This window comes from Durio zibethinus, chromosome 21 (assembly GCF_047325235.1).
Source record: "Durio zibethinus cultivar Kanyao isolate XHJ-2024 chromosome 21, ASM4732523v1, whole genome shotgun sequence".
NCBI lineage: Eukaryota > Viridiplantae > Streptophyta > Magnoliopsida > Malvales > Malvaceae > Durio > Durio zibethinus.
Window position 1 is genome coordinate 12,132,335 of NC_143182.1, and position 72,089 is coordinate 12,204,423.

The window sequence follows — 72,089 nt, forward strand, 5'->3', positions numbered from 1 at the left end:
TATCTTCTAATAAAAATTATATATTTATTCATAGAAAACTCCAAATTCAATTCCGCTTATTTGATTGGAAAGTAGACTCAATAAGCTTTCTAAACATATATGGCTTAATCTGTAAATCCTTGTATACAAATTAAGAAGAATTTTTAAATTCAACCCTGATACTACTATTTTACAGCCTATATATCCTTAAGTTAAAATTAGACAACTCTTCATAGAAAACTCGGATTTGACTTTCGTTTATTTCATTAGAAACTAGATTCAACATGCTTTCCAATGATATATAATAATCATAGCAATAATCCATCCATTAATACAAAATTTTATTTTAATTTATTATTATAGATCACAACATCTCATCCAAAAATAAAATTTCTTCTTTAATCTTTAAAAACTAAAATCCTTACTTTCAGCCTTCAAATTCCATTCAATAATCATCAATAAATCTTAAGAACATGAAATAAACAAAACCCAGTAATTTACCCAAATAGATCATGAAGATTAATGAAAGATTTCTTGATTTTTCTTGGTTTTGCTCTCAAAACTTCAACTCTAAATACTAGCAATCAACTTGATATTTCTTTTCAAATAAAAAGAGGGCATGTACTCACCTTTAAGGGATTAACTTGATTGTAGCCTCTGATTGTGAATCTTCAACTTGATTTTTCATATTCTCTAACCCTAAGGAAGATGAGGAAAAAGAACTCTATTTTTTTTCTATTTCACAATAGTTAGGTTTTCTTTCATCTAATACTTTAGCCCTTTTTCATTTACTAAATAATGTCTTAATAAACTGATAGGCTTTAGTATTATTTGGGCTGGGGTATTACATTATTCCCTCCTTATAAGAAGTTTTATCCTCGAAACTTGATTTACATCCACATCTCATTCCTCTAGTTTTGAAATCATATCTCTTACCGTATGATTGTTTCATTAAACTTTGAAAAAAATAATCATCTTGCCTCAAAACTTGTTTTTTCTAATCAACCATTCAAAAAAAAATATATTTCAATATATGAAAACTCATATCATCTTGAATTTCTAAATACTCATATCCAATCACATAGCGTCTACTAAGATATTCTGTTAACATAGATTCATCATATACACTAAACATCAGATGTGACAATTTTCTTTATTTTAAACTTTTTTTTTCACTTTTTCAAGAACTTCAAATGTCTTTACAATGCAAACTTAACCTTTCTTACTTTATAATCCTCGTAATGAGTACAAATGATTGACCACTTGAAGCAATAAATCATATCTTCAAATTCTGGTATAATTCTCGTGCTTACTTTAAATTATTACTTAATCAACCAAAATTTGTCATCCATTTGTTTCATAAATTTAATAAATAAAAGTTTTTCTTCTTTGTCCTTATGCCAATAAGTCTAAGACTTAGATTTACTTCCATACAAAACCTCAAAATAACGAATCATTGAATGTTTATATTATGACTATCGTTATAAAATATTTCTCTTCAAGTCATGATATAAGCATTTCTTAAAAGAATGTCAATCTACGATAAAGCCTAAAAAATGAACGGAACATAAAATATTCTTGTCCAAAATCCATTAGTCCTTATTTATTAAAGATTCATCACTTTCTCAACTAATAATAGCACAACAATTTAGAACTTAAAATCAAATCAGGCTTCCACTGCGCACTCAGATATTTCTTTCTAATAAAATTCAAATAAATTAACTTTCATAACATTGTTTTGTAACAAGAAAAGCATGTGTCCGCAAAATTCCTTGTAATATGCTTTACACCACGTGTTCATAACCATAACAACCTTGAATAACAATATCAACAAATCATTTTGTCACTAAAAAGATATCACATAGAACTTTAAATTTTTTTTTCTTTTTCACCAACAACATAAAATTTTCTATCAATTAACCACTAGAATACATATGACATGAATGCAATAGATCATATCCATAAATTTATACCATATAAATTCAAACATAAATCTTTGGTTACCTAAGTTGTCTCCAATTTTGAATATTGTTCTTTCTAATATACCAATTATCATATAACAATTGATTCTTCATAATCCCCACAAATATCATAATGTCTCAAATTCTCTTTTTACCAAATATATTGCTATCATCTTCATGTCAAAGTTAAAAACTATGCATCATAATCCATAAAAAAAAAAAAAAATTCTTTTATAAAGTTTGAACCAATAAAAACTCCAAGCACTTGAATTCACACCAAAAGTATAATTATGAACAATAGCCAAATGTATCACATTATTTTAGAAGTTCTATCAAACTTCTTTAAAATTGAATAGATGCTCAGCATCACCAAGTACACACAAAATCATCACTTATAAGATTTCAACCAATCTTTTGCCCTTGTAAAATTCAAACAATCATTTGCACTTGTAAGATTTTAAACAATCATTCTTAACCAAAACATGTATATTTTTTTGTAAATTGATTACTCCTTTAAAATCATCTTCTTTATTAAATCATCTAGATAACCACAATTTTAATTCCTTGCTAAGTACGCAACCCTATACCATAATAAGCCATGTTCTCCATAAATATAAAATTCGAAGGAATCTAATAATATACTTCAATTAAAAACTATAACCACAAATTAATCACTTTAGCCATTAAAAATATCAGTACACCTCAAATAGGAATTTAATGATCAAACTTTAAATTAACTAAATAAACATTCAACTCGCATGATCAAACCTTAAATACTTTCTTAATAAAAATGTAGAACCAAATCAAGTGAACATCCTTCTTTACGTATATAAAGCTATTTACCACAATTATCACATTTTGGACTAAATCCATTAAGATAAATTCTCAAACATTATAACCCATAAATAATTACACAAAGAATCTATTGAATCATTGATACTTCAAAATTCATTGAAACTTTAACTATTCCAAAATTCATCGAATCATTTATTTGTACTTACCACTATAGTCTATGGATCAAAGTTATATCCTTAAAAAATTATCACATTATTCAGAAGTCATCATCTAATTATTAAAAATCTTCACATAATATATAGATTGTAATTATACTCATAAATATCTCTTTCAATCTAAGGATAATAAACTATATTCTTTGAAAATCACCGTTAATCTACTTATCATAAATTAACTTCTTAAAAATCTCCAAAAATTATAATCATAGTTCTTAAAAAATCTTTAAAATCATATTATAAGCGCTTTAACATCTCACATAGTTTAAGGATCATAACCTGAACTCTTAAAAAATCTCCAAGAAACATAACTTAAGCTTTTAAAGAAAATCTTAACACAATCTACAAATCATAATCTACCTTTTAAAATTCTTCAAAAATCGTAACTTAAGCTCTGATACCACTTTTGTCACTCTCCGAGACCAAGACGCAACACGATCGTATTACTTTGAAGAAAACTCCAAAGTAATATGAAACCTTCTTTCTTAATCATTCTAAAATTCTTCAATAAAATAATCTACGAAGTAAAATTCATATCTTTAATCCAACTAATGATACATCTTTATGTATCCAAAAACAAACCATATAAAATACAAAACTGCCTCTTAAAATCTCATTGGCCAACATATTCTTCGATGATTAAGTAATCTTACCCATTTCATCTTTTAACTTCACACAAGACTAATCAAACTTATCATTTCGTCATCTGAAAAGAAAAAGTAAAAAGAGAATGAGTAAACCACAGCTCAGTAAGTATAGTCTCACACACACCTTACCAGATCAAGCATCATTTTTTTACACATCATATAGATCATTTAAAACATTCATCAAATCATAATATCAAAATATTTCAAGATCATCGTTTTGTCAAATATTTCATAAATTCATAAATCAATGTCAAAATATGACACTTCATAAATCATTATAAAATATGCTATCATTCAAATATCATAATCAAACCAAATCATGGATCAACCATTAAAAATCATCGTAAATCATCATCATCATAAATCATCATTATCATTGGTTTATCATTAGCTACGGTCACTGCTATAACCCGTGACATTGATCGTATCGATAATTTCATCATCATGATCATTGCTAACTATTATAACCCTCTAGCAAAGGTCTTATGCTAACTACTATTACCCGTTAGCCAAGGTCATATGATCATGTCTTTGCTAACTACTATTACCTGTTAGCTAGGGTCATAGAACTAGTTCTGGTGTCGATGATCCCACTTTTCAAGGATGTAAAAACGTAGTCATCACAAAATCGTTCTTTAAACATAAATTATTTTTTCATTTCATTCATAAGCATGATCCATCATTTATATAGAGAAACAAAAAATAATTATATTTTTGATCCTATTTTCATACATAAAAAATAATGAAATACAATATTCATTCATTTATAAACATACATATATACATAGATTTGAAAACAAGCAAAGTGTGTGAGATTCTTCTTACCTCAATTCGATTCCACAACTTAGTTTTTTCTCCAAAATAATTAATGGCCTATCCAAGATCATTTCAACATATCAAAATTTAATCAACCCTTTTTGAGACCATTTATACAAAAATCAACTAAGTTACACCAAGGGTTAATTTAACTAATTAATACTGGTAGCTAACTTCTTTTCATTAAAATAGTCATAACTCAATGTATCCAAATCGTAATTATGATCTCTTTAATGCGTTAGAAACTAGACTTGATAAGCTTTCTAATCAATCATGGCACACATCGTAATTCCTTGTAGACTAATTATAACAATTTTTGAAATTTACTCATATACTGCTGCCAAACAGTCTGTATATCTTCTAATAAAAATTATATATTTATTCACAGGAAACTCCAAATTCAATTCTGCTTGTTTCATTGAAAAGTAAACTCAATAAGCTTTCCAAACATATATGGCTTAATCTGTAAATCCTTGTATACAAATTAAGAAGAATTTTGTAATTTAACCCTGATGCTGTTGTTTTACACCCTGTATATCCTTAAGTTAAAATTAGACAACTCTTCATAAAAAACTCGAATTTGACTTTCGTTTATTTCATTACAAACTAGATTCAACATGATTTCCAATGATATATAATAATCATAGCAATAATCTATCCATTAATACAAAATTCTATTTTAATTCATTATTACATATTACAACATCTCATCCAAAAATAGAATTTCTCCTTCAATCTTTAAAAACTAAAATCCTTACTTTTAGCCTTCAAATTCCATTCAATAATCATCAATAAATCTTAAAAACATGAAATAAAAAAAGCCCAGTAATTTACCCAAATAGATCATGAAGATTAATGAAAGATTTCATGATTTTTCTTGGTTTTGTTCTCAAAACTTCAGCTCCAAATAATAGCAATCAACTTGATATTTCTTTTCAAATAAAAAGAGGGCATGTACTCACTTTTAAGGGATTAACTTGATTGTAGCCTCTGATTGTGAATCTTCAACTTGATTTTTTATATTCTCTAACCCTAAGAAAGATGAAGAAGAAGAACTCTATTTTCTTTCTATTTCACGATAGTTAGGTTTTTTTTCATCTAATACTTCAGTCTTTTTTTATTTACTAAATAATGTCTTAATAAACTGATGGGCTTTAGTATTAACCTAGCCCAATTGTTATTTGGGCTAGGGTATTATAATAGTTCTTTTGGAAAAAGATGTCTATAGCTATTGCATAGACAGGTTATGAAATTCTAGTTTACTTGAGTGCTGTGGATTGTGTTACCATGCATGGTGCATCTCTAAATTTGAAAGCTCCTCCAAATGCACCCCTAACTGAAAGACCTGAAAACTCTTTCTGCCCAAGCCGTAATATAATAAAATTTTTAAAGTATATTTACTTTGGAAGCCATAAGTGATTCAAAGATCTTGTGAATTTGAAAGCTTTTATAATAGCAAAAAGAATGTTATTTGATCTATTTTGGTGATTAAAATGGTTTTGTTCATGGTAATAAAAAATTATTAATAGTATCCATAATGAAATAAATTTATATAAATATTTATAAATTGACATAAAAGTCTTAAAAGAAGGCTATGGGAGCATTATTATATTTAAAATCTGTTTATTGATGTAAACTCTTATATTTAGTTAAAATATAAAAGTTTTAGAATTTTTATTAAAATATTAAGATATCAGCTAGTTATCTTTCACTAAACGTGAATTTGAAGGGCTCCTACTTAAAAAAAATCACTAAATAGTGAAAAGATAAATTAAATGGTAATTTGATTAAGTATGTATGATATCTTGATAATTGAATGAGATATTCTTTAATAAAAGAATGCATACTTGCATATAATGGGGGTGATAAAAATCAAAAGAAACAAAAATTATCACCATAGTGTTGTAAGATTTTAATATAATTTTATGAGCAAATTATACAAGCTAATAAGTTTAAACACTTATTAAAGTCATAAAAAAGGTCTTTAAAAATCTTAAAAGACTAAAATTGTTTCGTTTATTCATTGAGTTAATCTAATTGTATTAGAAGTATAATTATATTAAAAATGTATAAAAGTATGAAAATAAAATGGTTGGAATTAATAAATATAAAGATGTAGCCACAACCAAAACTAACTATTTCTTAAAATGATAAGAATGAGACAACAATGACTAGAGCATATAAATGATATACAAAATGAAAAGTTTAGATATATTAGCCTGAAGTGATCATATTAGAGATTTAATCTTAAGTGGGAGAATTTTCAAAAAAGAAAATTGAATTCCAAAATATTTGGTTAATAGTACTACAAGTAGAATGGATTTAAACCCTTACTATTAGAAACCAATAATGAGAATCCAACTTTGAATTAGTAACTTCTAATTACAAAGTTTACTGGGTAAAAATAAATTATTGTTATGTGTCTTTTAAACACTAGTAAAATCTATTCAAATTTTAAAAATTAGTGTGATCTATTGTGTGGAGATGATGAGTTTTTATACTCTTAATGGAGTTTTAAATATCTAAAGCAATGGAGACATAATAAAAACTCTACTTATATAAACATAAAAGTGGTGCCACTTCAATAAGAAGAATTGAGGTCTCTCTTATAAATATTTTATGAATAGGATAAGCACATGACATAATAATGCTAAAAACGGTTATAAATTTTTGATAGAAGAATAAATAAGTATTATATGTGTTTTATTTTCAATTCTAACACTAGGAGTTAAGGTTTAATCTACTGATACCATCAACTTCGTTAAAATTCTAAGATATATCCACTAATTGAAGGTTTAAATTAAGAGATACTTTCTTATATTCATAATATTTATTTGTGTGAAAAGTAAAAATTAAGCACCAACATTCTAAACTAGTGAGAGATTGTTAGTAATTTAGAATGTAATGCATCTCACATTAGATAGAAAGATTTAATTATTTATAAATAAAATTAATTTTTGTATTAATTTTATTCATATTTCAAATAATTATATTTGAATAGAAAAATTATCATATGACAAATAGTCATAACTATTTGAATATAAATAAATTATTATTCATAAAAATCATAACTATACAGAATGTCATAATCATTTGAATAAAAATTTATGTTTGTTTATTCATTATTAATAAATCTTTTAATATAATCATTTTTATTATTTTTTATTGCAAAATTTAAGATTTTATTATATTTCGAAAGCATAATTATCTTTAATAAAATATTTTTTATGCCTCAAAATCAAAAATTTTTTTTATTATTCCTCTCTTTTTATTTATTTTTTCTAATAATATGTGTTATTAAACTCCGCAATACTCCCTCCACCGTTCGGACACGACAGACACAAATTAACGACATTCTAACCTACAACACTCCAGTATTTCTAGTAGAAAAGTGCAGGCATACCATCTAGCCTGGGGCTTCTTATTTAGGCCTCGTCCTCAAACCGTGTGCCTTCCTCATCTTCAAGTCCACGGATAACGTTAATCCTTTTCCTGGCCGAAGATTAAGAACGAAAAATTTATGTATTTTTGTCGCCCTCCTTAAGAAGTGAAATCCTCGACTGCTGGGCCTAATAAATTTCCTCTCATTCTACTACTTCATTAAGTTTTTCTTGTAGGGCCCATGCTTCCATGATCGTGTCTGCATCTTGATTTTTGCACTTAATATTTTCGTAGATTCTTGATAAAGCCTTTACTGTACGGTGCAACACCCTGTTCGAGGACCTATGCCTCATCTCAAGTCGTTTCCTGATGCTTTCCAGTTTCTCGCTAAGACTACCATCCCTACACTTCTCCATGCATTCTTGAATATATACAACTACAGTCTTTATCTCTTGCTCAAGAAGCTTCAAAATGGAAGCGTATCTTCGCAGTGTCCATAAGTATTGGATTATAATGCGAGACTGGACTCACCATATTCATCACTGTATACTCAAGAAATAAACTTGACCACTGCATAGCCCTCAAGACTCAATCAAGCCGTTCTCATATCATTGACTCTGCATCCATTCCAAGTTCCCAAATATACAACACCCCCTCAAAATCGAGATCTTTAAGTCCTGTTTCAATCAGAGTTTTACCGAATGCATCCATTAAGCTTTCAGCCCTCATGCATCCCCCTACCTTCTCTGCATCCCAAAGAATTTCATTAAAATCACCAAGACATAACCACTGTAAAAAAGACTCACTAGCTAGTTGTTTCACTAACTGCCATGTTCGGTGTCTCATATGGGTTTTGGTTCTCCATAAAAACCTGTGATCCTCCATTTTTTATTCTCCCTATAAGTGAATTCCATATCGATATGATTCTTCGAAAAGCTATGCAACTTAAGATCATATCCCTCCCTTCACATCACTCCTAAACGCCACTTATCCCCTCAGGTTCTACTCCAAAAAGAGAACCCATTCTACATTTTCTTTGTATTATATCCAATTCTGTAATACGCAACAGTGTTTCACTAAGGAACACTGCGTTGGGATCTTTCTTCTTCACTGACCTGTGAAATTCTCGAACTGCCCGTGGGTTTCTAAGCCTACGGCAGTTCCAAGCAGGTGTTTTCATTATTTCCGGCGGGGCTAGTAACCAGCCTTCGTCAATATAAGATCAATCCTGTCATGGTCTGGTCTTGAATTCTTACTTTTTTTCTGTGGTCCTTCATCAATCCTAGGCGTAATGCCAGCTCTTTCAGGTAGACTCATTTTCTCTCCTGTGATAGTTGGATATATTTGTTGACCGTGGCAGGGTGCTCTTGCTAACTTCTTCCACTTCGTCTTTGGCAGGGTGTTCACATGCATGTTAAAACAGCACGACTCTTTACCCTTAGATCAAAGTTGTAATTTTTTTCTTTCAATAATGGCTCAAAATTAAAAGATACATTAACATTGCCCCTGGCCGCTCTTGAAAAGGTTAAAGGCTTAACCCAAAAAAGGTTTAACCCAACAACATTTCCATAGCCCTCTAATTTGGCTTCAACTGGAGAGAAAAATACACCTACGTTGTCCAAGGAAAAAGCTCTGCAGAGCGAATCCATCACGCAAGTTATAATTTGTAATTTGTAAAATGCTTTAATTATAATCTGTAGCCTTTTCCATATCACTTCAGATAATTGTCTTCATCAAAAGAAATTTTTCGTCTGCGGCTTAATTAGCTTCTTCCCAACGTACTAAGGGCTATTGGACATCACAAGATAGAAACTTCGATGCTTGCATAGGCTTTTGAAAACCATATCAAAATGTTGGCCTTGAATCTAGGAACCGTCGTAACAATAATTATCGTCTACAGGAATTTGCTACATTGACCTAAACTACAAAAAAAGAAAATCACTTAAACTCCAAAAATAATTCTAAAAAGAGTTGTAACTAATCAATTTTTTTTAATTACGAATCAAATTTCAATATCATTGAAGTAACTGGTTTTTAATATATTTTACGTTACCAATTGCTTAGGAGGTAGAAAGTGGACCAATGGGGTGCTCTTAGCCCAAAGCTTCGTTAAAATGCATTGAACAAACAAAATTAGGCTGAACCGAAGATGGCTTTTGCTTTCCTTTCCTAGTTTCCCTCCTCAATTTAGACCCAACTGGATATAGAGAGTATAAAACATGTCAAGTAGGGGTGTGCATAATTAAGTTGAAATGGAATTGTTTTTGTAATTCTCTTGCTGACCAAAAATATTTTAGTTGGTTATCCAAAGAGTTGTTTCTACAAATATTTGGTAATTCGGCTCGGTATAATGAAATTTAATCGAATTGAATGGAGACAAAGACTTCGCATGCGGATTTTTTTTTCTCGTGTCCTTTTAAAAAAATAGACTTTTTTATTTTCCGTTGAAGTCAACTTTCGTCTCACCAAATCTTGTTTAACTCTAAAATTTTTATTGCCTTTCTCCCTCTCTGTTACTTCTCTCTCATTCTCACGTCCCCAAGGAAGCTACAGTCTGAACTAGTCCCTCTTTCCTTGTGCTCTTTTATTTAGCGTGTTACTTTTCAACTCAAAACCTTTCCTTCATGCACGTTAATTTGTGATAGTTAAAATGTGATACATTTGGATAAAAAATTTAATTATTGATAAATAAAATTAATTTTTGAATTAATTTTATTTATATTTTAAATAATTATTTTTGAATAAAAATAATTATTATATTACAAATTATCATAACTATTTAAATATATATAGATTATTATTTATGAAGATTATAATTATACAAAAAGTTATAATCATTTGAATAAAAGTTTATTTTTGTTCATTTATTATAAATAGATCTTTCAATATAATTATTTTTATTATTTTTAATTGAAGAGTTTGAGATTTTATTGTATTTTAGAGGTATAATTACTTTTAAGAAAGTATTTTTCACACTTTAAAGCTAAAATTTATTTATTTATTTTTCTAATAATTTAAAGATAATTATGCAAAAATTTTTATATTTCATATTTATGGAGATGCAAGAGAAAGAAATTTAGAAATGCATAAGTGAAATCCAAATTCTTGAAATAATTATGGACAAAGAGAAATAATTCTATATTGTGATATTAGATAAGTTTTTATTTAATTGTTATTCAAAGTCAATATGTCATTAATTCATTGTTTGATTCTGTAGCATGAATCCAATTTCATGATTGTTTTTCATGTTACTTGGGCTTTTGAAATTTATTAATTGCGCATTCCAAAAGTTTCATTGGAATGGATTTTTTAAAATTGTAGCTAGTAGTAGTATGAAATTAATAGGGTGAATTTATTGGCGTGATTTATTCGTGAAGTTTTATGTTATTATTTCAAACCGAAAGTTTAGCCAACAAATTGGGTAAAATGTGATATTCAAGTTTAAATGGAAAAGGCATATCATTAATAAAATTAAAGGTTATTGCTAATTATTGATAATTTGAAGGAAATCTACAAATGTCTTATTAGCCATGTTTATGGATTTGAAAAGTTTTATTTTGGAATGCCAAGAAGAAGATAACATGATTTGCAATTAAAACAATTTAAATAAAGTTTGTTTTAATGCAAATAGAGATTATAAATAATTGTAAGGATATATGGCATACTAGTCATGGACCCTTAATGCGTGGATTTGAGAATGATGTTCGCTTATAATAGTTTTAATCCTTGAAATTGATCACTAAATGAATTATCTATAAAGAATGTGGTATGACTCTTAAATGAATACTAATTTTGATAAGTTTGAAAATTATTTATTTATAAATAATACACAAATAGTTATTCTTTGTGGTCTTTGCATAAAAGTGATATTTGTTTAATTTTATTTGATAACAATTATGGCTTGTATAAATGATCTACATCTCATGATTTTAGTTTTGATATAGTAAAAGTATTAAATTATATCTACTTTGAAAGCCATGAGTAATTAAAAGTTTTTGTGGATATAAAAAAAAAATTAAATAGCAAAATGAATACTATTTTACCCATTTGGGTGATGGGCATGGTTTTTCTCATGGTGATAAATTGGTGAATGATGTCCATGATGAAATAGATTCATAAGTTTCCATGAGTTGATATGAAAGTTTCAAAAAGAGACTATAGAAAAAATGAGTATACTAAAAAAAATTGAGAGTGATTATATTTCACATTATTTTTATTAATGTATACTCTAATATTGAGTTTTAAAAAAAGTTTTAGAACTTTGATAAGAAGAAAATATTAAGATATACAATGTTTGCTAATTATCTTTCATTAAGAGTGAGTTTGGAGGCATCTTATTTTTAAAAAAAATCACTAAATAGTGAAAAGATAAATAAAATGGCAACTTAATTAAGCATAAATGATATCTTGATAATTTAATGAGACATTCCTTAATAAAAAAATGTATATTTGCACATGAAAAAGGTGATAAAAGTCAAAAGAAATAAAATTGCTACTATAGTGTTGTAAGATTTTAGTATAATTTTATAAGCAAATTATACAAGTTGATAAGTTTAGTACACTTACTAAAGTAAAATCATAAAAAAAAAAAAAACTTTATATATCTTAAAGAGATTAAAATGGTTTGGCTTATCCATTCAATTTATCTAATCTTACTAGAAGAATAATTGTCTTAAAATAGATAAAAGTATAAAAATAAATTGGTTGAAATTTTATATTAATGAGTATAGAGTCGTGGCCATAGTGAATATCATCTATTTTAAAAAAGAACAAGAATGAGACAATAATGTCTAGAGTATATAAATAATATGCAAAATGAAAAGTTGGAACATATTAGCCTAAAATGATTATATTAGATATTCAATCTTAAATGGGGTAATTACAATTAAAAAAAATTGAATTATAAGATATTTAGTTAGTAGTACTACAAGTAGAATGGACTTAAACCTTTACTATTAGACACCAATAATAGGAACCCAACTTTGAATTAGTAATCTCTGATTACAAAGTTTAATGGGTAAAAATAAATTATTATCATATGTCTCTTAAGTACAAGTAAAATCCATTCAAAATTTAAAAACTAGTGTGATCTAGTATGCGGAGAGGATGAGTTTTTATACTCTTAAGGAAATTTATTATTTAAATGTCTAAGAACTAAAAATATAATGAAAACTTTACCTATATAAACATAAAAGTGGTGCTGTTTTAATAAGAAGAATTTGAGTCTCTCTTATAAATGTTTATAAATAAAATAAGTACATGGCTATAATAGTGCTAAAGAGGTTATAAATCTCTGACAAAAGAATAAATAAGTATTATATGTGTTATATCTTCAATTCTAACACTAGCAGTGAATGTTTAATCTGTAGACACCAACTTCATTAAAATTTTAATATATATATATATATGTTAATTGAAGGTTTAAATTGAGAGATACTTTCTTGTATTTATAATATTTATTTGTATTAAAAGTTAAAGATTAAGCACCAACATTCCAAACTAGTTAAGGATTATTGATAGTTTAAAATGTAATGTACCCAATATTGGATAAAACGAGTTAATTTTTAATAAATAAAATTAATTTTTTTATTAATTTTATACATATTTTAAATCATTATGTTTGAACAAAAATAATTATTATATAACAAATGATTATTACTATTTGAATATAAATATATTATTATTTATGAATGTCATAATTATACAAAAGATCATAACCATTTAAATAAAAATTTATATCTTTTTATTTATTATAAATAAATCTTTTAATATATCAATTTTCACGATTTTTACTTAGAGAGTTTGTAGTTTTGTTATATTATAAAAGCATAATTACCTTTAAAAAAAATATTTTTCACACTTTAGAATCAAAATTTTTTTTTATTATTTCTATTCTCTTATTTATTTTTTCTAACACTAACACTAAACACAAAAACAAGAGTAAAGGAAAAGAGATGAAAAATATTGCTTCTAATTGATTATCCTATAGCAAAAATGGAGAACGTGTACAGTTGCCTGGAAATTACTTAAAGCAGGTGATTTTCGATTTTCCTTGTATCGAAAGCGCAAAATCCAGAAACGATTGGTACTATGAAAATTGATCACATTTGATACAACAAAAGAATAATACAAAAATTTCCCATGTTTTACTCTACAGCTTCGAACTTTTTCCATTACCATAACGCTAGGAGATTCATCAGGTTAAAAAACAATGAAAGTATAGGTTTAACCATATTCACAGGATAACCCGTCTGTGAGGAACACCTATTCTCTTTTTTTGATAAATTCTCTTAAGATAAAAATGCTGAAAATTTTCTGTGACCTTCTCCTATTTAAATTGAATGAAAATGAACACCTCAAATGGGATGTTTAACATAAATATCACGAGCCCAAGTTTCTTGAAGTGAGGTTGTCAACCTGGAATGTAATTTTCCAGCAATCAACTTGGAAAATGAAGACAGATAACTTTCTTGTCACAACTGCAAGGCATAAAACTGAATGGTTAAATCATCATTATTTTCATTGTAAACTATATAAACACTAGACTGACCCATTTTTATTTGCTATATTGCTCGGATCTTTTCTTAATTGGACTTAAAACCAGCTCATCCTCAACGGCAAAGTGCTCAAAAACATCCCCGGACCAGAACGTCTGTTCTTTCTTTTCTTAGACTTCAAGTAGAAAATTTTAATAAGCTGAATCTTTGGAACCTTTATGAATACAATTGTCTGCTTTACACGGACAGTATCAATAATATCTTTTGTTTCGCTTATTGTCCGAACCTAGGAAACAACAAAAATTCCCAACAGTGAAGAGCATTTGCTGGATAGTTTGGCGTAAAGTATTTCTCGTGCTTATATTTCGCCATATTTCAGTGTCTTATTCCAGAGAATTTAGCAATAAATCAATTCCATTTTGGACTTTGGCCTTCAAAAAGGTTACGGTCAATAAGCAATTTACCAGATTCCAATAAAAATAATGCTTTAATAACATAGGTACATTTTCTGTCAAACATCAGCAACCTACCATTTAAAAATGAGAAGTTCCTTGTTTGATTCACTGAAGGTTATATAACCAAAAATTGAACAATTTTAAAAGGCATGGTGTGGGTACTGCTAGTTGGTATACGGACTTGATGAAACTCTAGTGAACATTAAAGAATCCATGTCCGGCTATAGGTTTGAGCCATCCGTTTCTTACAAGTCTGAAGAGCACATCTCTAGCGAAAAGAAACTCAGGATTAGCGTTCAATCGAGACAAATTTCGTTTTAAGTCCTATGATCTTAAAGGGCCTAGGATTCTTGAACTAGGGAATTAATGACCACTGAGTTGTCGAAGCTGATCCTCAGCCAATTCTGATAAGAAAACGTCATTCATGTCTGCCAAAGTCGTGGCAATTACAGGGACTTGACTTGTGCAAAGCTAAGTCAATTGCTGAAGGCTGACGACTTGTACGTACTAGCCAGAGCGAACAGGCAGAAATTTCCTCGCCACAAATTGCACTTCCACGCGTAAGTTTGTGGAGGGGCTGGAAGCACTGAACTGTTTCAAAAGTAGGTCAGTGATAGACCCAAATTTTAAGGCTTCTGAATGTAAAACAATGGTTGTGGGGAATCATGAATTCATCAATGAAATGAACAAGCTAGTTGACTTCAAAACTATTGCCCCATTTCATCTTACAATTTCAGGTCAATATAATTAAACGCGGATGAGGATACGAAGTTTCCATGCCCGAAATTTGAAATAGCCAATAGGAACAGGTTTTAAAACCAGAGATGTTTTCGGTTAAGATGCGACTGGTGCTACTCCTTCCAATGGTTAAGGCTCATGTAGAAATTTGAATAAAATCCCGTCATAAATGTACCAATAATATTATCCTTGGTGCTCTAAGCCTGTAATCTCGCTCTTCACAGCACTATTAAGACAGTTTTTTTTATGAACAGGCCGTAATCCAATACGTCGTACGGTATAGGTGTGTTAAGTCTCACATCAAGTCTATCATATAATAAGAAGTAATTTTGAGGAATAGTACGTAAAATCTTAAATGTTGAAAAAAAAATAATTTTTAAAAAAATATGAATTTTTAAGAAAAGATAAATTTTTATAATATGAAATGTTAGATTTCTGTTTTTATTGAAAAAAACTCAGGTTATTTAATAAAATATTTTTATTGTAATATCTTTCACTTTATAATAAATACAATGTTTTTATTAAATATAAACAGTATTTACGATATTTGATTAAAATAATATGAAGTCAAATATTGACAAAAAATATATTTTTTAATCAAATACTATGTTTATAAATATAAAAATATGATTGTTGATATAAAGACAATAAAAAATTCATGAAAATTATAGTCATTGTATTTAAAAAATACTACAAAAAAATTCATAAATATTGCATTTTAAATCCTAAAAACAATGATGTTTATTAATGAAAAATGTCGTTGTTGTATTAAAAAAATCATAAAAAGATAATCCACAAATATTACATTTTAAATGCTAGAAACTTCAACATTTTATTTATAAAAAACCTCATTGTTGTATAAAAAATTTTCACAAAACAATAATCCATAAATATTAAGTTTCAAATCCTTGGAATGACGACATTTTGATCATGAAAAATGTTGTCATTATATTAAAAAAACAAAAAAAAAACCCACAAATATTGCATTTCAAATCCTAAAAACTATAACGTTTTATCCATGAAAAACATCGTTGTTGTATTAAAAATATTTCACAAAAAAATCCGTAATTACTATGTTTCAAATCCTAGAAATGCAATCTTCGAGAAAGAAATTATAAAAAAGTCATATTTGACATTAAACAAAAATAGTACTTAAATACTACATTTAGCTTTCAAGAAATGCAATATTTGTGTTTTATGTATAAAATCCAATAGAACCATTAAAACAACCTAACTTTGATTTTTGGTACCACACATGATAAACCCCAAACCCCAAAACCCTTGGCTTCTAATCCTTGCCATTTTCTAGCCATTGTTGTTGTTGTCACCACTGTTGTTCTGTTATTGTCGATTGAGGTAAAAATGTCATTTTTTTTTTTTTGCTTTCATTATTGGTGTCTTGTGTTGTTATGTTTTTTGCGTTTATGCTTTTGTGAACAATGTTGTGTATTTTTTTATGCTAATGTGATTTTTTTACCTTATGAATTTTTATTCTCTTGTGATTTTTTATGCCTTGTGAATTTTTTATGCTTTTGTGAACAATGCTGAACAATGCCTTGTGATTTTTTTTGCTAATGTGATTTTTTTTTTTGCCTTGTGAATTTTATTCTCTATTTTTTATACCTTGTAAATTTTTATGCCCTTGTGAACAATGTCGAGCAATGTCTTGTGATTTTTTATACTAACATGATTTTATTTGCCTAGTGAATTTTTGATCTCTTGTGATTTTTCATGCCTTTTGAATTCATATTACTTTAGTGAACAATGTCGAACAATGCCTTGTGATTTTTTATGCTAATGTAAAAGTTTGATCATATATTGAACATTGCCGAATCTTGGGAGTTCAATAAATAAAAAATATTGAAGAAATAACGTACAATATAAAAAATTTAATAATAATTGGTTAATTACATTAGGAAAAATGGTTTAGAAATTAGAAATTCAAGATAGGCTTTTTCTTTTGTACACTTATGTTATGCTCCTTTTTGGTGTGTATAGTCTTAATTTCTTTAACTAAATAATAAAAAAAAATTGTTTGACAAGATTATTTCATTCCATATATATTTGTATAGATTAGTTGATATTATAGCATTTGAAGAATAATTGTCTATCTCTACCGAACATGAAGAAGAACATTTAGTTGATACATCATTTTCAAAAAAAAAAAAATTAGGGGATGCTCTAATTTACTTGAAGCAACCGAAAAAAAAATATGTTGAGTTCAATGTGGATGGGCAACCTGTGTTAAGTGGTGCATCGAAAATGGCTAGTCATATTAGATGTCTCATCCAACAAACAATATCCATTAACTACAACAGTTGGAGAAACGTTCTAATAGATTCAAAAGACTGTATATGAGATTCAATTGTGATAAGTTATAATAATCAAATTGAAACTTATTGATCATTTATGTCTATTGTTTATGGAATCCAATTACGCTCCATTGTTCACATGTTTTAATTTATTCTTTATAAGAATGCTTTGATGTCACAATTGAATATAAAAAGGTTGTTTTGCAATCTACTGGGCTAAAATTTAAAGACTTTAAAAATAAATTAACAACAAATATATTTTACCTTATGTTGACAATGTTAAACTGTTGGTTTATACCTTAGCCACATATTAAGATATTATCAGTGATGCAAAGTGGACAAAGTTTGTTTCAGCTTATCTATCAAATGAATGCAGCGTATGCATAGTAATTTTTTTTTTTGTTTTTATAATACATTATTAAAGTTGAGATGTTTATTCATTTGTCATTAATTTTGTTTTTTGCAAAAAATAAAAGAAGCCCAACAAAAAATACAGTGCCTAAAAATAGTATAACCATCAAGCATCACATAAAGGGTATACAAATGTTAAGTATGAACTTGTAAGTATTTTTTACCAATTATTATACACATGGTTTTAGGATTTTGAAATTTATTTTATTTTGAAGTTTTCAACTTATATATCTATAGGATTTTAGGAAACATCCAGGTCATGCAACAAAATACCAAGACGGGATGTTAGGAAAAAAACACGTTTGTCAAATTTTGAAACGTATGAGGATGAAACAATTGAACAAATAATTAAGAAGATTGTAAGTTCATATCATATTTATATTTCATTTGCTACTTTACCATTTATGCATGTTAATATGTTGTATTTATTTATGTTTGCATATGTTTTAGGAAGATATTGCTATGAGATTCACATCTAGTGAAATTCAAATTGGTGGTGGTGAAGATGTGATGACATTATCTTTCGATTTAAAAAATAGACCTGATTGTGTTAGGGGATTGGGAGCTTTATTTCTTCAATAAATTATTTTAAAATTCAACTTAAACCTTGCATCTTCAAGTCTGTTGAATATTTATCCGTAATAAGCAACAAAATAAATGAATTGCTAAATTAGAGGTACAATTGACAGCAATGCAAACTAACATGATGGGTCAATCATTTACTGATAATGTTGGAAATGAATTCATGCATGAAGCTTTTAACCAATCTTCTTTTTTAGTAATACAAGTTCTAAACTTTTGTCATTTGATTATTTGATTTTTGTGAGTTGATTTTATATGAAAATAATTTATATTTATACGTAATAGGTTTTTCAGCCAAAGATGATCCTAAATCCACTTGCAAAATCTAATATGCATGTATTATCCAATTATGCGTGTCAACATTTACTAGGTGGATTGGTCATAAACATCGATATCGATGATGGACTATTTGATTATCTCTCGATGACTTGGATTAGGTAGGAGAAGATTTTTAAATTTTGTGAGATGATGAAAAATTTAGTTACTAAAATATCGGTGAACATGAAGTTAATTTATATATTCATTTAAATATATATATGAATATATTTTCATATATTATGTATAAAGGTAAGTTAATTATTTCTTTTTTATCATGTAGCCTCATTTACATATATTTGAAATGACTGATAGTTATAGATTTATTGATCCAAATCATATTAATACTGGTGTTGGCTCTATACATGCTCGTGCAAATGCGTTGACATCTGCAATAAAAAAAGAGTTCTAATACTTTATAGCACCTTAAAATCCTATGTATGTGTTCATTGTTTACTTTGTTAATTAGTTGATCATGTTTGATATACGAATTTTATAATTGTTACAAGCATTATATTCTAATATTGGAATCGATACTATGATTTGTAAAAGTTATTGGTAGTTGGTTGTCATTGAGTATGCAATATTTATGGTTTACCTTTTCAACTCAAAAAGAAAAAGGTCGAAGCCATCACCCGAGCTTGTTAATATAATAAAGAGATATTCATCTTTATTATGTAAAATAATTTATGTTATGTTTACAGTTTATTTATTAGTATAATTTATATTTACAAGTTCCATTGTGTTGTTTCAAGAGATTGACTATTTGTGACAAAAAAAAAAGTTAAATGGCTTACATTTCCATTAAGTTTATTTATAGTATTTTCTTTAATTGTTTAGAGTTTAAAAACACTTTGACTACCCAATAATGATTTGTAGTTTCCTTGTCAACAAGGAACGATAGAATGTGTATATTATGTCATCTATTTCATAAAAAAGATCGTTATTAATGATCTTATAAGAACACCAACAAGGATGATATAATTTTAAACTACAGATACCTATTTCTATTTACCATAATTATGAAATGCAAATTGATTAACATTCATTCATATTTTTTTTGAAGTGGACTCAAAAGGAACAATTCATGTAAGAGAAAATTGATGAAGTCTATCATGAATGGTGTGACTACGTATCCAAATTTGCACACTGAAGACTGAGGACATTGAATCATTTTCATATTTTGGCTTATGTAAATTTGTAAATTAATGTATAGAACTCCAATTCATTGTACTTCATATGATACCATATTTTTTCAATAATACAATTCAAAATTGCTTAATTTATACAAGTGGTGCATTGTATCATATAACGAAGTCTAAATTGTATCATTTACACAAGTCCAAATTTGTTCTATTTATACAAATAAACACATTTCATTTATAATATCACATAAAGAAGTCTAAATTGTATCATTTACACAAGTCCAAATTTGTTTTATTTATACAAACCAACAAATTTTCATTTATAATTTATGTAAGTTTAATTACAAAATGCCAATGTAATTATAATATTGAAACAAATCAAATCATTAAGAATGTAATTACAAAATGACAATGTAATTATAATTACAAAACTAATATGATACATTACAATTTATAATTATAATATTAAAGCTGTTAACCATATCCATAACTGAAAATATATAACTTAACAATACAAAACATTATGATTGTTGTTAAGAATATAAATCATATATCTGTGTCATAGAGGAGAAAAGTTAAATGATGGTCAATAAGCATTACGTTTATACAATTGCTTTCGTATATAATTATTTCTATATTCATGTGATAATACGAAAAATAAATAAATTTTATAAGTATCTCTCGAGATATACTCACCAGCATAAAATATTTCATCTCGAGACAAACCATCTAATTACATTATTTCATTGAAAAGTGACATTTGCCCATTATTACTCTTGGCTTCTTTTTTGAAAATAAATGAAATGCTTTTGGTTTCGTTTGTTGCCTCACAATATGTAGCATTGATATTACCTATTTGCTTGATCAAATAATCTAATCCATCTCGCTTTTAGAACGCTTCTTGCCTCACAACGTCCTAGTCATAGTTAGATTACCATATAAGTTGAACCTTCGACTTGTTTATTCTCATGATTAGTGTTGGAATCATTCTCATGATAGCCAAAGTCAACATTTTTATTAGTATTAAATGATTCAAGCATCAGTTACTATTTCAATTTTTTGATCAATTGCTTTGTCTGATCTAAAAATTGTGACAAAATCATCCAAATGAATGAAATGTTTGTTTCTTAACCCTCTAGTATAACGGTGAATCTACACAAAAATTAAATTAAATAAGTATAAAATATTTTAATAAAAAATTAACAATCAAAATATCTTCTACGTTCGTGTTAAAGTACTTACCAAACCCACTCATAAAAAACAACATTGCAGTAATGACACATTTGTCCCGATCATTTGGTATGTAAAGTATTTAATATGATGCGTAAGAGAGATGTGGTTGCATGGAATACTATGATTTCGTAGCATGTAAAGACAGAGAGATATTTGGAAGCAGTTGTGGTGTTTAGGAATATGATGAAAACGGAGATAAGACTTAGTGCAGTCAGTTTTATTAATGTTTTCTCAGCTTTATCCGGTTTAGAGGATTATAATAATGCTGAAGTTCTTTATGGGATGCTTCTCAAGTTGGGTAGTGACTGTGTTGATGACTTGTTTGTTGTTAATTCGGCGATTTTCATGTTTGCAGAGCTTGGTTGCCTTGATTTTTCTGGGAAGATTTTTGACTGTTGCTCGGAGAGAAATATAGAGATTTGGAGCACTATGATTGGAGGGTATCTTCCAAACAATTCTCCAGTTGAAGGAATTAAGCTTTTTCTTCAAGCTATGGAATCGGAAACTGTTTTTTGATGATGTCACTTTTCTTTCTGTATTAAGTGCAGTTTCGCAGTTGCAGCAGTTGTACTTGGCGCAGCAGCTACATGCCTATATAAGTAAGAAGTTATGCAAATTGCCAGTCATCGTAGCCAATGCACTACTTGTTATCTATTCCAGGTGCAATTCAATCCACACATCATTCGAAGTATTTGATAAGATGCCTGAAAGAGATGTAATTTCTTGGAATACCATGGTTTCTGCTTTTGTACAAAATGGGTTGGATGAGGAAGGGTTGTTACTTGTATATGAGATGCAGAAGCAAGGCTTTTTGGTTGATACTGTGACTGTAACTTCTCTCCTTTCAGCAGCATCAAATCTTAGAAACCAGGAAACTGGAAAGCAGACCCATGCTTATCTTTTTAGGCGTGGCATTCAATTTGAGGGGATGGACAGTTACATTATAGACATGTATGCTAAATCTGGCTTGATTAGGAATTCACAGCTTCTTTTTGAAAAAAGCAATTCTAGCAATAGAGATCAAGCCACGTGGAATGTTATGATTGCTGGTCTTGCACAGAATGGCCTGATTGAAGAAGCAATTGTTGTGTTTAGACAAATGCTTCGGCAAAATGTAATGCCCAATGCTGTGACTCTGGTATCAGTTCTCCCAGCTTGTAGTCTAATGGGAAGTATAGATTTAGGTAAGCAACTTCATGGATTTTCTGTTCGTAATTTGTTGGATGCAAATGTCTTTGTAGGCACTGCTTTAGTTGACATGTATTCCAAATCTGGTGCTCTTAAACTTGCTGAAAACATGTTTTTTAATGTCCCTGAGAAAAGTTCTGTCACGTACACCACCGTGATATTCGGTTATGTTCAACATGGAATGGGTGAGAGGGCACTCTCTTTGTTTCGCTCAATGCAGGCATCTAGCATTCAGCCTGATGGCAGTACCTTTGTTGCAGTCTTGTCAGCTTGTGGTTATACCGGATTGGTTGATGAGGGCCTTCATCTATTTAAGTCAATGGAGAGAGAGTTTAACATCCAAACCTCAACTAAGCATTACTGTGTGTTGCTGACGTGCTAGGGAAGTTTGGAAGGGTGGTTGAAGCCTATGAGTTTGTTGAAAAATTAGGAGAAGAGGGTAATTCCTTGGAGATTTGGGGATCACTTCTTGCAGCTTGCAAACTTCACCAAAAATTTGACTTGGGTCAAGTTGTGGCGAAGAAGTTGCTTCAAATGGATACAGGAAATAGCATGACAGGCTGTCAAGTTTTGCTCTCAAATATATATGCAGAGGAAGGGAACTGGGAAAATGTTGCCAGATTGAGGAAAGAAATGACGTAGTTGGATTCAGGTTGCAGGTTGTGTAAACTATTTTGCTTCTAATGATCAAGAACACCCCCAATCTGATGAGATATATGAATTGTTAGAAGGACTGTGCAAGGTGATGAAAGATGTTGATTATTATAAATCCTTTGCAGAATTCCTGTTTCCTTGGGATTTCTGAATTGATTAGTGACGAGGGTGACTTGCGGGTTATGATATCACCTTGGGGCTACGAATGGGAGATGAAGATATTTTGCTCCAGATACAGGCAAGTGGCTTGGCTTTTGTATGGCTACTTCATTTGGGTATGTTTTAAGGATCTTACATATTTTAAGATCATTCTGTCTAATTTAAAATTTGGAGCTTTGTTGATATCTGGCTAAGATTTTTGAAGCAAGTTAGTATCTGTTTGTTTGTGCAGGTTGTCAGTCTCTGCTGGCAGAATCCCTTGACATGGTGTTTGACTTGAGCATTGGAGTGTGAGTTGGTTTAGATTTTAAGCTGGTCAAATCATGAAAATGAAATCTTAATTGTTTAGGTTTATAACAGGATAAACTCAACTCTTCAAAACCACCCCCCCCCCCCCCCCCCCCCCCAGAAAAGAAGGAAAAATAAAAACCAAGCTGGTAAAAATAAGACAACTTTCTTTCTAATACTCACTTACTTTACTTTTATGCAACTCTTTCCGTCTCACCGAACAACAGCAACGGGGTGCTTCTTTATATGTTACATACTGGTTCACTTGTTAGTTTTTTTGGGTTTTAGTGATACAGTGTTTTCCCCAAAAAAAGGCAGATAAAAATCTCCCCACCCCCCCTCCCTCTTCCCTTCTCAAAATTTTGAATTTTTCGACTTCAAGGTTGAGGTATTATGCATAATTGTGCTGGATGGGAATAGAGTTGAATTAAGAAGACTGAATAATCTTCGGAGAGCTCAACGTATGTGGCAGGAGAATATTTAACAAGTTAAATACAGTTTTAGGCATGTAGACGCCTGTGACTGTAAATGAGGAATTTCCCTTACTGAAGGAATCAATTAAGTTCGTATGATGAAGAAAATGTAGGATGACGTAGAAACGCCAAACTCCTTTTGCAGGTAGTGGATTTCCCAGTATAAGATCAATCTGCTGTGCAGGCTGGAGCTGGATAAGGCTTCCAGCAAACAAGTATTCATTTATCCTTTCATGCAGAATATATGAACCCATCTACACTGGGTTATAGTGGATTAAGCATTACGGTTTAGAGTTCTTGGATTAATTGGGGTCTAAAGACATAAATGTTGGTCGAAGTTAAAATTTTAAATCTGAATTTTTCAACATCAACAGGATTAACGATTTAGTAATTTATTTAGGGCTGTAAAATTAGTAGCTCTATGTTCTTGGCCTTCTGCATAACAATAGATCTCTCAAAGAGATGTTGCAAAACTTTCATAGGTAGCACCTAATGTGCACATTGTCAATAAAACTTCACCCTTTCACTTCTAGGACTTACTAGTTCTACTCTGTTCTCAGGATCCCATCGTCCAGATTTGCACAGGTAACAAGTTCTAACCTTTAAATCAAGATTTAACCGAGAACATCAGCTGCAATTCCGTTGTTTTCTATTTAAATAGAAGAGGGAAAAGATTCCGGTAAAGGGATGTGTGGAAATGGTTATGCCAGATCCAAGAGGTAACTAAATCTTTTACTCATCAATACCGCACATGGAATATGCATTCTTCATTTTCAGATTATGACAAATACCTTTTATGATTTTAGAATGAAACAATAAAATTTTTGTTTTGTTTATACAATTAATTATGCTGGATGATAGTGAAACCATGTAACGAACTCTAAAGCACATTTATAATGCTTGAACAAGATAGATAATAGCTATGCGGGTTCTCTTACATAGATAGTACATTATTTCACAAAATAAAACTAGTCTAAACTTAAAAGACATTGCCTTTTCTTTCTTTTGTAGTACACTTGTCATCATGTTGTTTAGAATGATGCAGTATTTTGAACAAATGTACATAGCAGAAACATTTATACACTAGATCTAGAAGCATGTTGTTAAAATGGTTAGAGTACAAATCATATGTTAGGGAAAGCAATGTGCAAAAAAAAATTTGTTCTGTTTCTTGTTTTCCAAATTTTATTTGTTGTGAAGTGTTTTCTGGAGATACTTCATGAAAAGCTTTTTCCTGTATATAAATCTGTTAAAAATGCATCAATACACATGAAGAATATGATTTTTTAACCAAAGGCTTCTTCAATGACTATAACTTGACAGTTGTGCCACAACTACTTTTACTTTTGCAATCAAAGCCTGAGTTTCAAATTTTGTTATTTTAAGTTGACATCATTTTGAAAACATGGGTTCTTTTTTTCAATTTTTAGAAAGTTTTTCTTGTAGTGTTATCATCTAAATACTTACATGATTTGTTTATATCTGGAGTTGCAGCACAGCATATGGCCTATCCCACTTTAATTCTTTGTAGTAATTGACAGTTTGCAATAAGTAATACAGAATGCAAACTTGAAGACAACATGGAAATATCCAATCCCCACTTGCACAAAGCAGATTTTGAAGCGTTGTCAGCCATGGACAGGTTTACGCAGGTATGATTCCATCTTATTTTTAAACCACTTCCAAACAATTTTCGCACTCACGAAATATAAGCATGGACTTGTTTGTCTGAACTCTGAAAGTGCCAGACATGTAAAGCCTGACTTGTCCGTTTCTAGCACACACGAGCAGATTGGGTATTGAATACGTCCAAAACCCCAGCAATGCAATGACATCACACCCCATGGTCCACTCGTTTACTTCTCACTAAACCCCCAGCCTTTTTGAGCCTTGAAAACCACATCAGCCTAATCAAAAACCAAGACTACCATTTATTTATCTATCTTCATCTTCTTCGTCGCTGTTGCCCTGTGAGATCACTCTTCTTTTCTGCTCGAATGATGAAGAAAGCAGAGCTGGTGTTCATCCCAACGCCTGGAATGGGCCATTTGGTATCTGCAGTTGAAGCGACTAAGCTTTTAGTGAATCTCAATTCCAACCTCTCCATCACCGTACTCGTCATCAAGCCATCCTACGACGCAACAATCAACGCCTACGTCGACTCTCTTACTGCCAATATAACCAGCCACATCAAATTCATTAGCCTCCCTCTACCTGAACCAGACAAAGACGTTACTCCCCCTAAGTTAATGCGTTCTTTAGTTAAAACACATAGACTTCTCGTAAAAGAGGCCGTCAACAACATAGTTCAGTCCTCCAACTCGCCCCGACTCGCCGGGTTCGTTCTCGACATGTTTTTTACTCCTTTTGTAGATTTGGCTAACGAGTTCGGCGTTCCTAGCTATGTGTTTTACACGTCGGGTGCAGCTTTTCTTGGCTTCCAATTTTTTATGCAAGCTCTTTATGATGAGCAAAATGTTAACATCATGGAGTTAAAAGACTCGGACACTGAGTTCGCCATACCTTCCTATGTCAACTTGGTTTCTACTAAATTCTTTCCCACTGTGATGTTCAGCCCTGAAACTTTTACTTTGTGCCATGACTTGGCCAGATGGATTAGAGAAGTCAAGGGTATAATGGTAAATACATTTTCGGAGTTTGAATCTCATGCGGTCGACTCCCTTTCTGACGGTAGACTTCCACCCGTCTACCCAGTGGGACCAATATTGAATTTCGAGAGCGCAAGTGGGGTCCATCGGGATTCTAGTACAATCATGAAATGGCTCGACGAACAACCTCCTTCGTCGGTGGTGTTCCTTTGCTTCGGGAGCATGGGGAGCTTCAATGGGGATCAGGTGAAAGAGATCGCCCGCGCGCTGGAGCAGAGTGGGCAGCGATTCTTATGGTCCCTACGCCAACCCCCAGACCCAGAAAAGGGTATGATGGCAAGGCCGACTGATTACGAGAACGTGGCAGAGGTGTTGCCAAAAGGGTTCGTAGATCGGACGGCTGGGATTGGTAAGATCATTGGATGGGCCCCGCAAGTGGCCATCTTGGGCCACCCCGCGACCGGAGGGTTCGTGTCGCACTGCGGTTGGAATTCAACGCTGGAGAGTATATGGTTCGGAGTACCGATCGCCACGTGGCCTCTTTACGCGGAGCAGCAGCTAAACGCGTTTGCGTTGGTGAGGGATTTGGGATTAGCGGTGGAGATCAAAATGGATTATAGGAAAGGGGCTTCTGGGAGTGATGAGGCTGAAATTGTCAAGGCGGAGAAGATAGAGAGAGGAATCAGGTGGTTGATGGAGCAGGATAGTGATGTTCGGAAGAGGGTGAAAGAGATGAGCCAAAGGAGTAGGAAAGCTGTGGTAGAGGGTGGATCTTCTCATTCCAGCTTATGTCGTTTTATCGACGATATCATGTACAACATACCATGAAAATTTTAATGTACATTACTGTGTTTTTAATTATTGTCTCACCTTATTTTATTTTTGAGGAAAAAAAAAAGGGAAATAGGTTGTTTTAATAATTAGAATTAATTTGATTAAGGAAAATTTGAGATTTTTTTGAAATTTATATTTGTGAAAATGTGATTTTCATATTTAATTCATTGGTATTTAATTTTTAGAACAAGCTTAAATTTTTAATGGCATCTAAAAATTCATTTTTCTGTGATTTTTTAAAATTTGGAAAAAAATTATTTTTGTTTCAAATTGACTTGTATAAAAAATATATTTGTATTATTTTATTTTTTTAAAAATCAATGTATGTAAAAAATTTAATTTAATTTTTTTACAAACATTATATTAAGAACAAATAACATAAATATTGTGTTTGTTGAAAAATTAATATAATTTTGAGTAGCATTTTTTTTTAATTTTATCACTCAAATATTGCATTTGCAAGCTTTAAAATATAATGGTAATTATTATTTATTGCATTTTTAACAGAAACCCAATATGTAATTTTTTAACATATGATTGAGTTCGTATCAAGACGCATGTCGATCAGTCTTGGTTTCCCCTGCCTTGAGATCAGTTGCAGATTCTGATGCTTTGTGGGAGAGGTTTCTGCTTTGTAATTATCACGAAATCATTTCAAGATCCTCATCGCCGTCATTGCTTTCCTTGGCAAAGAAGAATCTTTATTTTCATCCCTCTTTTCAGCCCATTTTCATTGAAAATGGTAGCACGGTAAGCCTAAAGTTGACTCGGTGTCAACTTTTCCAACTTTGTGCTGCGAGAACATGACAACATTTTTACATGTATTTTAAATGTAAATTTCCAAAGTATAATCAATTACTGCATTTTAATGAAGTTAAAAATAAGAATTATTTATTATAAATTTTTTAAAATATGTAAAAAGCTTAATTATTACGTTTTTTTAAAATAAATACAATAATTGATTATTATAATTTATTTAAAATAATTAAATACTGCATTTTAAAAAATTAAATATAGTAATTGTTTTTTGTAATTTTTAAAATAATCAATTATTATGTTTATTTGAAACAAAAAGGAGTAATTGTACATTATAATTTTTTTTAAAACATATAAAAATTTTAGTTATTATGTTTTTTTGAAAATAAACACAATAATTGATTATTGTAAGTTATTTAAAATATTCAAATAATGCATTTTTTAAGTTAAATACAGTAATTATTTATTGGAATTTTTTGAAAATAATCGATTGGTGCTTTTTTTAAAGTTAAAAGCAGTAATTATTTATTATAATTTTTTAAAATATGTGTATAATCAATTACTTCATGAAATCAACATAATAATTGATGATTAATAATTTTTTTTATAATTGGACACTTGAATACTACGTTTCTATGATTTAAAACGTAATATTTGTTGATTATTTTTATTGACAAATTGTTATGTTTGTTATATGGTAAAGAACATTATAATTAAAATACATGATTAAGTAATTTAATTTTTTTCCCCAACAAAACATAAGAATCTAACAATCTTATGCCATTAAGAATCATTTCTTACCAGAAATCCATACTTTATCAGGGTTCACACATTTCTCAAGAATTTAAAATTTTACGAATCAAATGCCCCCTTAAAGTTAAATATTTTTTAAAATAAAAATTTAATTTATTTAATTCATATAATTATTTTTAAAAGTTAACAGTTTTAAGTTTAAATTTTAATATTTACAATTTTTTTATTTTTAGATTATAATCTTATTTGTAAAAAAAAAAAATTATCTATTTTTAACACATCAATTTTTATTTACCGTCTTCATTCCAAGATTCTTTTGTATAAATATATTTTTTAATTTTTAATTTATTTTTAACCTTTTAACTTTTATGTAAATTTATCTAAAAGGATATTCGAGCTTAAGTTTTGTAAAACATATAATTTTAAAAAATCTAATCAATATATATGCAATTTGAGTTAATACTTAGTTGATAGGTTAAGATTGAATCAACATTAAATGTTGAGAATTACTTCTTTAATGTTTGATGGAGAGGATTTTATTCAAGATTATGTTGATACCAACTTATTCCATGTATCCTACATTTAGAATTAGTTCTATTCTATCCTTTGTTACAAGAATAGCCCTTATAGCAATCAGTAGAGACGGATTCACATATATAATTACGATATTTATAGACTCTTTTAAATTTAAAAAATATAAAAAATATTAATTATTTTCAAAATCTTATTTTGAATATATTTTCTATTAATAAAATTGATAAATTCATTAAAAACATTATATATATTTTAATTAAAATATACATTTCCCACAGTTTTTAAATCGGTCACAGGTAAACATGTTATATTTGAGCACTAGAGAGAGGCTCACTACGATATTCATCTTCAGGTTCACAAGTGCACTCCACTTGTGCTAGGGATGGGAGTAGGAAAAAAAGAGACAGCAAGCGTACACGGAGTTCTTACGTGAATGAGTTTGTTTAAGGTTGATCATGGCTGGAACGAAGGGAAAAACCAAAAACCATTGCTTGTATTATTGTATAGGTGACTGGGTAAAGTTTAGTGATTGCTGAATGATGTAGGCCTTTGTGGTAAAAGCTACAAAGCGAAGGTTCGGTTATATTATTTGAGGAGGTTGGGATTGATAAAGAGAGTTTGCTGGTGACTTTGCGAAATTTTGAAGAAACAATTAGCTTATCTTTCAATATATTTAGGTTAATTTGAATGGGATCCCTAACTTAAGAATTAAAAATATACTTTTTATTTTATACATAATAAATTATTATTACTATTCTTATTTTAATGTATGAAAGGTCATGAGCTAGAGTGTTGAAACAATAGGAAAAATTAAATAAAATGATTATTTCATGGTAATATGTGTTTATTTTCTTTAAATCATTTTATGTAATTATATTATTAAAAGAAAATAAATTTTTACGTATTATATCATAAGTCAATTGAAATAAAATATTAACTGTTTAATTATCACATATAATATATAATAAATGATTTATTAATTTTAATAATATGATAATGTGATATAATTCAAATAAAAATATATATTAATATAAAGTAATCGTTTCCTACATTCAAGTTTTCTTAGAAAGGATGTAGACATAAAAACTATCGGGTGAGAATTCTAATGTAATTTTATCACAATTCAAGTCAAGAGGCTCGGTCAGTGTTGGGCAAGTCATATGATTGATGTGTTCTCTAATAACACTGGACTAGCCGCTGATGGTGCCAAATGAGTAATTTTTTCCTTTCCTTTTATTTTTTTTTTAAAGAAGAATAAATTTTCATTCAAGAAAGACCAATACATTCAGCTGCGATTACATCATGAATACGCGGTGGGCATTCCCCAAACCAACACATGGTATTTCCAGTTTCAAAGCACCTCTTGCTAAAAGATGCGCAGCTTCATTTGCCTTTCTCCGTACGTGGACCACCTTCACTGATTCCATACTCGCTTTAATCTCCAGGGCATCTGCTACCAGGTTTCCTATAGGAGATAGGTCCCTCTTCTTATCATTGTACTATTGATCACTAGTAAACAATCCCCTTCAATGATTGCTTGATTAAACCCCTTGTCAATTGCTAGTTTGAAAGCTTGGAAGGTTGTAAGAGCTTCTACCACTGTGGTATCCCGCACATCCTCTCGCTTCTTTGTAATGGCACCAAAGCAGTAACCAGCATGGTCCCTTATTACCACACCAATAGCCCCTCCAGCTCTCTACAGTTTGAGACTTCCATCAAAGTTAATTTTAACAAATCCATAGGGAGGGGGTTGCCATCGAGTATCTTCCAGCTGGCCTTGTTCCTCTACTTGTGCATTCATTTGCTTGTATTCCTCCAAGTAGTTTTTTACAAAATCTGCCGCCTCTGCTGATGCACATTTTTCCCAGACTTGACTTTCATATTCCTGCTATGCCAAATTGACCAGCAAACCACCAATCCCATTTCCAAACTCTCTACATCATCCTTTCCCGTTATTCTTTTCAGCCATCCTCTTTGATTTCCTTGGTCCACAGCTTTCCATTTATCTGGCATTAAGGTACAATCCTATACTGCTTTAGCTTGCTCACACTCCCATATCGCATGGATAACCGTTTCATCCTCTTTCCCATATCTCCTGCATACTGGGTCAACGTCATTGTGTCTTCTTCTTAGGTTGTTGAAGACTGGTAGAAAACCATTATTTAGTTTCCAATCGAAGATCCAGACTTTGTTTGCGGTTTTTGTCCCCTACAATTTTTTCCAGAAAATCTTTTCCTTTCCACTGCATGGTTCTTCCCTTTGGTCTCCTACCACCCCCATTCCTGCACATAGAAAACGGTAGGCACTTCTAACCGTGAATGTTCCATTTCTCTCTAGGCTCCAGGTGAAAGTGGCCTCATGTTGGCCACTGCTTAATGGGATAGCACATATTAGCTCCGTTTTTTTCCCAGAAAAGGTTTTATGAATAACATATTTATCCCACCTTCCTGTGCCATGATCAATCAAATCAGCCACCAATTCAACTCTGTCCACTAAACTGTGAACTCCAATGCTTGAACTTACTGTTCTATTTATAGGTAACCATCTATCTTCTCATAATTTAATCTTCCTCTATTTCCTACCCTCCAAACCACACCAGCTTTCAACACTTCTTAAACTTACCATATGCGTTTCCACATGTAGGACGGGCAGAGGCCAATTGTAGCTTCCAAATAGGACTTGTTTGGAAAGTACTTTGCGCTTATGACTTTGTATGCCAACGACTCATTATTCATTTGCAGTCTCCATGCCTGTTTAGCCAGAAGGGCTCGATTAAAAAGTTCAAACTCTCTGAACCCAATCCCTCCCACACCCTTGCTGCGGCACATTTTCCTCCATTCCAACCAATGCAATCTCTTCCCCTCCCTATTTGATCTCCACCAATAATTACTAATCAAACTATTAAGCTCCTGGCATACGCTTTTTGGGAAGAAAAAACATCCCACTGCACATGATGGGATAGCTTGAAGAATTGCCTTGATGAAAATTTCCTTCCCCCCATATGATAGCATTCGATTACTCCATACACCTATCTTTGACCGAATCTTGTTCTTGATATTTCTGAAAGCTCTCTTCTCGTTCTTACCCACCAGTGTAGGTAGTCCCAAATATTTTTCTAGACTGCTTGTTACTTGAATCGTAAGCCTTTGTTTTACGTCCTCCCTACATGCCTCCCCAGTATTGCTGCCGAAGAATAATAAGGTCTTTTCGAGATTAACTTGTTGGCCTGAACCACATTCATACCTCTGTAACAAGTTCCTCACTCGTTCGCATTCGCCCTAATTAGCTTTAATAAATAGAAGGCTATCGTCTGTGAAAAACAAGTGGTTGATTCTGGGCCCATTATTACTGGCATACACCCCCATTAATCAGCCTTTCCCTTTGGTAATTCGTCAGCATTGCAAGAAATCCTTTGGTACACAACAGAAATAAATTAATATGGTGATAGAGGGTCGCCTTGCCTTAGGCTTCGCTCAGGATAAAACCTGTCTGCGATATCACCATTCACAATTATAGAGAAAGAGACCTAAGTAACACATTTCATTATTAGAGACACCCACTAATTGTGAAAACCCAATTTCCTTATAATAGCATCAAGAAATATCCATTCCACGGAATCATACGCATTACTCATATCAAGTTTGATAGCTACAAAACCCTCTCTACCTGACCGTTTATGCCTAAGTTTGTAGAGGCGTTCACATGCGATGAGTGCATTATCAGTGATCAATCGCCTAGGCATGAAGGCACTTTGGTTTTCACTCACACAGTAAAGCAAAACTTTTTAAGCCTATTAGCCAATGTTTTGGCTATAATTTTATACACCACATTACAAAGGCTGATAGGCTTATAGCTAGTAATACTCGGGTTTTTCACTTTAAGAATAAGAGTGATTTATATGTTGATAATTTAGAATATTGTGCATATCATTAGATAGAAAGATTTAATTATTTATAAATAAAATTAATTTTTATATTAATTTTATTCATATTTTAAGTAATTATGTTTGAACATAAATAATTATTATATAACAAATGATTATAATTATTTGAATATAAATAAATTATTATTTATAAAGGTCATAATTATACAAAAAATCATAATCATCGGAATAAAAATTTATGTTTATTTATTTATTATAAATAAATCTTTCAGTACAACTAATTTGAGATTTTATTATATCCTAAAGATATAATTGCTTTTAAAAAAATGTTCTTCATGCCTTAAAGTTAAAATTTTTTTTCATTAATTTTTTTTAATTTATTTTTTTAATAATTTAAAAGTAATTATGAAAAATTCATATTTCACTTAAAGAAGATTAAAAAAAAAAGTTAGGCAAATAGCTACATTTCGTGTACAGAATAAAACAAATATTCCCTCCAAGAAGGAAAAGACGTTGTTTGAGGGCAAAAAGAAGTCCAAAGGTATCAAAAATACTGGACTAATTGCTGATTCGATGAAAGAAAGTTTGAGACTCGATGTGGGTGCAACACCTAAAGATACGACTGGTTCTAGTTAGGGTTTTTCTTCTAAAAAAAAAATAAGATTCATAAGTTGCAAAAGGATATTAATAAGGTCAGAGATAATCATAGAGATGCATTGGAAACAAAATCCGGACAAAAACATGACCAAATGGAGCTGTCAATGAGGCATGTTTAGAATAAAAAAAATTCTGGTCCAATGAATTTTGAGACAGAGCAGAGTGGCTATTTGGATAAATTGAAGGAAACATTTAGTGGTAGAGCAGTTGATAACCAGCTGTTGGGAGTGGATGCTCCAGGTATGGTTCCTCACATCAATGATAAGATACTTGCCTCTCAGACAGTAGCACCAGCACCAGAAGCAACTGCTTCTTTAGTTATACAAGAAAATTGGGTTCAGTGTGATCGTTGTCACAAGTGGCTACTTTTGCCTTTTGATACTAGACCAAAACAACTCCCTGAGAAGTGGTTGTGTAGCATGCTTAACTGGCTGCCTAGAATGAACCGGAGTGACATTGGTGAGGATGAGACAAGAAAAGCTCTCAATGCATTATACCAGGTTCTAGTTGCTGAAAATCAAAATAACTCAAAATCATGCAAATGGAGCTACATCATTAGTTACTTCTGCTCATCTTCAGCATCTTGATCAGAACAACTCTAGTTTCAGTTCTCAGGTCTCACATATTAGAGGGAAGAAGAAACATGGCCTGAAGGAAGTGCAGAAGGCTGGTAGCAATGGCCTGAGACAGATGTCAAACACTAAAATAAAATTACAGCAGGAATATTTGAAAAATAGGAGCTTAAGTGACATGACCCAGTTCCCTGTTGAATCAAATCTCAAGAATAAATCCACTTTCGAACAGAAAAAAAAAACATTCAATTGGTGGTGTAACCAAGCAAGCAAAAAAAAAAAAGAAAAACAAGACGGAGTCTCGTCTATTTGCATATGAAGGTTCAAAGAAAACCAAAAAAGAAGTTATATACACTACTGATAAGCATTACAGTTCTAACTTGGACCCCAGAAGGGTGGGTTTTAGTTCAAGCATTGGCTTGCTAACTCAAGCAAATGGAAGAACTGTTTCGAATTATAATGAGTGCTCTAATTCTGGGGATGTAAAGCATGGTATGAAAGAAGAATCAGCAGTTAGTGTAAAGAAACTTGTGGATCAAACTGAGACCTCATCAGATGGTGGGTTATTAGACATGAGAATATGTGATAAAAGGGCTTCTGTGAAGAAAAAGAAATTAGAGGATAGGCAGCACAGTCAAAATGGGCATGATATTTTTATGAAAGAAGAAAGTAGTGAGAGTAGATATAGGAATGAAAAGAAGTCACGAGTTTCAAAGATTGAAGAAAGCAGCCCCATAGATAAGATGGTGATGGTACATCAAAAAGGAAAAGTATGGATGATTCTATTGGTGGCATTGAAGAAGTCAAAAGTATTGGTAGAAACCAACAACCAAGTAAACTCAAGAAGAGTCTTCATCTAAAAAAAAAAACTTTGGATGGCCTTGATTCATCGAGAAAAGATTCTAGAACTGGACAAATTTTGATGGCAGCAACTTATAGCTCTTCAACGATTTTTGGTTCTCGTAAAGCCAGAGCAAACTTTGAAGAAGCAAGGGGTTCACCAGTTGAATCCGTTTCTTCATCTCCCATAAAGACCTTTTATCCAAAAAAGCTTGCATCGACCATAGGGGATAGTCCACGGAAGGATGATGCTGTAAATAGTAGCATTCCTCTAACTGGCAGTTTTAGAAGACAGCTATATCTAATTCAGTGAATGTTGCTGACTCTATAGAAGCCACTGCAAGGGCATGTGATGTTTCTGTGGAAGGTAATCAGAATGCATTAAGAGGTAGGTTATTTTCCTCTGACTCTGCAAAGGATGATACTTTGGAGTCAATATTCGGAAGGAATAGAACTAGTGGCTAGAAAAAGAAGTAGGTTAAGCAGAGTAGTTCAGTTGAAAAGGGTTGGGAATAGAGTGTCGTAAATTCCCATAAGAATGCTTTGCTTTGCTTGACCATGGGGACAATGTTGGGAGCAAATGTTACCAAATTCTGCCTCTATAAAATGTAAAGAACATTCGGTGGGTATGGCTCATTTTTACCTACTTATGAACAGTCTCCTCCAAGATTATCATGTTCAAAGACACCGCAGAGAAACTTCACCACACCAAGGTCTACTAACAATTTATCTACGGAGGTACATGGACAATATCCTTACTATAGTGGTCACGCTCCGAGACCAGGACGCAACACGACCGTATTACCTCGAAAAAAACCTCAAAGTAGTATGAATCATTCTTTTTTAATCATTCTAAAATTCTTCAATAAAACAATCTATTAAGTAAAATTCATATCTTTAATCAAACTGATGATACATCTTTACGTATCTAAATACAAACTATATAAAATACAAAACTGCCTCTTAAAATCTTATTTGCCAACATATTCTCTGACGATTAAGTAATCTTACCCATTTCATCTTCTAACTTCATACAAGACTAACCAAACTTATCACTTAGTCATCTATAAAGAAAAATTAAAAAGGGAATGAGCAAACCATAGCTCAGTAAGTATAGGCTCACACACACCTTACCAAATCAAACATCGTTTTCTTACACATCATATAAATCATTTAAAACATTCATCAAATCATAATATCAAAACATTTCAAGATCATCGTTTTGTCAAATATTTCATAAATTCATAAATCAATGTCAAAATATGACACTTCATAAATCATTGCAAAATATGCTATCATTCAAATATCATAATCAAACCAAATCATAGATCAACCATTAAAAATCATCGTAAATGATCATCATCATAAATCATCATTATCATTGGTTTATCATTAGCTACAGTCACTACTATAATCCGTGATATTGGCCGTATCGATAATTTCATCATCATGATCATTGCTAACTATTATAACCCGCTAGCGAGGGCCTTATGCTAACTATTATTACCCGTTAGCCAAGATCGTATAACTAGTTCTTGTGTCGATGATCCCACTTCCCAGAGATGTAAAAACGTAGCCATCACAAAATCGTTCTTTAAACATAAATCATTTTCTCATTTCATTCATAAGCACGATCCATTATTTATATAAAGAAACACAAAATAATCATATGTTTGATCTTATTTTCATACATCGAAAATAATGAAATACAATATTCATTCATTTATAAACATACATATATACATAGATTTGAAAACAAGCAAAATGTGTGAGATTCTTCTTACCTCCATTCGATTCCACCACTTAGTTTTTTCTCCAAAATAATTAATGGCCTATCCAAGATCATTTCAACATATTAGAATTTAATCTACCCTTTTTGAGACTATTTATACAAAAATCAACTAAGTTACACCAAGAGTTAACTTAACTAATTAATACTGGCAGCCTGACCTCTTTTCATTAAAACAGTCATATCTCAATATATCCAAATCGGAATTATGATCTCTTTAATGCGTTAGAAACTAGACTTGATAAGCTTTCTAACCATATATACCACACATCGTAATTCCTTGTAGATTAATTATAACAATTTTTGAAATCCACGTCATATACTACTGCCAAACAGCCTGTATATCTTCTAATAAAAATTATATATTTATTCACAGAAAACTCCAAATTCAATTTCGCTTGTTTCATTGGAAAGTAGACTAAATAAGCTTTCCAAATATATATAGCTTAATCTGTAAATCCTTGTATACAAATTAAGAAGAATTTCGTAATTCAATTCTGATGCTGCTATTTTACAGCCTGTATATCCTTAAGTTAAAATTAGACAACTCTTCATAGAAAACTCGGATTTGACTTTCGTTTATTTCATTAGAAACTAGATTCAACATGCTTTCAAATGATATATAATAATCATAGCAATAATCTATCCATTAATACAAAATTCTATTTTAATTTATTATTACAGATCACAACATCTCATCCAAAAATAGAATTTCTCCTTCAATCTTTAAAAACTAAAATCCTTACTTTTAGCCTTCAAATTCCATTCAATAATCATTAATAAATCTTAAGAACATGAAATAAACAAAGCCCAGTAATTTACCCAAATATATCATGAAGATTAATGAAAGATTTCATGATTTTTCTTGGTTTTGCTCTCAAAACTTCAACTCCAAATAATAGCAATCAACTTGATATTTCTTTTTAAATAAAAAGAGGGCATGTACTCACCTTTAAGGGATTAACTTGATTGTAGCCTTTGATTGTGAATCTCCAACTTGATTTTTCATATTCTCTAACCCTAAGAAAGATGAGGAAGAAGAACTCTATTTCTTTTCTATTTTACGATAGTTAGGTTTTCTTTCATCTAATATTTCAATCCTTTTTCATTTACTAAATAATGTCTTAATAAACCGATAGGCTTTAGTATTAATTTAGCCCAATTATTATTTGGGATGGAGTATTACATTCTCCCCTCCTTATAAGAAGTTTCATCCTCGAAACTTATTTACATCCACATCTCATTCCTCTAGTTTTGAAATCATATCTCTTACCGTATGATTGTTTCATTGAACATTGAAAAAAATAATCATCTTGCCTCAAAACTTGTTCTTTCTAATCAACCATTCGAAAAAAAAAATTTCAATATGTGAAAACTCATATCATCTTGAATTTCTAAATACTCATATCCAATCACATAGCGTCTACTAAGATATTCTCTTAACATAGATTCATCATATACACTAAACATCAAAGGTGACAATATTCTTTATTTTAAACTTTTTTTTTTCACTTTTCCAAGAACTTCAAATGTCTTTACAATGCAAACTTAACCTTTCTTACTTTATAATCCTAGTAATGAGTACAAATGATTAACCACTTGAAGCAATAGATCATATCTCCAAATTCTGGTATAATTCTCATGCTTACTTTAAATTATTACTTAATCAACCAAAATTTATCATCCATTTGTTCCATAAATTCAATAAATAAAAGTTTTTCTTCTCTGTCCTTATGCCAATAAGTCTAAGACTTAGATTTACTTCCATACAAAACCTCAAAATAATGAATCATTGAATGTTTATCTTATGACTATCATTATAAAATATTTCTTTTTAAGTCATGATATAAGCATTTCTTAAAAGAATGTCAATCAACAATAAAGCCTCAAAAAAGAAGGGAACACAAAATATTCTTGTCCAAAATTCATTAGTCCTTATTTATTAAAGATTTATCACTTTCTCAACTAATAATAGCACAACAATTTAGAACTTAAAATCAAATCAAGCTTCCACTGCTCACTTTGATATTTCTTTCCAATAAAATTCAAACAAATTAACTTTCATAACATTGTTTTGTAACAAGAAAAGCATGTGTCCGCAAAATTCCTTGTAATATGCTTTACACAACGTGTTCATAACCATAACAACCTTGAATAACAATATCAACAAATCATTTTGTCACCAAAAAGATATCACATAGAACTTTAAATTTTTTTTTCTTTTCTACCGACAACATAAAATTTTCTATCAATTAACCACTAGAATACATATGACATGAATGCAATAGATCATATCCATAAATTTATACCATATAATTCAAACATAAATCTTTGGTTACCTAAGTTGTCTCCAATTTTGAATATTGTTCTTTCTAATATACCAATTATCATATAACAATTGATTCTTCATAATCCCCACAAATATCATAATGTCTCAAATTCTCTTTTTACCAAATATATTGCTATCATCTTCACGTCAAAGTTAAAAACTATGCATCATAATCCATAAAAAAAATTTCTTTTATAAAGTTTGAACCAATAAGAACTCCAAACACTTGAATTTAGACCAAAAGTATAATTATGAACAATAGCCAAATGCATCACATTATTTCAGAAGTTCTATCAAACTTCTCTAAAATTGAATAGATGCTCAGCATCACCAAGTACACACAAAATCATCACTTATAAGATTTCAACCAATATTTTGCCTTTGTAAAATTCAAACAATCATTTGCACTTGTAAGATTTCAAACAATCATTCTTAACCAAAACATGTATATTTTTTTGTAAATTGATTACTCCTTTAAAATCAACTTCTTTACTAAATCATCTAGATAACCACAATTTTAATTCCTTGCTAAGTACGTAACCCTATACCACAATAAGCCATGTTCTCCATAAATATAAAATTCGAAGGAATCCAATAATATACTTCAATTAAAAACTATAACCACAAATTAATCACTTTAGCCATTAAAAATATCAGTACACCTCAAATAGGAATTTAATGATCAAACTTTAAATTAACTAAATAAACATTCAACTCGCATGATCAAACTTTAAATACTTTCTTAATAAAAATATATAACCAAATCAAGTGAACATCCTTCTTTACATATATAAAGCTATTTACCACAATTATCACATTTTGGACTAAATCCATCAAGACAAATTCTCAAACATTATAACCCATAAATAATTACACAAAGAATCTATTGAATCATTGATCCTTCAAAATTCATTAAAACTTCAACTACTCCAAAATTCATCGAATCATTTACTTGTACTCATCGCTATAGTCTATGGATCAAAGTTATGTCCTTAAAAAATTATCACATTATTCAGAAGTCATCATCTAATTCTTAAAAATTTTCACATAATATATAGATTGTAATTATACTCATAAATATCTCTTTCAATCCAAGGATCATAAACTATATTCTTTGAAAATCACCGTTAATCTACTTATCATAAATTAACTTCTTAAAAATCTCCAAAGATTATAATTATAGTTCTTAAAAAATCTTTAAAATCATATTATAAGCTCCTTAACATCTCATAGAGTTTAAGGATCATAACCTGAACTCTTAGAAAATCTCTAAGAAACATAACTTAAGCTTTTAAAAAAAATCTCAACACAATCTACAAATCATAATCTACCCCTTAAAATCATTCAAAGATCGTAACTTAAGCTCTGATACCACTTTTGTCACGCCCCGAGACCAAGACGCAACACGACCGTATTACTTTGAAGAAAACCTCAAAGTAATACGAAATCTTCTTTCTTAATCATTCTAAAATTCTTCAATAAAATAATCTACCAAGCAAAATTCATATCTTTAATTCAACTAATGATACATCTTTATGTATCCAAATACAAACCATATGAAATATAAAACTGTCTCTTAAAATCTCATTGGCCAACAAGTTCTCTGACGATTAAGTAATCTTACCCATTTCATCTTCTAACTTCACACAAGACTAACCAAACTTATCACTTAGTCATCTGGAAAGAAAAAGTAAAAAGGGAATGAGCAAACTATAGCTCAGTAAGTATAAGCTCACACACACCTTACCGGATCAAGCATTATTTTTTTACACATCATATAGATTATTTAAAACATTCATCAAATCATAATATCAAAACATTTCAAGATCATTGTTTTGTCAAATATTTCATAAATTCATAAATCAATGTCAAAATATGACACTTCATAAATTATTACAAAATATGCTATCATTCAAATATCATAATCAAATCAAATTATGGATTTACCATTAAAAATCATCGTAAATCATCATCATCATAAATCATCATTATCATTGGTTTATCAGTAGCTACGGTCACTGCTATAACCCGTGACATTGATCGTATCGATAATTTCATCATCATGATCATTGCTAACTATTATAACCCGCTAGCGAGGGCCTTATGCTAAATACTATTACCCGTTAGCCATGGTCATATGATCATGTATTTACTAACTACTATTAACCGTTAGCCAGGGTCGTAGGACTAGTTCTGGTGTCGATGATCCCACTTCCCAGAGATGTAAAAACGTAGCCATCACAAAATCGTTCTTTAAACATAAATCATTTTCTCATTTCATTCATAAGCATGATCCATCATTTATATAGAGAAACACAAAATAATTATATGCTTGATCCTATTTTCATAGATCGAAAATAATGAAATACAATATTCATTCATTTTTAAACATACATATATACATAGATTTGAAAACAAGCAAAGTGTGTGAGATTCTTCTTACCTCTATTCGATTCCACAACTTAGTTTTTTCTCCAAAATAATTAATGGCCTATCCAAGATCATTTCAATATATCAGAATTTAATTAACCCTTTTTGAGACCATTTATACAAAAATCAACTAAGTTACACCAAGGGTTAACTTAACTAATTAATACTGATAGCCTGACCTCTTTTCATTAAAATAGTCATATCTCAATATACCCAAATCGTAATTATGATCTCTTTAATGTGTTAAAAACTAGACTTGATAAGCTTTCTAACCATATATGGCACACTTCGTAATTCCTTGTAGATTAATTATAACAATTTTTGAAATCCATGTCATATACTGCTGCCAAACAGCCTATATATCTTCTAATAAAAATTATATATTTATTCACGGGAAACTCCAAATTCAATTCCGGTTGTTTCATTGGAAAGTAAACTCAATAAGATTTCCAAACATATATGGCTTAATCTATAAATCCTTGTATACAAATTAAGAAGAATTTCGTAATTCAACTCTGATGCTACTGTTTTACAGCCTATATATCCTTCAGTTAAAATTAGACAACTATTCATAGAAAACTTGGATTTGACTTTCGTTTGTTTCATTACAAACTAGATTCAACATGCTTTCCAATGATATATAATAATCATAGCAATAATCTATCCATTAATACAAAATTTTATTTTAATTCATTATTACATATCACGACATCTTAGCCAAAAATAGAATTCTCCTTCAATCTTTAAAAACTAAAATCCTTACTTTCAGCCTTCAAATTTCATTCAATAATCATCAATAAATCTTAAGAACATGAAATAAACAAAGCCTAGTAATTTACCCAAATAGATCATGAAGATTAATGAAAGATTTCATGATTTTTCTTGGTTTTGCTCTTAAAACTTCAACTCCAAACAATAGCAATCAACTTGATATTTCTTTTCAAATAAAAAGAGGGCATGTACTCACTTTTAAGGGATTAACTTGATTGTAGCCTATAATTGTGAATCTCCAACTAGATTTTTCATATTCTCTAACCCTAAGAAAGATGAGAAAGAAGAACTCTATTTGCTTTCTATTTCACGGTAGTTAGATTTTCTTCCATCTAATACTTCAATCCTTTTTCATTTACTAAAAAATGTCTTAATAAACTGATGAGCTTTAGTATTAATCTAGCCCAATTGTTATTTGGGCTGGGGTATTACAATAGTTCCTTTGGAAAAATATGTCTATAACTATTGCATAGACAGCTTATGAAATTCTAGTTTACTTGAGTGTTGTGGACCGTGTTACCATGCAGGGTGCATCTCTAAATTTGAAAGCTCCTCCAAATGCACCCCTAACTGAGAGACCTGAAAACTCTTTCTACCCAAGCCATAATATAGTAAAATTTTCAAAGTATATTTACTTTGGAAGTCATAAGTGATTCAAAGATCTTGTGAATTTGAAAGCTTTTATAATAACAAAAAGAATGCTATTTGATCTATTTTGGTGATTAAAATAGTTTTGTTAATGGTAATAAAAAATTATTAATAGTATCCATAATGAAATAAATTTATATAAATATTTATGAATTGACATAAAAGTCTTAAAAGAAGACTATGGAAGCATTATTATATTTAAAATCTGCTTATTGATGTAAACTCTTATATTTAGTTAAAATATAAAAGTTTTAGAATTTTTATTAAAATATTAAGATATCAGCTAGTTATCTTTCACTAAACGTGAATTTGGAGGGCTCCTACTTAAAAAAAATCACTAAATAGTGAAAAGATAAATGAAATGGCAATTTGATTAAGTATGTATGATATCTTGATAATTAAATGAGATATTCTTTAATAAAAGAATGCATACTTGCATATAATGGGGGTGATAAAAATCAAAAGAAATAAAAATTATCACCATAGTGTTGTAAGATTTTAATATAATTTTATGAGCAAATTATACAAGCTAATAAGTTTAAACACTTATTAAAGTCATAAAAAGATCCTTAAAAATTTTAAAAGGACTAAAATTATTTCGTTTATTCATTGAGTTAATCTAATTGTATTAGAAGTATAATTGTATTAAAAATGTATAAAAGTATGAAAATAAAATGGTTGGAATTAATAAATATAGAGATGTAGCCACAACCAAAACCAACTATTTCTTAAAATGATAAGAATGAGGCAACAACGTCTGGAGCATATAAATGATATGCAAAATGAAAAGTTTAGATATATTAGCCTGAAGTAATTATATTAGAGATTCAATCTTAAGTGGGAGTAATTTTCAGAAAAGAAAATTGAATTCCAAAATATTTGGTTAATAGTATTACAAGTAGAATGGATTTAAACCCTTACTATTAGACACCAATAATAGGAATCCAACTTTGAATTAGTAACTTCTAATTACAAAGTTTAATGGGTAAAAATAAATTATTGTTATGTGTCTTTTAAACACTAGTAAAATCTATTCAAATTTTAAAAATTAGTGTGATCTATTGTGTGGAGATGATGAGTTTTTATACTCTTAATGGAGTTTTAAATGTTTAAAGCAATGGAGACATAATAGAAACTCTACTTATATAAACATAGAAGTGGTGCCGCTTCAATAAGAAGAATTGAGGTCTCTCTTATAAATATTTTATGAATAGGATAAGCACATGATATAATAATGATAAAAACGGTTATAAATTTTTTATAGAAGAATAAATAAGTATTATATGTGTTTTTATTTTCAATTCTAACACTAGGAGTTGAGGTTTAATCTACGGATACCATCAACTTCGTTAAAATTCTAAGATATATCCACTAATTGAAGGTTTAAATTAAGAGATACCTTCTTATATTCATAATATTTATTTGTGTGAAAGGTAAAAATTAAGCACCAACATTCTAAACTAGTGAGAGATTGTTAGTAATTTAGAATGTAATGCATCTCACATTAAATAGAAAGATTTAATTATTTATAAATAAAATTAATTTTTGTACTAATTTTATTCATATTTTAAATAATTATATTTGAATAGAAAAATTATCATATGACATATAGTCATAACTATTTGAATATAAATAAATTATTATTCATAAAAATCATAATTATACAAAATGTCATAATCATTTGAATAAAAATTTATGTTTGTTTATTTATTATTAATAAAATTTTCAATATAATTATTTTTATTATTTTTTATTGCAAAATTTAAGATTTTATTATATTCTGAAAACATAATTATCTTTAATAAAATATTTTTTATGCCTCCAAATCAAAAAATTCTTCTATTATTCCTCTCTTTTTATTTATTTTTTCTAACAATATGTGTTATTAATTTCCGCAATACTCCTTCCACCGTTCGGACATGACAAACACAAATTAACGACATCCTAACCTACAACACTCCAATATTTCTAGTAAAAAAGTGCATGCATACCATCTGGCCCGGGGCTTCTTATTTAGGCCTCGTCCTCAAACCGTGTGCCTTCCTCATCTTCAAGTCCACGGATAACGTTAATCCTTTTCCTGGCCGAAGATTAAGAACGAAAAATTTATGTATTTTTGTCGCCCTCCTTAAGCAGTGAAATCCTCGACTGCTGGGCCTAATAAATTTCCTCTCATTCTACTACTTCATTAAGTTTTTCTTGTAGGGCCCATGCTTCCATGATCGTGTCTGCATCTTGATTTTTTACACTTAATATTTTCATACATTCTTGATAAAGCCTTTACTGTACGGTGCAACACCCTGTTCGAGGACCTATCCCTTATCTCAAGTCGTTTCCTCATGCTTTCCAGTTTCTCACTAAGACTACCATCCCTACACTCCTCCATGCATTCTTGAATATATACAACTACAGTCTTTGTCTCTTGCTCAAGAAGTTTCAAAATGGAAGCGTCGTTTTCTTCGCAGTGTCCATAAGTATTGGATTATAATTCGAGACTGGACTCACCATATTCATCACTGTATACTCAGGAAATAAACTTGTCCACTGCATAGCCCTCAAGACTCAATCAAGCCGTTCTCATATCATTGACTCTGCATCCATTCCTCGTTCCCAAATATACAACACCCCCTCAAAATCGAGATCTTTAAGTCCTGTTTCAATCAGAGTTTTACCGAATGCATCCATTAAGCTTTCAACCCTCATGCATCCCCCTACCTTCTCTGCATCCCAAAGAATTTCATTAAAATCACCAAGACATAACCACGGTAAAGAAGACTCACTAGCTAGTTGTTTCACTAACTGCCATTTTCGGTGTCTCATATGGGTTTTGGTTCTCCATAAAAACCTGTGATCCTGCATTTTTTGTTCTCCCTATCTATGAATTCCATATCGATATGATTCTTCGAAAAGCTATGCAACTTAAGATCATATCCCTCCCTTCACATCATTCCTAAACGCCACTTATCCCCTCAGGTTCTACTCCAAAAAGAGAACCCATTCTACATTCTCTTTGTATTTTATCCAATTCTGTAATACGCAACAGTGTTTCACTAAGGAACACTGCGTTGGGATCTTTCTTCTTCACTTACCTGTAAAATTCCCGAACTGCCCGCGGGTTTCTAAGCCTACGACAGTTCCAAGTAGGTGTTTTCATTATTCCCGACGGGGCTGGTAACTAGCCTCCGTCAATATAAGATCAATCCTGTCATGGTCTGGTCCTGAATCCTTACTTTTTTTCTGTGGTCCTTCATCAATCCTAGGCTTAATGCCAGCTCTTTCAGGTAGACTCATTTTCTCCCCTGTGATAGTTGGATATATTTATTGATCGCGGCAGGGTGCTCTTGCTAACTTCTTCCACTTCGTCTTTGGCAGGGTGTTCACATGCATGTTAAAACAGCACGACTCTTTACCCTTAGATCAAAGTTGTAATTTTTTTCTTTCAATAATGGCTCAAAATTAAAAGATACATTAACATTGCCCCTGGCCGCTCTTGAAAAGGTTAAGGGCTTAACCCAAAAAAGGTTTAACCCAACAACATTTTCATAGCCCTCTAATTTGGCTTCAACTGGAGAGAAAAATACACCTACGTTGTCCAAGGAAAAAGCTCTGCAGAGCGAATCCATCACGCAAGTTATAATTTGTAATTTGTAAAATGCTTTAATTATAATCTGTAGCCTTTTCCCTATCACTTCAGATATTGTCTTCATCAAAAGAAAATTTTCGTCTGCGGCTTAATTAGCTTCTTCCCAACGTACTAAGGGCTATTGGACATCACAAGATAGAACCTTCGATGCTTGCATAGGCTTTTGAAAACCATTTCAGAATGTTGGCCTTGAATCTAGGAACTGTCGTAACAGTAATTATCGTCTACAGGAATTTGCTACACTGACCTAAACTACAAAAATAAAAAATCACTCAAACTCCAAAAACAATTCTAAAAAGAATTGTAACTAATCAATTTTTTTAATTACGAATCAAATTTCAATATCATTGAAGTAACTGGTTTTTAATATATTTTACGTTACCAATTGCTTAGGAGGTAGAAAGTAGACCAATGGGGTGCTCTTAGCCCAAAGCTTCATTAAAATGCATTGAACAAACAAAATTAGGCTGAACCGAAGATGGCTTTTGCTTTCTTTTCCTAGTTCCCCTCCTCAATTTAGACCCAATTGGATATGGAAAGTATAAACCATGTTAAGTACGGGTGTGCATAATTAAGTTGAAATGGAATTGTTTTTGTAATTCTCTTGCTGACCAAAAATATTTTAGTTGGTTATCCAAAGAGTTGTTTCTACAAATATTTGGTAATTCGGCTCGGCATAATGAAATTTAATCGAATTGAATGCAGATAAAGACTTCGCATGCGGATTTTTTTTCTCGGGTCCTTTTAAAAAAATAAACTTTTTTATTTTTCGTTGAAGTCAACTTCCGTCTCACCAAATCCTGTTTAACTCCAAAATTTTTATTGCCTTTCTCCCTCTCTGTTACTTCTCTCTCACTCTCACATCCCCAAGGAAGCTACAGTCTAAACTAGTCCCTCTTTCCTTGTGCTCTTTTATTTAGTGTGTTACTTTTCAACTCAAAACCTTTCCTTCATGCACGTTAATTTGTGATAGTTAAAATGTGATACATTTGGATAAAAATTTAATTATTGATAAATAAAATTAATTTTTGAATTAATTTTATTTATATTTTAAATAATTATTTTTGAGTAGAAATAATTATTATATTACAAATTATCATAACTATTTAAATATATATAAATTATTATTTATGAAGATTATAATTATATAAAAAGTCATAATCATTTGAATAGAAGTTTATGTTTGTTCATTTATTATAAATAGATCTTTCAAATACAATTATTTTCATTATTTTTAATTGAAGAGTTTGAGATTTTATTGTATTTTAGAGGTATAATTACTTTTAAAAAAGTATTTTTCACACTTTAAAGCTAAAATTTTTTTATTATTTATTTATTTTTCTAACAATCTAAAGATAATTATGCAAAAATTTTTATATTTCATATTTATGGAGATGCAAGAGAAAGAAATTTAGAAATGGATAAGTGAAATCCAAATTCTTGAAATAATTATGGACAAAGAGAAATAATTCTATATTGTGATATTAGATAAGTTTTTATTTAATTGTTATTCAAAGTCAATATGTCATTAATTCATTGTTTGATTCTGTAGCATGAATCCAATTTCATGATTGTTTTTCATATTACTTGGGCTTTTGAAATTTATTAATTGCGCATTCCAAAAGTTTCATTGGAATGGATTTTTTAAAATTGTAGCTAGTAGTAGTATGAAATTAATAGGGTGAATATATTGGCACGATTTATTCATGAAGTTTTATGTTATTATTTCAAATCGAAAGTTTAGCCAACAAATTGGGTAAAATGTGATATTCAAGTTTAAATGAAAAAGGCATATCATTAATAAAATTAAAGGTTATTGCTAATTATTGATAATTTGAAGGAAATCTACAAATGTCTTATTAGCCATGTTTATGGATTTGAAAAGCTTTATTTTGGAATGCCAAGAAGAAGATAACATGATTTGCAATTAAAACAATTTAAATAAAGTTTGTTTTAATGCAAATAGAGATTATAAATAATTGTAAGGATATATGGCATACTAGTCATGGACCCTTAATGCGTGGATTTGATAATGATGTTCGCTTATAATAGTTTTAATCCTTGAAATTGATCACTAAATGAATTATCTATAAAGAATGTGGTATGACTCTTAAATGAATTGTAATTTTGATAAGTTTGAAAATTATTTATTTATAAATAATACATAAATAGTTATTCTTTGTGGTCTTTGCATAAAAGTGATATTTGTTTAATTTTATTTGATAGCAATTATGGCTTGTATAAATGATCTACATCTCATGATTTTAGTTTTGATATAGTAAAAGTATTAAATTATATCTACTTTGAAAGCCATGAGTAATTAAAAGTTTTTGTGGATATAAAAAAAAAATTTAAATAGCCAAATGAATACTATTTTACCCATTTGGGTGATGCACATGGTTTTTCTCATGGTGATAAATTGGTGAATGATGTCCATGATGAAATAGATTCATAAGTTTCCATGAGTTGATATGAAAGTTTCAAAAAGAGACTATAGAAAAAATGACTATACTAAAAAAAATTGAGTGATTATATTTGACATTATTTTTATTAATGTATACTCTAATATTGAGTTTAAAAAAAAATATTAAGATATACAATGTTTGCTAATTATCTTTCATTAAGAGGGAGTTTGGAGGTAACTTATTTAAAAAAAAAAAATCACTAAATAGTGAAAAGATAAATAAAATGGCAACTTAATTAAGCATAAATGATATCTTGATAATTTAATGAGACATTCCTTAATAAAAGAATGTATATTTGCACATGAAAAAGGTGATAAAAGTCAAAAGAAATAAAATTGCTACTATAGTGTTGTAAGATTTTAGTATAATTTTATAAGCAAATTATACAAGTTGATAAGTTTAGTACACTTACTAAAGTAAAATCATAAAAAAAAAATCTTTATATAGCTTAAAGAGATTAAAATGGTTTGGCTTATCCATTTAATTTATCTAATCTTGCTAGAAGAATAATTGTCTTAAAAAAGATAAAAGTATAAAAATAAAATGGTTGAAATTTTATATTAATGAGTATAGAGTCGTGGCCATAGTGAATATCATCTATTTTTTAAAAGAACAAGAATGAGATAGTAATGTCTAGAGTATATAAATAATATGCAAAATGAAAAGTTGGAACATATTAGCCTAAAATGATTATATTAGATATTCAATCTTAAATGAGGTAATTACAATAAAAGAAAATTGAATTATAAGATATTTAGTTAGTAGTACTACAAGTAGAATGGACTTAAACCTTTACTATTAGACACCAATAATAGGAACCCAACTTTGAATTAGTAATCTCTGATTACAAAGTTTAATGGGTAAAAATAAATTATTATCATATGTCTCTTAAGTACAAGTAAAATCCATTCAAATTTTAAAAACTAGTGTGATCTAATATGCGGAGAGAATGAGTTTTTATACTCTTAATGAAATTTATTATTTAAATGTCTAAGAAATAGAAATGTAATGAAAACTTTACCTATATAAACATAAAAGTTGTGCTGTTTTAATAAAAAGAATTGGAGTCTTTCTTATAAATGTTTATAAATAAAATAAGTACATGGCTATAATAGTGCTAAAGAAGTTATAAATCTCTGACAAAAGAATAAATAAGTATTATATATGTTATATTTTCAATTCTAACACTAGCAGTGAAGGTTTAATCTACAGACACCAACTTCATTAAAATTTTAATATATATACGTTAATTAAATGTTTAAATTGAGAAATACTTTCTTGTATTTATAATATTTATTTGTATTAAAAGTTAAAGATTAAGCACCAACATTCCAAACTAGTTAAGGATTGTTGATAGTTTAGAATGTAATGTACTTCATATTGGATAAAACGAGTTAATTTTTAATAAATAAAATTAATTTTTTTATTAATTTTATACATATTTTTAATTATTATGTTTGAACAAAAATAATTATTATATAACAAATGATTATTACTATTTGAATATAAATATATTATTATTTATGAAGGTCATAATTATACAAAAGATCATAACCATTCAAATAAAAATTTATATCTTTTTATTTATTATAAATAAATCTTTTAATATATCAATTTTCACGATTTCTACTGAAAGAGTTTGTGGTTTTGTTATATTATAAATGCATAATTACTTTTAAAAGAATATTTTTCACACTTTAGAATCAAAATTTTTTTCTATTATTTCTATTCTCTTATTTATTTTTTCTAACACTAACACTAAACACAAAAACAAGAGTAAAGGAAAAGAGATGAAAAATATTGCTTCTAATCGATTATCCTATAGCAAAAATGGAGAACGTGTACAGTTGCCTGGAAATTACTTAAAGCAGGTGATTTTCGATTTTCCTTGTATCGAAAGCGCTAAATCCAGAAACGATTGGTACTATGAAAATTGATCACATTTGATACAACAAAAGAATAATACAAAAATTTCCCATGTTTTACTCTACAGCTACGAACTTTTTCCATTACCATAACGCTAGGAGATTCATCAGTTTAAAAAACAATGAAAGTATAGGTTTAACCATATTCACAGGATAACCCGTCTGTGAGGAACACCTATTCTCTTTTTTTGATAAATTCTCCTAAGATAAAAATGCTAAAAAATTTCTGTGACCTTCTCCTATTTAAATTGAATGAAAATGAACACCTCAAATGGGATGTTTAACATAAATATCACGAGCCCAAGTTTCTTGAAGTGAGGTTGTCACCTTGGAATGTAATTTTCCAGCAATCAACTTGGAATATGAAGACAGATAACTTTGTTGTCACAACTGCAAGGCATAAAACTGAATGGTTAAATCATCATTATTTTCATTGTAAACTATATAAACACTAGACTGACCCATTTTTATTTGCTATATTGCTCGGATCTTTTCTTAATTGGACTTAAAACCAGCTCATCCTCAACGGCAAAGTGCTCAAAAACATCCCCAGACCAGAACGTCTGTTCTTTCTTTTCTTAGACTTCAAGTAGAAAATTTTAATAAGCTGAATCTTTGGAACCTTTATGAATACAATTGTCTGCTTTACACGGACAGTATCAATAATATCTTTTGTTTCGCTTATTGTCCGAACCTAGGAAACAACAAAAATTCCCAACAGTGAAGAGCATTTGCTGGATAGTTTGGCGTAAAGTATTTCTCGTGCTTATATTTCGCCATATTTCAGTGTCTTATTCCAGAGAATTTAGCAATAAATCAATTCCATTTTGGACTTTGGCCTTCAAAAAGGTTATGGTCAATAAGCAATTTACCAGATTCCAATAAAAATAATGCTTTAATAACATAGGTAGATTTTCTGTCAAACATCAGCAACCTACCATTTAAAAATGAGAAGTTCCTTGTTTGATTCAGTGAAGGTTATATAACCAAAAATTGAACAATTTAAAAAGGTATGGTGTGGGTACTACTAGTTGGTAAACGGACTTGATGAAACTCTAGTGAACATTAAAGAATCCATGTCCGGCTATAGGTTTGAGCCATCCGTTTCTTACAAGTCTGAAGAGCACATCTCTAGCGAAAAGAAACTCAGGATTAGCGTTCAATTGAGACAAATTTCGTTTTAAGTCCTATGATCATCTTAAAGGGCCTAGGATTCTTGAACTAGGGAATTAATGACCACTGAGTTGTCGAAGCTGATCCTCAGCCAATTCTGATAAGAAAACGTCATTCATGTCTGCCAAAGTCGTGGCAATTACAGGGACTTGACTTGTGCAAAGTTAAGTCAATTGCTGAAGGCTGACGACTTGTACGTACTAGCCAGAGCGAACAGGCAGAAATTTCCTCGCCACAAATTGCACTTCCACGCGTAAGTTTGTGGAGGGGCTGGAAGCTCTGAACTGTTTCAAAAGTAGGTCAGTGATAGACCCAAATTTTAAGGCTTCTGAATGTAAAACAATGGTTGTGGGGAATCATGAATTCATCAATGAAATCAACAAGCTAGTTGACTTCAAAACTATTCATCTTACAATTTCAGGTCAATATAATTAAACGCGGATGAGGATACGAAGTTTCCATGCCCGAAATTTGAAATAGCCAATAGGTTTTAAAACCAGAGATGTTTTCGGTTAAGATGCGACTGGTGCTACTCCTTCCAATGGTTAAGGCTCGTGTAGAAATTAGGATAAAATCCCGTCATAAAAGTACCAATAATATTATCCTTGGTGCTCTAAGCCCGTAATCTCGCTCTTCACAACGCTATTAAGACAGTTTTTTTTATGAACAGGCGGTAATCCAATACGTCGTACGGTATAGGTGTGTTAAATCTCACATCATGTCTATCATATAATAAGAAGTAATTTTGAGGAATAGTACGTAAAATCTTAAATATTGAAAAAAAAATAATTTTTGAAAAAATATAAATTTTTAAGAAAAGATAATTTTTTATGATATGAAATTGTTAGATTTTTATTTTTATTGAAAAAAACTCAGGTTATTTAATAAAATATTTTTATTGTAATATCTTTCACTTTATAATAAATACAACATTTTTATTAAATATAAACAGTATTTACGATATTTGATTAAAATAATATGAAGTCAAATATTGACCAAAAAATATAATTTTTAATGAAATATTATGTTTATAAATATAAAAATATGATTATTGATATAAAAACAATAAAAAATTCATGAAAAATGTCGTCATTGTATTTAAAAAATACTACAAAAAAATTCATAAATATTGCATTTTAAATCCTAAAAACAATGATGTTTATTAATGAAAAATGTCGTTGTTGTCTTAAAAAAATCATAAAAAGATAATCCACAAATATTGCATTTTAAATCCTAGAAACTTCAATATTTTATTTATGAAAAACCTCATTGTTGTATAAAAAATTTTCACAAAACAATAATCCACAAATATTAAGTTTCAAATCCTTGGAATGATGACATTTTGATCATGAAAAATGTTGTCATTATATTAAAAAAACAAAAAAAAAAACCCACAAATATTGCATTTCAAATCCTAAAAGCTACAACGTTTTATCCATGAAAAACATCATTGTTGTATTAAAAAAATTTCACAAAAAAATCCGTAATTACTATGTTTCAAATCCTAGAAATGCAATCTTCGAGAAGGAAATTATAAAAAAGTCATATTTGACATTAAACAAAATAGTACTTAAATACTACATTTAGCTTTCAAGAAATGCAATATTTGTGCTTTATGTATAAAATCCAATAGAACCATTAAAACAACCTAACTTTGATTTTTGGTACCACACATGATAAACCCCAAAACCCTTGGCTTCTAATCCTTGCCGTTTTCTAGTCATTGTTGTTGTTGTCACCACTGTTGTTCCCTTATCGTATTGATGTAAAAATGTCTTTTTTTTTTTTTGCTTTCATTATTGGTGTCTTGTGTTGTTATGTTTTTTACGTTTATGCTTTTGTGAACAATGCTGTGTATTTTTTTGTGCTAATGTGATTTTTTTACCTTATGAATTTTTATTCTCTTGTGATTTTTTATGCCTTGTGAATTTTTTATGCTTTTGTGAACAATGCTAAACAATGTCTTGTGATTTTTTATGCTAATGTAATTTTTTTTTTTTTTGCCTTGTGAATTTTATTCTCTATTTTTTATACCTTGTAAATTTTTATGCCCTTGTAAACAATGTCGAGCAATGTCTTATGATTTTTTATACTAACATGATTTTATTTGCCTAGTGAATTTTTGATCTCTTGTGATTTTTCATGCCTTTTGAATTCATATTACTTTAGTGAACAATGTCAAACAATGCCTTGTGATTTTTTATGCTAATGTAAACTTTGATCATATGTTGAACATTGCCGAATCTTGGGAGTTCAATAAATAAAAAATATTGAAGAAATAACGTACAATATAAAAATTTTAATAATAATTGGTTAATTATATTAGGGAAAATGGTTTAGAAATTAGAAATTCAAGATAGGCTTTTTCTTTTGTACACTTATGTTATGCTCCTTTTTGGTGTGTATAGTCTTAATTTCTTTAACTAAATAATAAAAAAAAATTGTTTGACAAGATTATTTCATTCCATATATATTTGTATAGATTAGTTGATATTATAGCATTTGAAGAACACTTGTCTATCTCTACCGAACATGAAGAAGAACATTTAGTTGACACATCATTTTCAAAAAAAAAAAAATTAGGGGATGTTCTAATTTACTTGAAGCAACCGAAAAAAAAAATGTTGAGTTCAATGTGGATAGGCAACCTGTGTTAAGTGGTGCATCGAAAATGGCTAGCCATATTAAATGTCTCATCCAACAAAAAATATCCATTAACTACAACAGTTGGAGAAACGTTCTAACAGATTTAAAAGACTGTATATGAGATTCAATTGTGATAAGTTATAATAATCAAATTGAAATTTATTGATCATTTATGTCTATTGTTTATGGAATCCAATTACGCTCTATTGTTCACATGTTTTAATTTATTCTTTATAAGAATGCTTTGATGTCACAATTGAATGTAAGAAGGTTGTTTTACAATCTACTGGGCTAAAATTTAAAGACTTTAAAAATAAATTAACAACAAATATATTTTACCTTATGTTGACAATATTAAACTGTTGGTTTATACCTTAGCCAAATATTAAGATATTATCAGTGATGCAAAGTGGACAAAGTTTGTTTCAGCTTATCTATCAAATGAATGTAGCGTATGCATAGCAATTTTTTTTTGTTTTATAATACATTATTAAAGTTGAGATGTTTATTCATTTGTCATTGATTTTGTTTTTTGCAAAAATAAATGAAGCCCAAAAGAAAATATAGTGCCTAAAAATAGTATAACCATCGAGCATCACATAAAGGGTATGCAAATGTTAAGTATGAACTTGTAAGTATTTTTTATCAATTATTATACACATGGTTTTAGGATTTTGAAATTCATTTTATTTTGAAGTTTTCAACTTATATATCTATAAGATTTTAGGAAACATCCAGGTCACGCAACAAAATACCAAGACAGGATGTTAGGAAAAAAACATGTTTGTCAAAATTTGAAATGTATGAGGATGAAACAATTGAACAAATGATTAAGAAGATTGTAAGTTCATATCATATTTATATTTCATTTGCTACTTTACCATTTATGCATGTTAATATGTTGTATTTATTTATGTTTGCATATGTTTTAGGAAGATATTGCTATGAGATTCACATCTAGTGAAATTCAAATTAGTGGTGGTGAAGATGTGATGACGTTATCTTTTGATTTAAAAAACAGACCTGATTGTGTTAGGGGATTGGGAGCTTTGTTTCTCCAACAAATTATTTTAAAATTCAACCTAAACCCTGCACCTTCAAGTCTGCTGAATATTTATCCATAATAAGCAATAAAATAAACGAATTGCTAAATTAGAGGTACAATTGACAGCAATGCAAACTAACATGATGAGTCAATCATTTACTGATAATGTTGGAAATGAATTCATGGATGAAGCTTTTAACCAACCTTCTTTTTTAGTAATACAAGTTCTAAACTTTTGTCATTTGATTATTTGATTTTTGTGAGTTGATTTTATATGAAAATAATTTATATTTATACATAATAGGTTTTTCAGCCAAAGATGATCCTAAATCCACTTGCAAAATCTAATATGCATGTACTATCCAATTATGCGTGTCAGCATTTATTAGGTGGATTGGTCATAAACATCGATATCGATGATGGACTATTTGATTATCCCTAGATGACTTGGATTAGGTAAGAGAAGATTTTTAGATTTTATGAGATGATGAAAATTTTAGTTACTAAAATATCGGTGAACATGAAGTTAATTTATATATTCATTTAAATATATATATATATGAATATATTTTCATATATTGTGTATAACGGTAAGTTAATTATTATTTTTTTATCATGTAGCCTTATTTACATATATTTGAAATGACTGATAGTTATAGATTTATTGATCCAAATCATATCAATAGTGGTGTTGGCTCTATACATGCTCTTGCAAATGCATTGACATCTGTAATAAAAAAAAAGTTCTAATACTTTATGGCACCTTAAAATCCTATGTATGTGTTCATTGTTTACTTTGTTAATTAGTTGATCATGTTTGATATACGAATTTTATAATTGTTACAAGCATTATATTCTAATATTGGAATCGATACTATGATTTGTAAAAGTTATTGGTAGTTGGTTGTCATTGAGTATGCAATATTTATGGTTTCCCTTTTCAACTAAAAAAGAAAAAGGTCGAAGCCATCACCCGAGCTTGTTAATATAATAAAGAGATATTCATCTTTATTATGTAAAATAATTTATGTTATGTTTACAGTTTATTTATTAGTATAATTTATATTTACAAGTTCCATTGTGTTGTTTCAAGAGATTGACTATCTGTGACAAAAAAAAAAGTTAAATGGCTTACATTTCCAGTAAGTTTATTTATATTATTTTCTTTAATTGTTTAGAGTTTAAAAACACTTTGACTACCCAATAATGATTTGTAGTTTCCTTGTCAACAAGGAACGATAGAATGTGCATATTATGTCATCTATTTCATAAAAAAGATCGTTATTAATGATCTTATAAGAACACCAACAAGGTTGATATAATTTTAAACTACAGATACCTATTTCTATTTACCATAATTATGAAATGCAAATTGATTAACATTCATTCTTTTTTTTTTTTTGAAGTGGACTCAAAAGGAACAATTCACGTAAGAGAAAATTGATGAAGTCTATCATGAATGGTGTGACTACGTATCCAAATTTGCACAATGAAGACTGAAGACATTGAATCATTTCCATATTTTGGCTTATGTAAATTTGTAAATTAATGTATAGAACTCCAATTCATTGTACTTCATATGATACCATATTTTTTCAATAATACAATTCAAAATTGTTTAATGTATACAAGTGGTGCATTGTATCATATAACGAAGTCTAAATTGTATCATTTACACAAGTCCAAATTTGTTCTATTTATACAAATAAACACATTTCATTTATAATATCACATAAAGAAGTCTAAATTGTATCATTTACACAAGTTCAAATTTGTTTTATTTATACAAACCAATAAATTTTCATTTATAATTTATGTAAGTTTAATTACAAAATGCCAATGTAATTATAATATTGAAACAAATCAAATCATTAAGAATGTAATTACAAAATGACAATGTAATTATAATTACAAAACTAATATGATACATTACAATCTATGATTATAATATTAAAGCTGTTAACCATATCCATAACTGAAAATATATAACTTAACAATACAAAACATTATGATTGTTGTTAAGAATATAAATCATATATCTGTGTCATAGAGGAGAAAAGTTAAATGATGGTCAATAAGCATTACGTTTATACAATTATTTTCGTATGTAATTATTTCTATATTCATGTGGTAATACGAAAAATACATAAATTTTATAAGTATCTCTCGAGATATACTCACCAGCATAAAATATTTCATCTCGAGAGAAACCATCTAATTACATTATTTCATTGAAAAGTGACATTTGCCTATTATTACTCTTGGCTTCTTTCTTGAAAATAAATGAAATGCTTTTGATTTCGTTTGTTGCCTCACAATATGTAGCATTGATATTGCCTATTTGCTTGATCAAATAATCTAATCCATCTCGCTTTTAAAACGCTTCTTGCCTCACAACGTTCTAGTCATAGTTAGATTGCCATACAAGTTGAACCTTCAACTTCTTTATTCTCATGATTAGTGTTGGAATCATTCTCATGATAGCCAAAGTCAACATTCTTATTAGTATTAAATGATTCAAGCATCAGTTACTGTTTCAATTTTCTGATCAATTGCTTTGTCTGATCTAAAAATTGTGACAAAATCATCCAAATGAATGAAATGTGAATCTACACAAAAATTAAATTAAATAAGTATAAAATATTTTAATAAAAAATTAACAATCAAAATATCTTCTACGTTCGTGTTAAAGTACTTACCAAACCCACTCATAAAAAACAACATTGCAGCAATGACATATTTGTCCCGATCATTTGGTATGTAAAGTATTTAATATGATGCGTAAGAGAGATGTGGTCGCATGGAATACTATGATTTCGTAGCATGTAAAGACAGAGAGATATTTGGAAGCAGTTGTGGTGTTTAGGAATATGATGAAAACGGGGATAAGACTTAGTGCAGTCAGTTTTGTTAATATTTTCCCAGCTTTATCCGGTTTAGAGGATTATAATAATGCTGAAGTTCTTTATGGGATGCTTCTCAAGTTGGGTAGTGACTGTGTTGATGACTTGTTTGTTATTAATTCGGTGATTTTAATGTTTGCAGAGCTTGGTTGCCTTGATTTTTCCGGGAAGATTTTTGACTGTTGCTCGGAGAGAAATATAGAGATTTGGAGCACTATGATTGGAGGGTATCTTCCAAACAATTCTCCAGTTGAAGGAATTAAGCTTTTTCTTCAAGCTATGGAATCGGAAACTGTTTTTGATGATGTCACTTTTCTTTCTGTATTAAGTGCAGTTTCGCAGTTGCAGCAGTTGTACTTGGCGCAGCAGCTACATGCCTATATAAGTAAGAAGTTATGCAAATTGCCAGTTATCGTAGCCAATGCACTACTTGTTATGTATTCCAGGTGCAATTCAATCCACACATCATTCGAAGTATTTGATAAGATGCCTGAAAGAGATGTAATCTCTTGGAATACCATGGTTTCTGCTTTTGTACAAAATGGGTTGGATGAGGAAGGGTTGTTACTTGTACATGAGATGCAGAAGCAAGGCTTTTTGGTTGATACTGTGACCGTAACTTCTCTTCTTTCAGCAGCATCAAATCTTAGAAACCAGGAAACTGGAAAGCAGACCCATGCTTATCTTCTTAGGCATGGCATTCAATTTGAGGGGATGGACAGTTACATTATAGACATGTATGCTAAATCTGGCTTGATTAGGAATTCACAGCTACCTTTTGAAAAAAGCAATTCTAGCAATAGAGATCAATCCACGTGGACTGCTATGATTGCTGGTCTTGCACAGAATGGCCTGATTGAAGAAGCAATTGTTGTGTTTAGACAAATGCTTCGGCAAAATGTAATGCCCAATGCTGTGACACTGGTATCAGTTCTCCCAGCTTGTAGTCTAATGGGAAGTATAGATTTAGGTAAGCAACTTCGTGGATTTTCTGTTCGTAATTTGTTGGATGCAAATGTCTTTGTAGGCACTGCTTTAGTTGACATGTATTCCAAATCTGGTGCTCTTAAACTTGCTGAAAACATGTTTTTTAATGTCCCTGAGAAAAGTTCTGTCACGTACACCACCGTGATATTGGGTTATGGTCAACATGGAATGGGTGAGAGGGCACTCTCTTTGTTTCGCTCAATGCAGGCATCTAGCATTCAGCCTGATGGCAGTACCTTTGTTGCAGTCTTGTCAGCTTGTGGTTATACCGGAATGGTTGATGAGGGCCTTCATCTATTTAAGTCAATGGAGAGAGAGTTTAACATCCAAACCTCAACTGAGCATTACTGTGTGTTGCTGACATGCTAGGGAAGGTTGGAAGGGTGGTTGAAGCCTATGAGTTTGTTGAAAAATTAGGAGAAGAGGGTAATTCCTTGGAGATTTGGGGAACACTTCTTGCAGCTTGCAAACTTCACCAAAACTTTGACTTGGGTCAAGTTGTGGCGAAGAAGTTGCTTCAAATGGATACAGGAAATAGCATGACAGGCTGTCACGTTTTGCTCTCAAATATATATGCAGAGGAAGGGAACTGGGAAAATGTTGCCAGAGTGAGGAAAGAAATGACGTAGTTGGATTCAGGTTGCAGGTTGTGTAAACTATTTTGCTTCTAATGATCAAGAACACCCCGAATCTGATGAGATATATGAATTATTAGAAGGACTGTGCAAGGTGATGAAAGATGTTGATTATTATAAATCCTTTGCAGAATTCCTGTTTCCCTGGGATTTCTGAATTGATTAGTGACGAGGGTAACTTGCGGGTTATGATATCACCTTGGGGCTACAAATGGGAGACGAAGATATTTTGCTCTAGATACAGGCAAGTGGCTTGACTTTTGTGTGGCTACTTCATTTGAGTATGTTTTAAGGATCTTACATATTTTAAGATCTTTCTGTCTATTTTAAAATTTGGAGCTTTGTTGATATCTGGCTAAGATTTTTGAAGCAAGTTAGTCTCTGTTTGTTTGTGCAGGTTGTCAGTCTCTGCTGGCAGAATCCCTTGACATGGTGTTTGACTTGCATTGGAGTGTGAGTTGGTTTAGATTTTAAGCTGGTCAAGTCATGAAAATGAAATCTTAATTGTCTAGCTTTATAACAGGATAAACTCAACTCTTCTTAAGACACCCACCAAAATCACCCCCCTCGCCCCCGCCGCCCCCCCCCCCCCCCCCCCCCCCCCCCCAGAAGAAAAGGAAAAATAAAAACCAATCTGGTAAAAATAAGGCGACTTTCTTTCTAATACTCATCTTACTTTACTTCTATGCAACTCTTTCCGTCTCACCGAACAACAGCAACGGGGTGCTTCTTTTATATGTTACATACTGGTTCACTTGTTAGTTTTTTTGGGTTTTAGTGATACAGTGTTTTCCCCAAAAAAAGGCATATAAAAATCTCCCCACCCACCCCCCCTCTTCCCTTCTCAAAATTTTGAATTGTTCAACTTCAAGGTTGAGGTATTATGCATAATTGTGCTGGATGGGAATAGAGTTGAATTAAGAAGACTGAATAATCTTAGGAGAGCTCAACGTATGTGGCAGGAGAATATTTAACAAATTAAATACAGTTTTAGGCATGTAGACGCCTGTGACTGTAAATGAGGAATTTCCCTTACTGAAGGAATCAATTAAGTTGGTATGATTAAGAAAATGTAGGATGACGTAGAAACGCCAAACTCCTTTTGCAGGTAGTGGATTTCCCAGTATAAGATCAATCTGTTATGCAGGCTGGAGCTGGATAAGGCTTCCAGCAAACAAGTATTCATTTATCCTTTCATGCACAATATATGAACCCATCTACACTGGGTCATAGTGGATTAAGCATTACGGTTTAGAGTTCTTGGATTAATTGGGGTCTAAAGACATAAATGTTGGTCGAAGTTAAAATTTTAAATCTGAATTTTTCAACATCAACAGGATTAACGATTTAGTAATTTATTTAGGGCTGTAAAATTAGTAGCTCTATGTTCTTGCCCTTCTGCATAACTATAGATCTCTCAATGAGATGTTGCAAAACTTTCACAGGTAGCACCTAATGTGCACATTGTCAATAAAACTTCACCCTTTCACTTCTAGGACTTATTAGTTCTACTCTGTTCTCAGGATCCCATCGTCCAGATTTGCACAGGTAGCAAGTTCTAACCTTTAAATCAAGATTTAACCGAGAACATCAGCTGCAATTCCGTTGTTTTCTATTTAAATAGAAGAGGGAAAAGATTCCGGTAAAGGGATGTGTGGAAATGGTTATGCCAGATCCAAGAGGTAACTAAATCTTTTACTCATCAATACCGCACATGGAATATGCATTCTTCATTTTCAGATTATGACAAATACCTTTTATGATTTTAGAATGAAACAATAAAATTTTTGTTTTGTTTATACAATTAATTATGCTGGATGATAGTGAAACCATGTAACGAACTCTAAAGCACATTTATAATGATTGAACAAGACAGATAATAGCTATGCGGGTTCTCTTACATATAGTACATTATTTCACAAAATAAAACTAGTCTAAACTTAAAAGACATTGCCTTTTCTTTCTTTTGTAGTACACTTGTCATCATGTTGTTTAGAATGATGCAGTATTTTGAACAAATGTACATAGCAGAAACATTTATACAGTAGATCTGGAAGCATGTTGTTAAAATGGTTAGAGTACAAATCATATGTTAGGGAAAGCAATGTGCAAAAAAAAACTTATTCTGTTTCTTGTTTTCCAAATTTTATTTGTTGTGAAGTGTTTTCTGGAGATACTTCATGAAAAGCTTTTTTCTTTATATAAATCTGTTAAAAATGCATCAATACACATGAAGAATATGATTTTTTAACCAAAAGCTTCTTCAATGACTATAACTTGACAGTTGTGCCACAACTACTTTTACTTTTGCAATCAAAGCCTAAGTTTCAAATTTTGTTATTTTAAGTTGACATCATTTTGAAAACATGGGTTCTTTTTTTCAATTTTTAGAAAGTTTTTCTTGTAGTGTTATCATCTAAATACTTACATGATTTGTTTATATCTGGAGTTGCAGTACAGCATGTGGCCTATCCCACTTTAATTCTTTGTAGTAATTGGCAGTTTGCAATAAGTAAAACAGAATGCAAACTTGAAGACAACATGGAAATATCCAATCCCCACTTGCACAATGCAGATTTTGAAGCGTTGTGTCATGGGATCCCTTTTTTTTTTTTGGAGCATTTAGCATTATGATCTGGCTCAATTTTGGAGATGAGTCATTGTCTCAGTGACTGGTTGTAGACATTTTTCTTCTCTTTCCTTATTGTTTTACTCTGCAAATCTTTTGGAAAGTTCATCCAAGACAATTACCTTTGTAGTGAATTAAGAATCCAGAAGAATTTATTTTGGAGTAATGTTGATATTGAGTTTCAAACGTGCAATTTCTTACATGATTAAAATTAAATTATGTTGCACAAAGTGAAGTGACATAGACTATCTAGCATGTTGTAGATATTTCATAGCAAGGCTCAATCTCTCTTAAGTGGCCACAGCAGGCCAAGCCCTCAAATAGGTTGGCAAGAGATATTTTTTTAACTCTATATGAGGATGCCTTTTCTAGAACTGAATCAAAATCCTGCGATGTTCTTGGCGTCCGTATAATTAATGATTTGTATGATTTGGGTAAGCGGTCCTGAAGCTAGGAGCAGAGACCATCCATACAGAGTCCATTTTAAAAATTTTGAATCATGAACCAGTTCATAATCTTTTAAGACTGTAAACTATCAAGCACAGTTGGTTCGATGCGGTTGAGGATCAGTCTTAAAACTTTTTTTAAAAATATGTATGTAGATAATAATTTTTTTAATATAATTAAGAAAAATTACAACCACATAGTCCAAATTCATGATTCCACGTATAATGCATATTACAATTAAATATTAAAAAAATTCAAATTACATACACCCACTTCTGACTGGGGATATTGGCGCAGATGGCCAACTAATAACAGGTGAGGGTGTGAGGCAATTTGATGACATTCCTTTTATGTTATTCCTCTGGTTTATGCATCGAGACAGCATGACACAGCCATTGTTTGTCTTATGCAGAGACACCACAGTTTAGAGCCATGGCATTTTACTGTACCGTTATTAGTCTTCAGGGACTCTGTTCACCTAGCTTATAAGTATAAATGAAGATCTGAGAACATGTGCAGAACACAGGAGATAGCATATAAAGAAGAGATTTGTTTTTCTTCTTCTTTTTGCCCCAAAATCTAAAAGGGGAATTTGCTTATCGGAATCTAACATTTTTGAAGAGAAAATGATTTTACTCCTAATTATTTTACTTGATAAATTCTGGATAAAGTTAAATTTATGTGTTTGTTTCACAATAAATTGATTGAGAAGTGTAAAATTATTTAATAACTTTTTTTATTATATTATTTTTAGTTATATTATTATTTGATATAATGTGAATAATACGTGACATGTAAATTATAAAAATAACTTATATGTTAAATGAATAAATAATTTATATGTTAAATTATTAAATAAATAACAAATTATATGTTAAATAAAAAATAAAATGATATAAACTATATATCCTCAAGTAAACATTTTTAAATTCATGTTAAAGATCAACAAGTATTCTTTGTTAATGAGGTAATCTCTTTCTTTCATCTGATTTTGTACTTTTATTTTTTTTTAATTATCTTCAATTTATAAAATCATTGCTCTAAATATAGTTTTTAAACATTTCTAAGAATGAGAACGAAATAAATATCCACTATTTTTGAGATATTTATATTTTAATATTTATAATATTTGAATTTATTTAAAAATCCGTTTAAATTTAATATTACAATTCAAATCTAAATATATTTAAATAAGTATTATTCATTTAAATATTCAAATCTATTAAAATATTTATTTATTTAAATTTTTTGTCAAAATATAAAATAAATAATAATTTGATTTAAAATTCAAATTCACTCTTAATTAATAATAAATAAAAATTTTTTTTAAGGTCCGAAACCTTTTACAAGTATAAATTTTTTTATATTTTACATATATAAATGAATAAATTTAAATACGAATTCAAATATTTATTATTATCTATTAAAACTTAAACGAATTCAAATATTAAATATCTAAAAAATACTATTCATTTTCACTTAAAATTTATCATAAATAATAAATTTTTTATTCGAATTTGTTAATTATTCACTTATAATTATTTAAATTTAATGTAAATAAATAAATAATAATAGATATTCCATTATTTATTATCTACTGCCATCCCTAAATATTTTTGTCCAGAATACTATATCAACGTATGTAAAAAGGTTGAAAATCATTATAAATAAAAAAGAAGAACCTAGACTGAGAACACTTATTTATATAAAAAATTTTAAAAAATATATAGATTACGTTTACTTTAAGTGAACGTAAACGTAATCTATTATCGTAATAGACACCGTTGAAGTAGACATCGAGACTAATACACTATGTTTACTTAAGTATTAAAAAACAAAAGAGAATCCATATAGAAAATGCATATTTGTTTAAAAAAATAAAAATGATAAGACAATGTTTATTTTGAATAAACATAATTTATTACCTAATGATGACGTTTACTAAATGTCATCTATATCATTATTTTAATTTTTTAAAAATTTTAAAATCTTTATTATTTACATTTTAATTTTTATATCTTTTATTTTAAAATAAATAAATTATTTATTTATGTAACCTATGAATTATTTATGTATTTATTTAACATGTAATTTATTTATTTATTTAACATATAAAATAACTTTATTTTATTGTATAAAATTTTTTATTTTATAAATGAAATAAATAACAAAAATCATATTTCTTTTATAATTTTAGGAGATTAAAAAATATAATATAATTAGAATATGTAATTACGTGATGAAAAACGAAAAAAAAATCACTTTCTGTCATAAATCTAAAAAAACTTATAAGAAACGATGGTTTTTTATTGTGTTTACTTTTCCTTTTTGATACTGTTAAAAATGTAAAAATCCTGAAGCAAGAAAATTTTATATTTAAACTTAGAAAATCATATTATCTAAAACAAGATTTGGAGCAAAAACCTTAAGTTTCTCTAACCAAATACCCACTTAAAAGTTTTTCTTGGTTACGTTATATTTTTCCTTTATTGAAATAAAAGAGCAGAGGGTAACAGGAAAGCAACATCTGCTATTATAATCAGATGAATTGAAGAGAGCAGAGTTGGTTTTCATCTCTGCATCTGGCTTGCTTGCTCAGTGGTCACCTGATACCAACCATGGAATTTGCATTTCATAAATGAAGAAATCTTCCGGCTTCGTTTCATTAGAGAAATGAAAAGACGTGAGAATAAAAAATTTATTAATTTAATGACTAAAATTTGTAATAAATTTTATCATTTTATTACTTAAACTTTAAAGTAATAAATTCTTTTTTTTGGTTTTTCCTACTAACAGAACTTTTGAGTGGTGATTGCATTGCAAATAACTACATTGACTCATTAGCTGCCGCCTGTCACTCCATGGATTCACTTTCTACCTTGACAATAGCCTAAATTAGAACTTGAGATGGTAATAGGTTGGATTGAAGTGAATCTTTGTTTGTTTCGAATTTAATTTGATTTTAAATATGTAAAATTTAAATTTGATTCGATAATTTTTTTTATTTTTTATATTCGAATTTGATTTGATTTGATATTGTATAAAATTATATTATTTTTAATTCGATCTGAAATTAATAAAATATTATTTTTAATATAAATATAAAATTAAATATATATAAAAATATATAAATAATTATAAAATTAAATAAATAATTAAAAAAATTATTTTTATATATCAAATCGGATCGAATTTTCTTAAAATTTAATTTTAATTTTTTTTCATGTCATTTGATTCGATATCCGATTTAAAAAAAAATCAACATAAAAAATTTGGTTGGATCGAAACCACGGATTTTTTTGGCTTCTCTAATTAAAACCAATTACAAACTTTTATATATGTTCCTGAATCTGACGTCTAAATTAAATTTGATTTGATTTAAAATTTAATTTCATGAATAATATTTATTTTTATTTAATTTTAAAATATATTTAAATATAATAAAAATTCGAGATTTTTGTTGAACAGAAGTTTTGAATGGCCGACCAGACCTGGTCCAGCCATAGACAGGTTTAGGCAGGTATGATTCTATCTTATTTTTAAACCATTTCCAGACAATTTTCGCATTAACGAAATATAAACATGGGCTTGTTTGTCTGAACTCTGAGGTGCCAGACATGTACAGCCTGACTTGTCTGCTTCTAACACACAGGAGCATATTGGGAATTGAATACGTCCAAAACCCCAGCAAAGCAATGACATCACACTCCTATGTGAGCCCTGAAAACTACATCACCCTAATCAAAACCAAGACTACCATCTATTTATCTATCTTCATCTTCTTCGTCGCTGTTGCCCTGTGAGATCACTTTTCTTTCTATTCCAATGATGAAGAAAGCAGAGCTGGTGTTCATCCCAGCGCCTGGAATAGGCCATTTGGTATCTGCAGTTGAAGTGACTAAGCTTTTAGTGAATCTCAATTCCAACCTCTCCATCACCGTACTCGTCATCAAGTCATCCTACGACGCAGCACTCAACGCCTACGTCGACTCTCTCACTGCCAATATAACCACCCGCATCAAATTCATTAACCTCCCTCTACCTGAACCAGACAAAGATGTTACTCCCCCTAAGTTATTGCGTTCTTTAGTTAAAACCCATAGACTTCTCGTAAAAGAGGCCGTCAAAAACATAGTTCAGTCCTCCAACTCGCCTCGACTCGCCGGGTTCGTTCTCGACATGTTTTTTACTCCTTTTCTAGATTTGGCTAACGAGTTCGGCGTTCCTAGCTATGTGTTTTACACGTCGGGTGCAGCTTTTCTTGGCTTCCAATTTTTTATGCAAGCTCTTCATGATGAGCAAAATGTTAACATCATGGAGTTAAAAGACTCGGACACTGAGTTTGCCATCCCTTCCTATGTCAACTCGGTTTCTACTAAATTCTTTCCCACTGTGATGTTCACGCCTGAAACTTTTACTTTGTTGCATGACATAGCCAGATGGATGAGAGAAGTCAAGGGTATAATGGTAAATACATTTTCGGAGTTTGAATCTCATGCGGTCGACTCCCTTTCTGATGGTAGACTTCCACCCGTTTACCCAGTGGGACCAATATTGAATCTCGAGAGTGCAAGTGGGATCCATCGGGATTCTAGTATAATCATGAAATGGCTGGACGAACAACCTCCTTCGTCGGTGGTGTTCCTCTGCTTCGGGAGCAGGGGGAGCTTCAGTGGGGATCAGGTGAAAGAGATCGCCTGCGCGCTGGAGCAGAGTGGGCAGCGATTCTTATGGTCCCTACGCCAACCCCCAGACCCAGAAATGGGTATGATGGCAAGGCCGACTGATTACGAGAACGTGGCAGAGGTGTTGCCAGAAGGGTTCGTAGATCGGACGGCTGGGATTGGTAAGATCATTGGATGGGCCCCGCAAGTGACCATCTTGAGCCACCCCGCGACCGGAGGGTTCGTGTCGCACTGCGGTTGGAATTCAACGCTGGAGAGTATATGGTTCGGAGTACCGATCGCCACGTGGCCTCTTTACGCGGAGCAGCAGCTAAACGCGCTTGCATTGGTGAGGGATTTGGGATTAGCGGTGGAGATTAAAATGGATTATAAGAAAGAGCCTCATTGGAGTGATGAGGCTGAAATTGTTAAGGCGGAGAAGATAGAGAGAGGAATCAGGTGGTTAATGGAGCAGGATAGTGATGTTCGGAAGAGAGTTAAACAGATGAGCCAAAAGAGTAGGAAAGCTGTGATGGAGGGTGGATCTTCTCATTCCAGCTTATGTCGTTTTATCGACGATGTCATGTACAACACGCCATGAGAAATTTAATGTACATTACTGTTTTTGTAATTATTGTCTCACCTTATTTTTATTTTTGAAGAAAAAAAATATAAGGGAGATGGGTTGTTTTAATAATTAGAATGAATTTCACTAAGGGAAATTTGAGATTTTTTTAAAATTTATATTTGTGAAATGTGATTTTCATATTTAGTTAATTGATATTTAATTTTTAAGAAAAGCTTAAATTTTTAAACATATCTAAAAATTTTAAAATTAAAAACTCATATTTTTTATTTTTTAAAATTAAAAAAAAATTATTTTTGTTTCATGTTGACTTGTATAACAAATATATTTTTATTATTTTATCTTCTTAAAAGTCAATATATATTAAAATTTTAATTTAATTTTTTTACAAATATTATATTAAAAATAAATATTACAAATATTGTGTTTGTTGAAAACTTAATATAATACCTAAGTAGCATTTTTTTTTATTTTATCACTTAAATATTGCATTTGCATACTTTAAAATATAATAATAATTATTATTTATTGCATTTTTTTTAACAGAAACATAATATGTAATTTTTTAACATAAAATTGACTTCGTCTCAAGACGCATGTCGATCAGTCTTGGTTTCTACTGCCTTGAGATCAGTTGTAGACTCTGATGCTTTGTGGGAGAGGTTTCTGCTTTATAATTATCACGAAATCATGTCAAGATCCTCATCGCCGTCATTGCTGTCATTGGCAAAGAAGAATCTTTGTTTCAATCCCTCTTTTCAGCCCATTTTCATTGAAAATGGCAGCATGGTAAGCCTAAAGTTGACTCTGTATTAACTTTTCAAACTTTGTGCCACAAGAACATGACAACTTTTTCACATGTATTTTAAATGTAAATTTTCAAAGTACAATCGCATTTTAATGAAGTTAAAAATAATTATTATTTATTATAATTTTTTAAAAATATGTAAAAAGCTTAATTATTACGTTTTTTTTTAAATAAATATAATAATTGATTATTATAATTTATTTTAAATAATTAAATATTACATTTTAAAAAATTAAATATAGTAATTGTTTTATGTAATTTTTAAAATAATTAATTAGTACGTTTATTTAAAATTAAATACAGTAATTGTATATTGTAATTTTTTTAAAACATATAAAAAGTTTAATTATTATGTTTCTTTAAAGATAAAATGTAGTAATTGATTATTATAATTTATTTAAAATATTTAAATATTATATTTTTTTAAGTTAAATACAATAATTATTCATTGTAATTTTTTCAAAATAATCAATTAGTGCATTTTTTAAAGTTAAAAGTAGTAATTATTTATTATAATTTTTTAAAACATGTGTATAATCAATTACTGCATGAAATTAACGCAATAATTGATGATTAATAAATTTTTTTATAATTAAACATTTGAATATTGTGTTTCTATAATTTGAGACGTAATATTCGTCAATTATTTTTATTGACAAATAGTTATGTTTGTTATATAGTAAATGACATTATAGTTAAAATACATAACTAAGTAATTTGATTTTCCTCCAACCAAATACAAGAATCTAATAATCCAATGCCTTAAAAAAGTATCTCTTGCCAGGAATTCACATTTTATTGGGGTTCACACTTTTCTCAAGAATTTAAGATTTTACAAACTAAATACCCCATTAAAGTTAAATATTTTTTTTAAAGAAAAATTTAATTTATGTAATTTATATAATTGTTTTTAAAAGTTAACTGTTTTAAATTTAAATTGCAATATTTGTAATTTTTTCTACTTTTAGATGATAATCTTCTTTGTAAAAATTTTTTTTAATCTATTTTTAACTCATCAACTTTTATTTACTATCTTCATTCCAAGATTCTTTTGTATAAATATGTTTTTTAATTTTTAATTTATTTTTAACCTCTTAACTTCTATCTAAATTTATCTAAAAAGGATATTCACGCTTAAGTTTTGTAAACATATAATTTTCAAAAATCTAATCAATATGTATGCAATTTGAGTTAACACTTAGCTGATAGGTTAAGATTGAATCAACATTAAATGTTGAGAATTACTTTTCATCACGAGCATATGCTATCATCTTACGACAATACATGGTGATATAAGTCGTTGGGCATTTCGTGTCATCATATTTTTCAAATTCAAGGACTTTAAATTTTGGTGGAATGACTACATCTGGGACTAAACAAAGGTCAATTGCATCTATGGAACCATAAAAATTCATTCCCTCTACGACTCTAAGCCTTTATTCTAATAACTTAATCTTCTCTCGGGCTATGGTATCTTTCACTTTCTCAAGTGTCTTTATCCCTAGCTTTTCTCTCTTTTTGGGATCATCCAAATCAGAAACTAAGATTGGCTCAAGTGGTTTTTCCATCATAACGAGATTAACAAAATTTTGAAATTGTCTTGGAGCAGGTATGGATGTCACTCTTGGATAAAGATTGGGATATCCACTTGGAGTAAAAATTAGTACTCCAGTTCCTTGAAAAGGTTGGGTCGATCGTGAGTCAAACCCTAGAGGGTAAATAAGATCTACTATATCTAGCGATTGCTCTTAAAAGCTAAAATTTTCTTCCACTATTTTTTTTGTCAAGTTTTTTGAGCATATCCATTATTGTACTGAAATCCCCTCTTAGTTCTTCTTAAGCTTTCTCAATTCTGTCAAATCGACTGGCTTGTTCTTGCTCCAT

The 72,089-nt window shown here is 29.9% G+C and overlaps 3 protein-coding genes and 3 pseudogenes across 3 annotated transcripts; 5 read left to right on the top strand and 1 right to left on the bottom strand.

The window, feature by feature from the left end:
• The first annotated feature begins 9,085 nt into the window (after positions 1-9,085).
• On the top strand, positions 9,086-23,786 carry LOC111305644 (pentatricopeptide repeat-containing protein At3g22150, chloroplastic pseudogene; annotated as a pseudogene).
• Positions 23,787-25,980: 2,194 nt separating this feature from the next.
• On the top strand, positions 25,981-27,711 carry LOC111306247 (anthocyanidin 3-O-glucosyltransferase 2-like). Its single transcript, XM_022904152.2, has one exon. It carries the CDS (start codon positions 26,242-26,244, stop codon positions 27,679-27,681), a length of 1,440 nt encoding a protein of 479 aa, XP_022759887.2. The 5' UTR covers positions 25,981-26,241; the 3' UTR covers positions 27,682-27,711.
• A 4,227-nt stretch (positions 27,712-31,938) lies between these two features.
• Positions 31,939-33,472, bottom strand: LOC149512904 (uncharacterized). Its single transcript, XM_089751110.1, has 3 exons — positions 33,304-33,472; positions 32,353-32,956; positions 31,939-32,227 (listed from the first exon to the last, which is right to left on the bottom strand). The coding sequence occupies exons 1-3, from the start codon at positions 33,470-33,472 to the stop codon at positions 31,939-31,941; spliced, it is 1,062 nt and encodes a 353-aa protein (XP_089607236.1).
• A 938-nt stretch (positions 33,473-34,410) lies between these two features.
• On the top strand, positions 34,411-36,368 carry LOC149512905 (uncharacterized; annotated as a pseudogene).
• Positions 36,369-59,305: 22,937 nt separating this feature from the next.
• On the top strand, positions 59,306-61,344 carry LOC149512906 (pentatricopeptide repeat-containing protein At3g22150, chloroplastic pseudogene; annotated as a pseudogene).
• Positions 61,345-67,761: 6,417 nt separating this feature from the next.
• Positions 67,762-69,527, top strand: LOC111305645 (anthocyanidin 3-O-glucosyltransferase 2-like). Its single transcript, XM_022903351.2, has one exon. The coding sequence runs from the start codon at positions 67,973-67,975 to the stop codon at positions 69,410-69,412; it is 1,440 nt and encodes a 479-aa protein (XP_022759086.2). The 5' UTR covers positions 67,762-67,972; the 3' UTR covers positions 69,413-69,527.
• The last annotated feature ends 2,562 nt before the right edge of the window (positions 69,528-72,089 follow it).

Excerpts from the sequence above, each read along its gene's own strand:
- LOC111306247 (XM_022904152.2), top strand. The coding sequence starts at position 26,242 with ATGATGAAGAAAGCAGAGCTGGTGTTCATCCCAACGCCTGGAATGGGC.
- LOC149512904 (XM_089751110.1), bottom strand. The coding sequence starts at position 33,472 with ATGCCTAGGCGATTGATCACTGATAATGCACTCATCGCATGTGAACGC. Across the intron at positions 32,957-33,303 it reads TGCTATTATAAGGAAATTGG|GCCAACAAGTTAATCTCGAA; the intron begins GTTTTCACAATT and ends AATGTGGTTCAG. Across the intron at positions 32,228-32,352 it reads TACATGTGGAAACGCATATG|TTTAGTGGACAGAGTTGAAT; the intron begins GTAAGTTTAAGA and ends TGGAGTTCACAG.
- LOC111305645 (XM_022903351.2), top strand. The coding sequence starts at position 67,973 with ATGATGAAGAAAGCAGAGCTGGTGTTCATCCCAGCGCCTGGAATAGGC.